This window comes from Bidens hawaiensis, unplaced genomic scaffold (genome assembly GCF_021521415.1).
Source record: "Bidens hawaiensis isolate Kalapana, Puna unplaced genomic scaffold, B.hawaiensis_p1.1 tig00000760_1, whole genome shotgun sequence".
In the NCBI taxonomy this organism is placed as follows: Eukaryota; Viridiplantae; Streptophyta; class Magnoliopsida; order Asterales; family Asteraceae; genus Bidens; species Bidens hawaiensis.
Window position 1 is genome coordinate 3,761,957 of NW_027491043.1, and position 72,089 is coordinate 3,834,045.

The window sequence follows — 72,089 nt, forward strand, 5'->3', positions numbered from 1 at the left end:
TTCCTTTAATTTTAGTTGTAAACTAACTTCCCATCAATGATTTTTCAATGACCATAACATTTTCATGCGCTAATATTTAATAAAAAAAAATTGCGCTATAAAGATGAGCACTATATTGTCTTTAATTTGGGTATAGTATTGCTATAATTTTTTTTTTCAATTAAAAAAATTAACATGTTACGTATGGATGTTCACAATTCAGTTTTAACGGTTTCTATGTTAAACCGTGAGCCAAACAGTTGATTCGATTTTTTTTTCAATGAAAACGGAGACTGAACTGTTGAATATTTAAACTGAATCGCTACTAATAGTTTGGTTTCACACATTGAGCTTAAATAATAAGTTTACCGTCCGGTCCGGTTTTATATGGCCGATTTTCGGTATAAACCATAAACAAGACCGTTTGCAATGGTTTGAACACCGGCTGACCAAAAATGATGATTGGTTTAAACATTTTAAAGGTTTCAAACAAACTTTGAACATCCATAATTGTTACATAATTAATAGGATTTTTGTTCCCTGTCACATCACACGAACACATGTCTAGTGATATTAATACAATAGAGGGTTAAACAACACTTAAAATTCCATTGCGTACAAATTAAATTAACTCACTAATACAAAAGAAGAAGGTAATAATGAATTACATATTAACAATATTTCAACATAAAGCAACTTGTATTTATTTCAAAATAAAAAAAATAATTAAACGAAATAACATACAAATAATGAATTAAAGTTCATCATATTATTCGCCATTTCATAAGCTCCATGTCATTGTAGATCTTCTAAACCTAAAAGCAATAAACAAAGGTTATAATTTGCCATTAAAATTAATATTATAAAATACATAAACAAATTAGCATAAACAAAATGTTTAGTGTTTGGAGGCTTTTCGTCAATACCTTATTTAAGACCTTGTTAATGAAGTCCATCATATCTAACATAAGTTGATCGGATTCTGGCAACTCCGAGAAGAGAAAGAACTCATGAAATGTGTTTGGGTAGTCAATCAAGTACGCTTCCTTCCCGGACTTCTTGAGCCACTGGTAGTACCTTATATGTCGGTCCCGGAGGGTATCAAACCCAGCCGTGACCACCATTGTCGCTGGAAAATCCATTTTGGATATGTCCACGGCATTGGGCCCGGTAACATTGATGATAGGATGGTCTCGGTTGAAGGGTTCACCTAGGGGCATGAACGCGTTCCAAAACCAATCGGTCCGCTTCATTGTCACGAGAGGTACTGATCCATCCATCCGTATTTCAGAATCTGTTCGCTCCTCCCCGCCGAGAAACGGTTGGATCGCCACTAGCCCAATTACCTACAAGCCATCATACTGTTCATCAGCAATCATGCGGGTGGTATTTGTTGTTGGATTTTAGATCACTCATTTCTTCTTAATTTCTTACAAAATACAACTTACGTGTGTACGATGCTTCAATTAGAAAGATACAAAGTTGTTGATTTTTCAAACTAGGAAATTAGATATGTTTATATACGGATAATAATGCATGAATCCAGTAGCATATGTTTACATATATATAGTTAAGTCGTACCTGGAGTTGCTGGAATTTGAATTGGGAGGCTCTTAGAGTCACATGATGAGCTAGGTGTCCGCCAGCGCTATCACCGACGATAAAGCACTGTGAAATGCTGGCATTCTCCGGCAGCCATTTTGACCGGTTATCTTCATTGTCCAGAAATTTCAGCACATCAAACCCATCGTCATGTTGGGAAGGGTGTCGGTTCTCTGGTGCAAGACGGTAGTCGACAGAAACAACAATGGCACGCAATTCGCTCGAGAACTTGCGGCCCACATAGTCTAATATCGCCACATCCGGGGAGAGGAAAATATATCCACCGCCGTGAAAGTACACCATCACCGGGAGATCTTCTTCAGCGTATTGCGTGGGGACAAATACACGGAACCAGAGATTGCGAGTTGGATCCACCATGACATCGTGTGTCTTGACACCGTTGACGGGTATGGACAATGCCGGGATCTGAAAGTCCACGAGATTGAGAAGACCGCGGGGCACCGTGCCGTCATCCCGGAGAAGTGGGTCGATTGCAAGGTCTATTGCCGATAGTACAATTCGTGTTCTCAAGGGCAAGGATAGCTGAGATTTCGGAGTTTCCGCTGCTGCTGATGATTCCATAATTAATTGAAAGACTTTTGTGATCAGAGAGGTACGTATTCAAAATTCAGGTTGTGTGACAAATGCTAAACACATCAACTCTATTTATACTGCAAAATATGCGACGTTATATCACACCATCTTTGATTATTTCAATATTTCAGTCAAATGAAACCTTCACCTGCATGTTCACACCAAAAAGGTTGGTCATGGTCAGGGTCTAGTTGAATTAAAAAATTCATCTTCAGTCAATAACTAATGTCTATTACAACTTTTTAGTTTTGTCAAAAATAAAAGGCTCTATTCATGATTTTCCCCTTCGTTAACTTGTTTTACATTGAATGTTTGTCCGTCACTTTTTATTTCAGATAAGCCGTCACTTTTTTAAAAAAACTTTCAACGTTTTAGTTTTACAAATGGCAAACATTTTGTACTAAATAAATGAAAATTAATATTGACAAATGTAGATGGGCAACTGTCACGAAAGAGGATGGTTGGAAACCATGGCCAAGTTGAATTATTTCTTTCAAATTAAATAAACTTTCACCAAATATTGTCTTCAGTAGTGTTTTTCAAATGACGATAATATATTTCAACTTGGCGCTCGGCTTTCAACTATGATGGGTTCTTTTAAATTAAACCTAGTATTCAACTTCTGATATATGTATAAGTGACAAATCACATTTTGGCAATTGCCAAGAAAGATAGGTCACAACTAGTTGCTTACAAAGCTCTTGTGCCAATAACTAATAATGCCTTTACGGTTATTAAATAATATAAAGGCTAGTTGGATTCCAATATTTAACAAATTGAGTTATTTTGTCCAATGTTAAATATAGGTATAAATTTTAAATGTTCTTGTATTCCCTTAATTTTCAATTCATATGTAAAAATAGCATGCTGATTTAGTCGCTAATTTAGGTAATTTTATGAGTAGGAAGATTCATTTTTGTGACCCATTTACGGTTTGTTATCGCTATTTTTATCTTAAGTAGGGTTCTTATTAGTTGAAGCAAAAGGCAAATGCTCTAATTAGATTTAACAAAGAAAGAAACATAATGATTGTCAAACATGGATATTATTGTATCAAATTTGAAAACGAAATTTATCATCGCTCGATTATTATTATTATTATTATTTATATACCAGTCATGCTTGCTTTTGGAATTTTCTTATGGTATTATGGGTATTACATGGAGCTAGTTATGAAGTTAACACATTTGGGAGTTCTTTGCACAAAAGAGGTATCTGTCATATTAAAACGAAATCTGATATCGGAAAAACGAAGATTTGGATGAACTAGTAGATATAATGCTGGGAAGATATGGGCTGCCAAGCTCAGGTTAGGGCAGATAGGGTTTATACATTCTTAATGTTTATAAAGTTAACAATCAGTTGTTTGACTTACCAGTAATAATGTGTATATTTAATTGCAATGGAGATGGTTATTTACGCTAAGTAAAATCTAAAATTTGTGACTAATTGCTAAGCTTGGCTTGTAAACGAACACAAACAGAGTGTTTTCATGTTTGTTCGTCTGACTTTAACTATTTAAACGATTGAAACGAACAATTCAACATAAAGAGCATGATTTTTTTTTTGTGTTCATTCATTAACAGTATAAACAAATGGCTCATGAACATAACAACCGAACATAATTGAACATAGTTGAACATACATAATTGAGCTAAAATCAGTTTAAAGTAATTTAAAAAATTATGTGTTGGACGTAAAGGTTTTATTAAAGCTAATATAAAATATATAAACGGACGTAAACTAACAAACTTAACAAACGTAAACTAGCGAGCGTTAATGGACGTAAGGGTCTTTAAAAAGGTATATTGGTAATTCAGGCAACAAACATATTGTTAACATATTCAATTTGGGCTTAATTTGCAGCAGATTAATTTTGGTCAAACTTAATCAGTAGCAGCCCCAGATTGGCAATTTGATATAAGTATGAAATGGTAATTTTGTCTCAAAATTCAATGCGTTAGGTTCATTTGGCTACAAATCAAAGATTAGTGTGCTATTGACTTTTATTTTAGTAAAAAGTCAGCTAGGTTTTAAGTTATTTTGATTTCGTGTTAGTTTGAGAACAAAAGACTAATTTGGAATGTTTTAAAATTCAAAAAAGTTTTTTGTTAAAAGGTTCTAGCCTAATACTTGGTTTTGGTTTGACTTTTGAGAGTCAAAGCTCAAGTAAAGGTAATCTGAGAACTTACTTTTAAATTTTTAATAGTATAAATCTTAATGCTAAATTTATGGACTTTTGTAATGTTTTCTTCTTTTTTCCGTTCCAACATTATCTTGATTTTTCCTACTAAGTATGCAAATCTATATATTTATAGTAATTGTAATTTTTAGTCACATTATCTGCATATAGTAAAAAAATGTGTGTGATAGTTTGCTGGGTACTCTTCTAATGAACGATAAAACCAAAGACACGGCAAATGCACGAGTCGAGTTGAAAAATCTAAATATTCGAAGAACACAATGGTTGGAACGAAAGGGTAACAAGTTTTATAGGCCCCACCCAAAATACTCACTAAAGGTCGGTGATCGAAAGCTTTTCTGTCAATTTATAAAAGATGTTAAACTGCCGGATGGGTTTGGATCTAATATGAGCAAGAGAGTCACAGATAACAACTCTAACATTACTGGGTTGAAATCTCATGATTGTCATATTCTCATGCATCGCTTGTTACTGATTGGTTTTCGAGGGTTTTTGACCAAAGATATTTATACGCCTATAGTAGACCTTTACACGTTCTTTAAGCAGCTTTGTTCAAGAACACTATTGGTAGATGATATGAAGAAAGCAAAGAAAGCCATTCTTTTGATATTATGCAAGTTAGGTTGACATATCCTCCGGCGTTTTTTGACATTATGGTTCATTTAGTTTTGCATTTACCAGATGAAGCACTTCGTGGAGGTCCAGTCTGTATGAGATGGATGTATCCATTTGAAAGGTATATGAAAAAACTAAAACATTATGTTAGAAACAAGGCAAGGCCAGAAGGTTCTATAGCTGAAGGTTATGTTGCTGAAGAGGCTCTATCATTTTGTTCGATGTATCTTCGAGATGTTCAAACTCGGTTCAATCGCCCCGACAGAAACGAAGATGCCGTTGTCAAAAAAACTAAGTTGTGGGTGTTTGAGTCTAAATGTCGCCTGGCTAGCCAAGAAGATCAAATATCTTACTATCAATGAGAAGGTCAATTTCGAATGGTTTGTCCTCGATAGCTGTCAAGAAGTTAGGGACTATATGAAGTAAGCACTCATCTCTTTAACTTTTTATAATCAATTAAGTATTTTCTCTTTCCTTATTGGGTCTATATTTTTGTCGTCGACTTAGTGAATTCAGATATGAACATCCCCAAAATGACGTTAAAACTAAATTTCCAAAGTGGTTTCTCGAGAAGGTAAACCATATAATCTATTAGGTATTTCCCTTTTCATTTAGTTATGCATTTACCTGATGAAGTAATGCATTATTCTATATTTGTTAGTTATATTCAATGAAAGTACAAAATTCTCCTGAATTCCACCCAGAGTTGTATGCTCTGTCAATGGATGCGGAAATAAATGACTTACTTACAGTGCTTGCATAGTCAACGGTGTTCGATTTATAGTGCGTGGTCATGACGTAGAACGAACAACGCAAAACTCCGGGGTTCTAGCAGGAGGAGTGAACCATGAGAAATACTATGGCCAAGTAGAAGAGATCATTGAGTTGTGTTATGGAAATGGGTATTCAACTGTCCTATTTCGGTGCAAGTGGTATGATACTCGAAGGGGTGTTAGACATGATAATAATATCACCAGTATCAACATAGAGCACGAATAGGACAAAGAAGATCAACTCATATTTGCTTCACAAGTCAAACAAGTGTTTTACATTCAAGAACCTTGTCGAGGAAACCAAAATAATAACCACCGATGGGTTGTCGAGAATGTTAATCATCGAAAAATTTGGGATCCACCTACATTAAACGATGGCCGCGTTGAAAATGCTAAAAATGTTGACAATGACTTAGTAGAAGATCTTGACGTTGTTCATAACAATTCTTCATCTAATTGTTTACTTTCCATTGCCTTTACTCAATACTTGTTAAACACGTCTTCTCATGTCACTGTGGGTGAGAAGTCAACTGAAGTTAATCCACCAACGGTTACCGCTAATACATTGTCTGATGACTAGAGTGATAATGACAAGGATGATTTTGAGTACGACACGGAGGGATAGGAGGCAGAGGGATCGGAGGCAGACACTGAAGAATTCGAGGGAGAGTTTGATTAAAATAATAGTTGTAATTTGTATTTGTATGTGGTTATAAGAAAACTTTGTATTTTTATGTAGCAATAGAAAACTTGAATCGTATTATATATTTGTATTGCATATCTTATAACTTTTCAGATCATGGCGGACGTCATGCCTCGAGGACATGGCGGCGATGGTGCGAGGATCTGCCACCTCCAGGTGGTTTTCGGCGAGGTGTTCACGAGGAGGATGGTAAGGGTTACTATAATTTATTTATTTACTATATTTTATTCATTTATTATAAATACATATATTGTTATATTTATACATGTTGTGACCAATAAATTTTAATTGTATTTGTAGCTTTACCTCCTCGACGTAAGGGACGAGGTCCTGCCAAAAATAAGAAATTGGCAGCTGCATACAAGAAAAATGGGGGGCCTTTGTCCCTCATATTTGACAGGAGTGCTACATTCATTCCGATTGGTGAGGTTGCCGACATGTTTATTCGCGAAGTGGGAATATACATGGGGAGGAACATCGCCTTTGACAAGGAAAGTTGGGCGAATGTGTCTGAAGCGGAGAAAAATGCTTTGTTCGAGCATCTTGGTGTAAGTGATTTGTTAATTTGAATATTCTTCATTTAATTATTTGTCTTTTATTTAATTAACTAATTTCTTTTAATTGCTTCTAGCGATACTTCAATTTACAAGAGATAGAGCAAGATCCACAAAAAAATCTGTTAAGGGGTGGCATTGACTTTGTGATCTCAAAGCGATATAGAGATCGAAAAAGCAAAGCAAAAGGCCATTATACGGCTGTGGGTGGAAAGGCTAATATAGACTTAACAAAGAGCAAACCCCACACGGAGATGAGTGACGAAAAATGGAAGAAATCTATCAACCTTTTCCAGACCGTGTCACATGAAAACTTGTCGTCAGTCAACACAGCAAACCGACAAAAGCAGCAATACACAAACAGGGGGGGGGGGGACGGCATCCTATAGCAGCTATGGCTACAAAAATGTAATGATTTATATTTTTATACACACATACAAAAATTATATATATATATATATATTTATTGTCTGCATATTAATATTTAATGTTATACGGCGCCTGAACGAGCTCCAAGTTTTTAAGAAAGCTCATTGTCGACGGGATGGCACTTTTGATAGTGAGGTGGCGGAGCGTCAATATGTATGTATTTATTAAAGTATATTTTTCACATATATTTATTAAAGTATATTTTTCAAATATATTAATCATATTTTGTGTTGTTATAAAATATAGAATGAATTAAGGAGAGAGATCGAGGAGCAAACTGAGCCTAATAGCGAAGGCGAATTTGAAGAAACTGATGAGCCGATTTCAAATGCGGTCGGAATATTTGAAAAGGTGTTGGGTCATCGACGCGGGTGTACGAGAGGTATCGGGCCTAAGCCTTCTATAGCCGCATCTTCGAGTGTCGCGGATCAATATGATAAGGAGCCGACATCACAGCCATTCTTTACACCAGTAAAAATATATATATATATATATTTTTATTTTGGTAATTTGGATTAGGTAATTTTGACCCATACATGTTAGTAATTAATTATTCTTTTTACTTATAGGCTCAACTAGATCGAATTTTTAGCGACCCGGAGTTTCTAGCTCTTATGTCACAACATAATGCTTCGTCCTCATCGAACAAGGTATCAAGGAATCATGATGACCTATTCGACCAAGACGACATGGATGAGGAAGAGTGAGAGTGTAGGTTCCCAGCCGGATCTACACGGAATATCTCGATCTACGTAGGTGCGGAATCCCTACGTAAGACGATACGAGCGTAGAAGACGATACACGATAACACGATTAAACACACGTTACAATAAACAAAGACACGTTGTATTGCAACTGGAAACACGTGATTCACTGATCACCGATTACACAAACTCAATAACTCGTAAACTGAAAACTATCTCTGATCCATAAACTCAGCCGTAACCTAACAGCTTATAAAGCATGACAACTTCGCCTAGCATGTTTAGGCGAAGTTGTTCCTAACTTCGCTTGTTCCACAAGTTCGCCTATAACAAGCTAACTTGTGAGAACTTCGCTTAATACAAAACACAAATCCAACTAACTTGATTACAGACACTATATACTGAACTACTGACATCATGTACCAACAGACTCCCCCTTGGCAGTAGCTTCATATCTCTATCTTCAAGCACGTGCCTTGTAATCTTCAACAATCTTGTATCTTCATCTTTAAGCATGAACTTCTTCTCGTACACAAACCGAAACTATTCTTTGATATTTCTTCGCTTCTTCTTTCCAAGCAGGAATATAAAATATCTTCTTCTCGTTCAGCACTTGCAGATCGGCTTGAGACAAGTTCACTAGATGCATTGGATCATACACTCTCAGCAGCTCTTGTTCATCTTTATCCTCCATTACTGCCTCAGCTGTTTCACAATCAACATACCACCACTTCAGATCTTTGAGCACATCCTTGGGCATTTGTTTCATCGGCACTTCTTTTAGACACCGGATCGGCTTATACTTCATGATCATCCAAGGCTTGCCATCTGCTCTCATTCCTCTATCTTTGTCTTCAATAAGTTTTCCCTTTTGTGGTTTCAACAGCTCGAACTTCTTTTCCTTTATACTTTCCTTCCATACTATCTTCCCAATGACTCTAGCCATGTTATCATCACTTCTGTTTATCAACCCCAATCTTGCTATGTCCTTCACTTCACACTCAGGCAATGTATTCAACGATCTCAACAGCCTCTTGAAGTACTGAACACCATCATACCTTTTAATCACAAAGAACCTCAAATGCTCATCATATAACCAACATATAATCCCATTTTTCAATTCAGCATAACCTCTAATGTTGTAACTTTTCTTGAACATAGTAGGGACCGCCGGTTTCTTCATTTTTACAAACCACTGAGCGTAGCCTTCTTTCCATCTTGGCTGCTCTTCCCATTCAGTCTCATCACTTCCCATATCTTGACTCATATCTGCCTTATCAACATCCGGAATCTCATGCTCAACATTCTCCTCTACAATCTCTCCCTCTTCAATCTCACTATCAATAACAATCTCTGCACCAATCTTCTCTATCTCTTCAACCGGTAATACATCATCATCACCTATAAACTCATCATCCATCATCTCCTCATCCACGACCACCACATCATCACCCGAACCGCCAGCTGCACTTGTTGACTCCCCCTGAGATGTAGAAGTCCTAAGAGCTTGTTCAGTTCTTGGCAACTCTCCACCTGCACCTTTCGATGCATTGGGATCATCGTCTCGATCATTACGCCTCTTAGTCCTCAGCTCATCACCCTTACAGCTCGTCTCCCCCTGAGATGCCAAGAACTGTTTCAAAGCATCAATTATTTTTCCATGTTCGATCAGCAGGGACGACTGTATCTGATTCTCTGCAACGAGGCGCTGAATAGCATGGGTCTGGATAAGATTTACCCTTGATTGTTCTGCCACGACCCTTTCAAGCGCTGCTATTCGTTTCGAGTCAGATAAGGTTGCATCGAAATCAAACCTCAGATGTGATATATCCTGAGTGTACTGAGGAGGGATTTCCAATGTAACTGGGACCTCAGAAGTAGGCGTAAACGTAACCGCAGGTGGTATCGTAACCGACAACCCTGCAGTAGCTACAACCGTCGACTCAATAAATCTTGCCACGACCTCCGTTGGAGTAAGAGTTGGAGGTGGCAAGGATACAATCTCCGGAGTCAATAACTGGAATGAAGTGGGTGGGAGGCCGAATGAAGATGAGGTAGCCACCACGGGAACGTCCGTGGCGCTTGGCCTTGTAACTGGCAACAATGAAGGGACTATAGTCATACCGGACAGTGCGGATGGAGTGAAACGTATCACTCTTGAGCTCTCACCAGCTCCCGAACCTGCACCTGTCCTCTCCCTTCTTGATCTACGAACCAACTGATGAACTTCTTCCTCAAAATCTGAATCACTGTCATCATCGGCTCTCTTTCTTTTCCCATGAATTCTTTCCTGTGTTACTAAAATCCGTCTCGCTTCAGCCACATCTTCATCTGAAGAATCTGAATCAGCCACCGTTGTAGCTGCCCTAGTAACATTCACACAAGAAACCCTTTCAACCGAGACTTGCACATTCTCTTCAGAATCAACCCGCTCCATATCAAAGAATCCTTGACCGCCAAACTCTGCATCAAGGTCTACATTCTCCTCCGGTGACACAACAGGAGCAGCAGGTATAGCTTGAGGTGCTCCAGCCTGTTGTGGTTGAGGATCCCGAAACTCGTCCCCACGAGCTGGAACATACTCTGGGTTGATCAAGTACCCGAATAATGGAGTATGTCGAGGACGGAGCTCAGGTTTGCTCCTCACACTGGATGATCTGCACTGAGCAAAGATCCTTTTACTTACACTTTCCACATATCTGATTGGGCGGCGTTGAGGTAGCGTGGGAGCAACATGATTCAAGATCATTTGGAGGAATCTTGGATACATGAGAAATCTCTCACGCGCCACCGCTCGTCTTTGATGATCTATCTCGTAGAATACCATCTGACTAAAGCTGTAACGCTTATTGTAAGTCAGTGCAGTCATCGCCGACTGCATGGTCGAGCCCATACCATCTGTACCAGCCTTTCTCCCAGACATGCACACAATCATCATGTGCATGAGAAAGCGCCACTGGTCTAGCAAGAACCCCTTGCGTCTCTGAGTATCCCCCAAGGGACCAGAATATCCCATTCTCAGAAACTCACCATCTCGGAATGGAGCTACAAAGTCGGTAGGATCGTCTCTCGTTTCATCTCCAAACCGCAAAGCCACCCTGATCTGTTCAGATGAGAACTGTACTATCTGATTGTTGACCGTTGCACGCATAACCGGGGGCTCGACTCGACAGTCATATTCCACTGTCTGCCAGAAATCTTCAATGTTTGGCAAAGATTTCGGCAGTGTTGTGATAATCGCGTGGAATATACGCGAGCGGAGTAGGAACGTGATGATCTCGCGGAAATCATCAACACCGCTCGCATCCGGGTCCAAGGTGATGTACATGTTATGCCCCGGGAAAAACTGTCGGTTATTGTCTCTACCTTCATCACCACCTGCACCGCCTGCTCCAGCTACAGCTGCCATTTCTGCAACAAACAAACTAAGTTAGAGAATCGTCGAGGCAAATCACAAGTTCGCCTTTTACCATGAGCGAAGTTATGATTTATTCTGTATAGGCGAAGTTAGAGGTGGGGCGAAGTTGGGAACAACTTCGCCTCAACTTGAACTTCGCCTAATAAATATTAAATAAAAAGGGCCAGGCGAAGTTAATGATAACTTCGCCTAACCACAACTTCGCCTCATATACTGTTACATAATTAAATATCAGGCGAAGTTAAACCTTAGGCGAAGTTGAGGATAACTTAGCCTAAACTGTAACTTCGCCGAATATGAATAAGCGACAGATTAGACTTTCAAACGAACTGATTTGGATCAATTTGGAGAATGTTCGGTGATAAACACATGATATTATGAAGATCTAGACGATCACTATGATTACGACCACGTAATAACAAGTTTATAAATCGGGTGGTGAGGTTTAGAAAGACCGAGGTCACGAAACGGGTCAAAATACACTTTGATTTACATCAATGACAGTGAATATTCGATACAATAACCCTACACACCTTTAATCGGAGTTGAAATCGAGAAAAAATTAACACAGAGGACTCGATTCGATAAGTTCGCTTAGGGTTACGGAAGTAAGTTCGCTGGTTTATGAAAATAATAAACAGTTTGACCATAAAAATCCTTTATATAGTGTCAAGGTTATACAGGCGAAGTTATGGATAACTTCGCCTATTGCAGGCGAAGTTATGGATAAGTTCGCCTGTATTAAACTTTACAAAACAAACCCCTATAATTTGAACAATTTGCAATTAAGTTTTAAAACATCCTTTAAAGAATTAAATGATACAATCAAGACCAAGTAACCAGGTATAAAATCATACAACTACATAAGTAGAAAAACTTTTTAAAAATAAAGTACACGGGATCAAATTTCAGTCTCGACAGGGACTACCACGTTTTAGAAAATATCCGAACAGGAATCATACTAATTACGTGACTGTCACATAGATCCATGTTCAGCTGTATTATGACATAAAGAAACAGGTTGTAAGCAGGTAAATAACTTAAAATGGTTTTCATCGTTTCTGTGATACGAATTAGGTTCAATTAAGCTCAAAACTTAAATGGGCAACAACTCAGAGATTATGATGCCTCCTATCTATTCTCAAAGCGTATTTGGCTTTCCCCAAGTCACCCCGAGTTGACCTCGACCCGTAGTGTCTGATTAAGTAGTATGTACTCTTCAATCTTTAGTCTCTTCTTCCCGTTGTCTTTCTTGCATCTTGATTGAGAAGTATTAACATTATTAACTCTAGAATGTCTCAATAACACAATTTTTATTTTTTATTTTTTATTTTTTTTTAATTTTTTTTAAATTAATATTTACACAACTTCAGAGTAGGAAAAAACTGCAAGTCCCGAATCTGGATCACTGCAGTTTCTTGACACGCTGTCTTCATGGGAATCAGAACACTCACGGGCTCGTGTATGACTGGGTAATCGCTTTTCTGCCTATCATTCGGAAAGATATATATGGAGACATGCACAACTCTTAAGATGTTTCCACGTAAAATCGAGTAGATTTAGTTAGTATCACTTCTACTTTTACGCACCACAAAAAGCTACCATGACATACAATGACTGTTCTAATGTCTTTTAGGCCTAATAACTTCACTAGTTAAGCACACAGAATCAATATATCTATCACTTTCCAAGGTTGGATCAATTTTCTGATAAACATAGTAAAGGAACTTCTTACGAAGTGTAGACTTGAAAAATAATTTCATCTCCCAAAAAAATTTTTAACTTCTATCGCCCCGATCAAGTCGAAGTTTTCAGGTAAACGGCTATCCTGAAGATCCTATGGATTAGCTGGACCGACCACATACGAGTATGTGTTCTTCTAACTAAGTATGAACGACTAATTTTCAGCGAAAGAATTTAAAAACACATCATAAACCGCCCCGGTCACTTTCAGTCATCTAGTTAATGGCTATCCTCATATTCTACAAGTAGAGATGAGGACCAAACATATCCGAAGATATGTCCTTCAAACTGAGGCAACCGACATAATTCTAAGCGATAGTGACGTTTTTTTTTTTTTTTTTAAACAAAAATGAAAAACACGGTTACTCGGGATTGATCATCCCATTCAGCTCAACAAGGTTTTGAAAACGCGTTTTGTCAAACGCTTTAGTAAACAAATCAGCGAAATTATCTAACGTATCAACCTTTTTCGAGCACAATCAGTTTCTTCTCAGCACAATCCCATATAAAATGATGACGGATGTCAATGTGTTTAGTTTTGCTATGCTTTACGGGATTGTTAGTTACTGAGATAGCAGCAGTGTTATCAATGCAAATAGGAGTATGAGTGAAATTTAGACCATAATCGCGCAATTGCTGTTGTATCCAAAGAACCTGGGAGCAGCAGTTCGATGCTGCCATGTATTCTGCTTCACAGGTTGAAATGGCGACTGAGGTCTGCTTCTTGCACTGCCATGACACTAATCTGCCTCCAAGAAACTGACATCCACCTTTTGTTGACTTCCGACTCTGATTGCATCCTCCATTATCAGAATCTGTGTAGGCGACCAACTCCAAGTCTCCTCCTCTCGTGTACCACAACCCCAGCTTAGGCTTGCCTTTGAGATATCGCAATATCCTCTTCACACCCTTCAAGTGAGATTCCTTTGGGTTTGCCTGAAAGCGTGCACAAAGACAAACTGCAAACATAATATCAGGTCTAGAAGCAGTTAAGTACATTAAAGAACCTATGATTCCTGATATTGGGTTGGGTCCACGTCTGCATCACTGTCTGAATCAGCACCCAGTTTATGGTTGACGCAAACTGGAGTATCAAATGGAGTGCTGTCCTCTATCTTGAAGCGTTTGAGAACGTCATGGACTAAGTATGATGAATGAACATCCCATCTTTCTTCTGATCAACCTGCAGTCCTAAAAAGAAAGTTAGTTCACCCATAGCACTCATTTCAAACCTCTGTTTCATGATGGCTTCAAACTTCTGACACATGGCGACTTTTGATGCAGCGAAGATGATGTCGTCCACATAGACTTGAACCAGAAGAAAGTCTCATCCATTTCTCTTAACGAACAGTGTACTATCTATCCTTCCCCTTTCAAATTCATTCTCAAACAAGTAATCGGATAAAGTTGAGTACCAGGCACGAGGGGCCTGATGTAGCCCATATAGCGCTTTACTTAGCTTGTACACATGATCAGGAAAGTCTGGGTCAGTAAAACCCGGAGGTTGCTCAACGTACACTACCTCATCGACTTTACCGTTAAGAAACGCACTTTTCACGTCTAACTGGAACACCTTCATCTCCTTGTGTGCAGCAAATGCCAAAAACAATCGAATCGCTTCTAGTCTCGCCACAGGAGCAAACACTTCATTGTAGTCGATCCCCTCTTGCTGATTAAAACCTTTTACAACCAGCCTCGCCTTGTTCCTGATAATAATCCCTTTTTCATCTCTCTTGCATTTGAAAACCCATTTGGTGCCAATCGCATGCACATTCTTCGGTTTTGCAACCAAATTCCATACCTCCATTTTCTTGAACTGGGCTAACTCTTCTTGCATGGCTTCGACCCACGAGCTGTCCTTGAGAGCCATTTGATAGTTCTTTGGTTCAATTTGGCTGATGAAGCAGATGTACAAGCATTCGTTGATTATGCCCGTATCTTTAATGCTTGTGTAAACACAGGTGTGCTCATTCAAGCTTTATCTTGTTTATACACCGTCGGACAGATCACTTATCACGTTCTCCAAAGGGTGATTTTTGTGAACTCTCGTAGTCGGAACCGAACTGACTTGCAGATTGTCTTCCGAGTTCGAAGGTTGCTCATCAATGGGTGATTGTTGTTGAAAGTGAAACGGATTGAAGAATTCCTCTTCTGTAGAGGCAGCAGGGGTATCGACAGCATTTGATGAGGAAGGTTGACATTCATCATACTGCGGTCATTGCACAAAATTGTCTTCCTCATCGTAAAGCATCTTCGTAGCAATCCTCTCATCTACTTCTGCACAATCCAAGTAAGAAATGTTAAAAGATTTAAAAAGCCTATCATAGTCGAAAACCCCAGCGGGTCCCGTGCTTGGTTTTGGTGATTTGTAACTTGTGATATCAGTGTTACACACCACCTCAACCTTGCTGGTCGATGTATTAAAGACTCGTCTGTTGGGAGTCCCAACAACATATCCGACTAAAATACCTTCGTCGGCTATTTCACCAAATTTAGAATTTGTCTTTAATATCGAACACGGAGACCCAAATGGTTCGAGACCACTCAAGTTGGGCTTTCTCCCATGCATAAGTTCATAACATGTTTTATTCAATCTTTTAACAGTTAACACTCTATTAAGGATAAAACAGGCTGTTGCAACAGCTTCAGCCCAGAACACCACAAGAAGTTTCGAATCAGCCAGCATAGTTCTGGCTCCTTCAATTCGTTCTGTTCTTCCTCTCAGCCACCCCATTTTGTTGCGGAGTATACGGGGCGTTGTACTGGTGGTCTATCCCTTTCTGTAAGCAGAAGATCTCCATCTGATAGTTTTTGAATTCTGTCCCATTGTCACTCCTGATGTATTTAACCTTTTTCCCCATAATATTCTCAACCTTGGTAATCAAATTTATTACCATCTGAATAGTTTCATCCTTTGACTTCAGGAAATATACCCAAGAATATCGAGAGAAATCATCAGTTATCACCAAGCAGTATGATGTTCCACCTAGGCTTTTTACATTCACGGGACCGAAGAGATCCATGTGAAGTAGGTCTAGGGTACTGACGATTGAATTAACATTCTTGGTGTGATGGGATTTCTTGTGTTGCTTTCCCTTTCTGCACGATAAGCATTGGTCTTCAAAGTTGAAATTCTTCAAGGGAACACCCAGCACCAGCCCATTCTTGACAATGTAGTTCATTTTCTGAAGATGAATATGCCCCATTCTTCGATGCCATAACTCGGACTCTGATTCAGTTGCTTTTGACAGAAGACAAGATTCTTCTGTTGCCATCTCAGTCGACCTCATGTCCATAACATACGTATTCTTTTCTCTTGGAGCCCTCATTACTATCCAATCCTCTGGTATCTTGAAACCAGGATACGGTACAATCGCTTCATTCTTGGTAAAGTGCACAGTGTAATCTTTGTCACAGATCTGCGATACACTCAGCAGATTATGCTTCAGTTCTTCAACGAAATTCACTTTCTCTAACGTCATTTTACCATTAGTCACCGTCCCAATTCCAGTAATCCTTCCACCGCTCTCTCCACCAAACTTACTCTTCCTCCCTGAACAGGTTTCCATTCGTGTAACAAATTCTTGTTACCCGTCATGTGCCGGGAACAGCCGCTATCAACTATTCCTGCACGATTAAAGCAAAGGATTAAAATCTGGGGACCCAAGACCTATTGGTCTTGGGTCGATACATCCCGTACTTTGGCTATCCAAAGTTAGTATTAGTATGATTTCTGTAAGTCCTAAAAGGATACCTTCTTGTAGATTGACTATGAGGCCATCCAAACCTTCGTGAATTAAATGAATTATTACTAATGGTTTGGTTGTTAACAGGGAAAAACTGTGATCGATTTCTTTGAAAACCTGGATTAGTCCAATGTCTGAACTTTGATGAGTTTTCATTTTTACCATTATAGTGGTTACTGTTAGTTCTATTCTCAGTTTTCGAAGGCCTCATACCTCTGAATCTCTGCTTCAGAGGGCAATCAGCAATCAGGTGTCCTATTTGATTGCATCTGAAACAACTCCTGTGTTCAACTTTCGTCTCAATAGTTGTTTTAGATGTTGAGGCTGCATTACTGCCCATTTGTCTAACATATGGTGGGACATACGGGTTTAGTGGAGAATTCTTTTCAGTTGGTTTATTTTCCTCTCCACGTTTTAGTAACACTTCCTCTACTTTTGTCTCACTCGACTCGGATGTCTTGTCCGAATTTGATGAGACAGGACTAGGAACAGAAATCTTAACACTCGAAACAGGCTTACTCGTTTCGCCTTTACAAACTTCTGGATCTTTAATAGTAACCTTAACCGGAACTGTCTGACCAATTTCAACATCAACAGATTTCTGATTACTAGGATCATAAGTATAGTTATGATTATAAGGTGGTGGAACTTCATGATATCCAATTCCTCCCCTTTTAACTGGGGAACTTTGATCACTAATGAGGTGATCAAGTATAGCGGAGGAATTTCTAAATTGCTCAAGTTTTCTGTTTAGTTCCACCACTTTCACCTGGTGATCAGCTATCTGTTTATCCCTTTCAGCTATTAGCTTGGTTTTCTCTTCTAACACTTCATAGCTAAGATCAATTACTTGTATTTTTTCAGCTAGACTAGCTTTAAGACTTCTGATATCTTTCTCACTAGCTTTTATTTTTACTTTGTAACTATTTTCTCTAGCTTTAGTGTAATGATGATCTTCTTTTAATATTTTAAATTGAGCATCCAAACTAACAAACTGATCAGTTATAGTTGTCAATTGTTCAGATAGATTTTCACATTTCGTACAAGGGAGTTTAGTACTTACCTTGGAGAGTTGGTCTGTCACTTCTGCCATGTAAGCTTGATTTTCTCCAGTCACTTTCTCACTTCCTGCAGTTTCGATGTTCACCAAATTGGCCTGTTCGAACACTTCCTCAACATGCAGATTCCAGTTGTACTCCCCGTTCTGTCTGGATATCATCGCCCTATTCTCACTACTTCCTCAACTCTGTTGTGTAGACCTGTTCTGACTGCGTTCAACTCTGTCATTTGTGCATTCCTTAGCAAAGTGGCCATTCTGTTGACAGTTGTAACACCGCACCTTTGACTTATTAAAACCTAGTCTCTCACCAACAAACTTTCTACCTGTCTTCTTCATAAATCTCTTAACCCTTCTTACAATATAGCCATCTGCCACTGCAGATCCATCTCTTCCAGATCATCAGCATCGATCTGATCATAGTCTTCGTCTAAAGTTGCAGGGTCAACAATCTTACCTTTAATGTAATTTTCGTACGAAGCAATGAAAGATACATAGAGAGCAAACTGCTGTTCAGCAGATTTAACACTCATGGGCATCTTAGAGTAGTTGTTGTTAGGAACACTTGAGGAAAAACTACCCTTGGTTGCTTGAGGTTTAGAAGCATTTGATCCACCAGCTACAAAACACACATCACCATTCATGTTGAGAGATACATGACCTTCATGTGTTGAGTTAGCGCCCGAGTCTCCCTTTGAGTAGTAAGCAGATGATTCAGACTTCGAACTTGAACTTGAATTAACTTTCGCACCATACATTCCCGGATCCTGAACCTGATCAGTTGGTGTCTCTTTTCGAACCATGTTAAGTTCAAAAGTTCGTAGTTTGTTGACTGTGGTTTCTAAGTCATAGTCGGCAAACTCTTTATCTTCTCTCATCAAGACAGTGTACATCTCCCATTTTGGTGGGAGAGCATCAAGAAGCTTTTCAACGATCTCATCTTCTTTGTAAGCAATGGAATAATTGCTGAGTTCGGTCATCAGATGATAATATCTCATGATGATATCATCAAGTGATTCATTCTTCAGATACTTGAACATCGAGAATTGGGTTTTGAGTAGTTTAATCTTGGATGCACGAATCCCCGCATTACCCTTAAATCGGTTTTCAAGCTCTTCCCATAGCTCTCTGGCGGTTTTATACTTCCTGAAGGTGTGAAGAATCTCTTGTGGAAGAGCCATTGTAATCGCAGCATGAGTTTTGCTTTCAGCCTCATACATCTTCTTTTCTTCCTCTTCCATCTTGTTGTATTTCTTAATCTGTTCACGACCCTCATACAAAGCAGTTGGTGGAATGTATCCATCTTGAATGCACACCCACATCTTAGTATCTTGGTATTTAACATATTGCTCAAACCGATCTTTCCACGCCACGAAATCGGTACCCTTAAGCATCTTTGGTGCCTTAGTAGCTGAACCCGCTTCCACTTCCATCTTCACTAGTTCCGTAATATTTATCGAAGTCATCTTTTACGAAACGAAAACACAAAGAAACTCGAAAAATAAAAATTTTATTCTTAACAGTACTGTAGGCGAAGTTGTGGATAACTTCGCTTAAGTCTTAACTTCGCTTGAATTCTTAACTTCGCTCCCTTTTTAAATTCGCCTGAATCGGCGAAGTTGTAGATAACTTCGCTTAAGTTAAGCGAACTTGTGAGGTAGGCGAAGTTGTAGATAACTTCGCTTAACCTTACAACTTCGCCTAAACCCTACAAACAGTAGCGGCAACTTCGCCTGATAAACACGATGATTTTGCAGGTTTGATTTCTAAATTTTGCGAGGTATGCGAAGGTGTAATGGGTTGTTTATGATGGTGGGAGGTGAGTAGGACACAAAAACTCGGTAAACTCGTCCCGCGAATAGTCGAACGGAACGATTTCTACACCCGCGTGATAATCCCGAACCACACAATCACGAGCAAATGCTCTGATACCATTTGTAGGTTCCCAGCCGGATCTACACGGAATATCTCGTTCTACGTAGGTGCGGAATCCCTACGTAAGACGATACGAGCGTAGAAGACGATACACGATAACACGATTAAACACACGTTACAATAAACAAAGACACGTTGTATTGCAACTGGAAACACGTGATTCACTGATCACCGATTACACAAACTCAATAACTCGTAAACTGAAAACTATCTCTGATCCATAAACTCAGCCGTAACCTAACAGCTTATAAAGCACGACAACTTCGCCTAGCATGTTTAGGCGAAGTTGTCCCTAACTTCGCTTGTTCCACAAGTTCGCCTATAACAAACGAACTTGTGAGAACTTCGCTTAATACAAAACACAAATCCAACTAACTCGATTACAGACACTATATACTGAACTACTAACATCATGTACCAACAGAGAGTATTTTGGACGATGTTTTATCTAGACGATTGTTATGTTTAATACTGTTGTTTTCGTGTTTTATCTTATTAGACGATGTTTTATGCTTATGATATATATGCGTATGAAATTTTTTGGATTTGTATTGTTTTGAAAATCTGGAAATTATCATGAAATGTAGGAGAACGGGTCAGGAAAGGAACCGAAAATAGAGCAGTGCTGGACAGCATGCCTGCTACTATTAGCGGCGACATGTGACTATTAGCGGCGACACATGTCGCGGCTAAAACCTTGTATATTAGCGGCGAAATATATTATTAGCGGCGACAAAGTATTAGCGGCAACCGTGACTTATTAGCGGCGACTTGTGACTATTAGCGACAAGCTATTAGCGGCGATTTTGGTAGCTATTAGCGGCGACATGTGTCACCACTAATACGCAGTTTTCTTGTAGTGAATCACGAAAGAGGATGGTTAGAGATCATGGTCTAGTTGAATTATTTCTGTCAAATTAAATAAACTTTCACCTATTATTGGATTTAGTAATGTTTTTCAAATGACGATACTATATTTCAACTTGCGCTCGGCTTTCAACTATGATAGGTTCTTTAAAAACCTAGTATTCAACTTTGTTATATTAAAAGTGACAAATTGCACTTGGGCAATTGCCAAGAAAGATAGGTCACGACTAGTTGCATACAAAACTTTTGTGTAAATAACTAACAATGCCTTTACAGTTATTAAGTGCGTAATATAAAGGCCTGTTGGCTTCCAATATTTAGCAATTTGAGTTATTTTGTCCAATATTAAATATAAATAGCTGTTACATGAAATATCTAAAAATGTTAAATGTTTATGTGTTCTCATACTCGTTAATTCATATGAATTGTAATCAAGAACGAGTGTTAACACAAGAATATTATCCTTGCTCAGTTCCCTAAGTCAGCTTCATTCGCTTGCATGCTCAATTTATTCATTGGTGTCTTGTTTTTGCAAGCAAAAAATATCCTATATCAAACCCATTCCACTAAGCTGAATTAGGTAACTGTTTCAAACTATTTTGTTTTATTTATAATATGGGTGGTTATTTTTGTTGCATCTTCTTCCCTTTCACATATGAAATGGATGTTTTTTTCGCTAGCAACAAATTAGTAATGTTCAAATGGTTGGTTGGGACATGCAGGGCTGGTTCAAGGAGTTACTTCAAAATAGGAGTTGACCCTTTTGAAAATAGTAAAACTCTACCAAGAAAGTTTAGCCCGCACCACATTTGCACTTGAGAAATACTCCACTACCTCCTTTTCATGCTCGAGCCCTGCCATTTTGGCAAAATAAATAAATAAATAAATAAGCCCACACACTCTCGAATACCACTAAGACATAGCCCATTGTCTTTTGCTCACATTAATCTGATAGCGGCAAAACAATTGATTCACATAATTAAGCAAACTTGTTAAAGTAATCCCACGGTCAAAGTTGTCGCTTAAACCCCAAAACTTAGATGAAAAATGTGTTATGCTATAACTATATCCTTGCGGTAACTATATATCTATGCGATACCTATACCGTCCGACACAATACATTGCATGAACTATATCAATTCAACTACTACCATGCATGTGATTACTTAATAACATGCGAAGACTTACTTCAGTTTTTGAGAAACCATAATTCAATTTGTTACGGGTGCTCGAACCGTCTAGTCTTGTAAATAAATTAGCATCGTTACTATATTCCACACACCTCGATTATCAATCCTTTGTGGTCCTATGCAAAACCGTTAATAAAGCTTTTTAGTCGACAAGCACCTTATACCGAACCGAACCAAACCAAACCTTGTGGTCGAGATTCGATGATGTTTGGAATTAACATAAACCTTTGATATAGTTAATCTTTGCCAAACATAATCCTTAATTCATTACTAATGAGTTTGGATACAAGAAGGGTGTTTCTAGTTTTCCTCTGAGTTTCTCTTTCTACTCTTTTTCCATAGCTTGTAGAACCGTTTTTGTTCTAACAAAGGAGATGAGGTTGGGGTTGATTATTAGTAAAGTATTAGGATAGTTCCACATTACCCTCTTTAACTACCAAATCTCATTATTTTCTTTATATTTAATATAAATCAGTTGCCTCAATTAAATACTTAAAGTTTATCAAACGAAATCTCGGGATGTTACGGTTGCACACATTCATGTGATAATGATATGTAATATAAATATATACGTAAATCCTAAATATTGTCAATTATGTTAACCGGTTGTTTCAACAAATTTGTTGGAGTAAATAACTAAATGTGCCGTTTATATATTCGCATAACTGGATGGTTTTAGCCAAGAGTCAAAGCGGATCAAAGGTATTGCAAAATGTGTATAATCATACGGAGCTTATCTGGAATCTATCCAAAAGAAACATGCAAAAAACCAAATTTATGAGCTTTGAGTTGTTTGGGTCCTTACAACCTAGTTTTCCAAGTGTTTTGAGTTATGCGAATTAAAAGCCGTCAAGTTGATTTATTGGAATATACGTTTTAATTTTTGAACATAGAAGTTAGAAATAATTACAACACATGTATAAAATCAAATATATTCAATTTTCTTGTGATTTTAATATTTTTAAAATCAGAATAATAAATGAATTCGTTCTTAATTGTTTGTATTCAAGCTGGATTGTTCACACACACATATGAATGCCGAAAAACATAATAAAACAAAATAAAAAAACCAGCATGTAAATAATACTAATACAATGGAGGATTAAAGAGCGTTTATAATTCAGTTACGTACAATATACATTAACTCAAATGCACAGAAGAAGAAGGTAAATATGATACTACATATTTACAAATATTTTAGCATAAAAGCTACTTGTGTTTATTTAAAAAATGAAAAGATAATCAAAGGAAATAACATACAAATGAATAAAAGTTCATAATATTATTAGTCTTTTCATAAACCCCATGTCAATGTAAATCTTCTAAACCTGAAAGCAAGCAATATACAAAGGATAATTGAGCATGTGAAATGAATATTATGAAATACATGAACAAATTAACAGAAACAAAATATTTAGTGTTTGGAGGCTTTTCGTCAATACCTTATTTAAGACCTTGTTAATGAAGTCCTTCATATCTAACATAAGTTGATCGGATTCTGGCAACTCCGAGAAGAGAAAGAACTCATGAAATGTGTTTGGGTAGTCAATCAAGTACGCTTCCTTCCCGGACTTCTTGAGCCACTGGTAGTACCTTATATGTCGGTCCCGGAGGGTATCAAACCCAGCCGCGACCACCATTGTCGCGGGAAAATCCATTTTGGATATGTCCACGGCATTGGGCCCGGTAACATTGATGATAGGATGGTCTCGGTTGAAGGGTTCACCTAGGGGCATGAACGCGTTCCAAAACCAATCGGTCCCTTCATTGTCACGAGAGGTACTGATCCATCCATCCGTATTTCAGAATCTGTTCGCTCCTCCCCGCCGAGAAACGGTTGGATCGCCACTAGCCCAATTACCTACAAGCCATCATACTGTTCATCAGCAATCATGCGGGTGGTATTTGTTGTTGGATTTTAGATCACTCATTTCTTCTTAATTTCTTACAAAATACAACTTACGTGTGTACGATGCTTCAATTAGAAAGATACGAAGTTGTTGATTTTTCAAACTAGGAAATTAGATATGTTTATATACGGATAATAATGCATGAATCCAGTAGCATATGTATACATATATATAGTTAAGTCGTACCTGGAGTTGCTGGAATTTGAATTGGGAGGCTCTTAGAGTCACATGATGAGCTAGGTGTCCGCCAGCGCTATCACCGACGATAAAGCACCGTGAAATGCTGGCATTCTCCGGCAGCCATTTTGACCGGTTATCTTCATTGTCCAGAAATTTCAGCACATCAAACCCATCGTCATGTTGGGAAGGGTGTCGGTTCTCTGGTGCAAGACGGTAGTCGACAGAAACAACAATGGCACGCAATTCGCTCGCGAACTTGCGGCCCACATAGTCTAATATCGCCACATCCGGGGAGAGGAAAATATATCCACCGCCGTGAAAGTACACCATCACCGGGAGATCTTCTTCAGCGTATTGCGTGGGGACAAATACACGGAACCAGAGATTGCGAGTTGGATCCACCATGACATCGTGTGTCTTGACACCGTTGACGGGTATGGACAATGCCGGGATCTGAAAGTCCACGAGATTGAGAAGACCGCGGGGCACCGTGCCGTCATCCCGGAGAAGTGGGTCGATTGCAAGGTCTATTGCCGATAGTACAATTCGTGTTCTCAAGGGCAAGGATAGCTGAGAATTCGGAGTTTCCGCTGCTGCTGATGATTCCATAATTAATTGAAAGACTTTTGTGATCAGAGAGGTACGTATTCAAAATTCAGGTTGTGTGACAAATGCTAAACACATCAACTCTATTTATACTGCAAAATATGCGACGTTATATCACACCATCTTTGATTATTTCAATATTTCAGTCAAATGAAACCTTCACCTGCATGTTCACACCAAAAAGGTTGGTCATGGTCAGGGTCTAGTTGAATTAAAAAATTCATCTTCAGTCAATAACTAATGTCTATTACAACTTTTTAGTTTTGTCAAAAATAAAAGGCTCTATTCATGATTTTCCCCTTCGTTAACTTGTTTTACATTGAATGTTTGTCCCTCACTTTTTATTTCAGATAAGCCGTCACTTTTTTTAAAAAACTTTCAACGTTTTAGTTTTACAAATGGCAAACATTTTGTACTAAATAAATGAAAATTAATATTGACAAATGTAGATGGGCAACTGTCACGAAAGAGGATGGTTGGAAACCATGGCCAAGTTGAATTATTTCTTTCAAATTAAATAAACTTTCACCAAATATTGTCTTCAGTAGTGTTTTTCAAATAACGATAATATATTTCAACTTGGCACTCGGCTTTCAACTATGATGGGTTCTTTTAAATTAAACCTAGTATTCAACTTCTGATATATGTATAAGTGACAAATCACATTTTGGCAATTGCCAAGAAAGATAGGTCACAACTAGTTGCTTACAAAGCTCTTGTGCCAATAACTAATAATGCCTTTACGGTTATTAAATAATATAAAGGCTAGTTGGATTCCAATATTTAACAAATTGAGTTATTTTGTCCAATGTTAAATATAGGTATAAATTTTAAATGTTCTTGTATTCCCTTAATTTTCAATTCATATGTAAAAATAGCATGCTGATTTAGTCGCTAATTTAGGTAATTTTATGAGTAGGAAGATTCATTTTTGTGACCCATTTACGGTTTGTTATCGCTATTTTTATCTTAAGTAGGGTTCTTATTAGTTGAAGCAAAAGGCAAATGCTCTAATTAGATTTAACAAAGAAAGAAACATAATGATTGTCAAACATGGATATTATTGTATCAAATTTGAAAACGAAATTTATCATCGCTCGATTATTATTATTATTATTATTATTATTTATATACCAGTCATGCTTGCTTTTGGAATTTTCTTATGGTATTATGGGTATTACATGGAGCTAGTTATGAAGTTAACACATTTGGGAGTTCTTTGCACAAAAGAGGTATCTGTCATATTAAAACGAAATCTGATATGGGAAAAACGAAGATTTGGATGAACTAGTAGATATAATGCTGGGAAGATATGGGCTGCCAAGCTCAGGTTAGGGCAGATAGGGTTTATACATTCTTAATGTTTATAAAGTTAACAATCAGTTGTTTGACTTACCAGTAATAATGTGTATATTTAATTGCAATGGAGATGGTTATTTACGCTAAGTAAAATCTAAAATTTGTGACTAATTGCTAAGCTTGGCTTGTAAACGAACACAAACAGAGTGTTTTCATGTTTGTTCGTCTGACTTTAACTATTTAAACGATTGAAACGAACAATTCAACATAAAGAGCGTGATTTTTTTTTGTGTTCATTCATTAACAGTATAAACAAATGGCTCATGAACATAACAACCGAACATAATTGAACATAGTTGAACATACATAATTGAGCTAAAATCAGTTTAAAGTAATTTAAAAAATTATGTGTTGGACGTAAAGGATTTATTAAAGCTAATATAAAATATATTAACGGACGTAAACTAACGAACTTAACAAACGTAAATTAGCTGAGTGTTAATGGACGTAAGGGTCTTTAAAAAGGTATATTGGTAATTCAGGCAACAAACATATTGTTAACATATTCAATTTGTGCTTAATTTGCAGCAGATTAATTTTGGTCAAACTTAATCAGTAGCAGCCCCAGATTGGCAATTTGATATAAGTATGAAAGGGTAATTTTGTCTCAAAATTCAATGCGTTAGGTTCATTTGACTACAAATCAAAGATTAGTGTGCTATTGACTTTTATATTAGTAAAAAGTCAGCTAGGTTTTAAGTTGTTATTTTGATTTTGTGTTATTTTGAGAACAAAGGACTAATTTGGAATGTTTTAAAAATCAAAAAAGTTTTTTGTTAAAAGGTTCTAGCCTAATACTTGGTTTTGGTTCGACTTTTGAGAGTCAAAGCTCAAGTAAAGGTAATCTGAGAACTAACTTAAAAATTTTAATAGTATAAATCTTAATGCTAAATTTATGAAATTTTGTGATGTTTCTTTCTTTTTTCCGTTCCAACATTATCTTGATTTTTCCTACTAAGTATGCAAATCTATATATTTATAGTAATTGTAATTTTTAGTCACATTATCTGCATATAGTAAAAAAAAAGTTTTTGACTCAATAATATTAACTTCTCAAAACCGAAATATAACAAATTAAACTAAAATATTATACATTCATTCAGGTGTCAAATCAGCCTTGGGCACTCTACCATTAGCGGATCAGTAATCTTGGGATGGGGGGCGACAAGAACCTAATTCACAATGTGGTAGACTACAAGCTTTTAACGATCAATGGGTCAATTCTTTAACAATTTTTATATACTTTTTAAACGCTTCTATATCAATTTTTTTATAATATATACATTTTATAAAATTTTGGACAGAGTAACAAACAGGTGATCATGCTTCTGACCGGTCAAAGCCGAGGTCCCATGGTCTTTTCGAAGGAGCGCTCTTTTTGAAAAAACGGCACGTCTTGAAGACAACAAAGGGTACATTTTTTGTCTACTTAAATAGTTTCATAAAAATATTATTGGAATATTCTAATTATGAACAAGTGTGCACAGGCTGGGTTGTGAATACTGTAATTATGGCCAATTTAATTATTCTGCATATTGAACCATGCTTGATGTCAAATTAGTTTTGTGCTTCAATTTTATATTTTATGTTTCTTCTTCAATTTTTTCTAATCATTTATAATATTATTATGTAACTTGTAAAAGAACTATATGCACTTGAAGACAACAAGAAAGTCAATATTAAAATATTACACTTGATATTTTCTTACTCTACTTCTTTCCCTAGATGTACTAATAGCTGCATTATATATTTTAGGTAACTATATATCGAACCTTAACCTATTTTTACATATTTGTTATCAGGGGGTGTTTGGGTGTTAATGTAAATACATCCTAGAAGTTTGTTTTAAACACGAGTCAACCTCAAAGTTGTTATCTTAGATGGTGATGATAATCTTTCAAATACAACATAAAATGCTGCATACAAAGAAGTATTTAGAATTGGAAAATTGGATTTTAATAATAAAAATAAATAAGACCCGTTATTTCAGTTGTGGTTGTCAAAAGAGTTATAAGTTAATTTAATGTAGCATATTTTAGAAACGTCAGGTGTTGATTTGTAAGAAATTTAAAAAATATACTAATGTTGCGTAATTGGTCAACCTTCATGCATGAAAATGATAATTAATTCAATAATGAATAAAATCCACACTATGTTATAACCCATTAGACAAAATGGTTTTGTCTCATGACCCATGAATAGCTAGAATGAATAAAAAGAGAGATTAGGAATTAGGAGAAATATGAGTTGATACCTAAGTTTCAACATTTTCTTTCATTAGTGTAGTAAGATAATAAATCCACACACTCACGAATACCACTAGGGAATAGCCCATTGGTCTTTTGCCCTAGAGCTTGAATGCTTTTCAATCCATTTCCACAAGGTCAATTTTTTGTTATTTTTTTAATTTATTTTTTTAAGTTTTTTTTATATATTTATTTTAGGTGACTATTTTTTTACGTTTCAGCAGATAGTTTCAACGATTGACAATGTGGCATACATGTTTGTGGTTTTTTTGGGTAGTATAACGTTTTTTATAGTTTTTGGTTTAAGGCAGGAGACCCTTGGCTACCGTTAAGCACGAGCTAGCTTAAGCATAAATGAAAATTGTTAGCAAACATGCATGGAAGCCTTGTGGACTTTTGATTCTGGTGCTAAGAATTGGGCATACCTTGAGAAATTATACAAGCTAATTTACTTGGTATTAAATTTTATATCTTGCAATGTCATCTTGCTTCCATTTAACAACGTGCGACAAAACGAAATATGCAAAACGGCGTTGTGTACCACAATACATTTCCATGCACACTTTTGTAGAGTCGTACATCTTCCATTAGCATGTTTTACATAATGCAGCACATTTAGTCTGAAGAGACCATTATTTGAGAGAAAACCCGACTACTCCACTCACTCTTCATCTAATTATCGTCAGCCACTTCATGAGGGTGAAGATTATCAACTACAAAGGAAGTTCAATCATGGATCTATAACCCATTTCATCTTGTATTTTAATTTTATTCAATCATTCATGTTTTATTTCATCTTGATTTTGTAGGCTACTTTGTGTCTACGAACCATAGCTTTGAGTTGTTCAGGTGTTTTTAGGAAAGTTTCATAAGTGTTTTGTGTTGTACAAATTAAAAAGCCCGAGACCAGTAGGCCTCTGCGTTTATATTTACAAATGCAATATAATTCAAAAAAACTTAAGAAACTTAAAATGACATGTAGCATAGTCACTTCAAGCTTGACCATCATTCGTATAAAAAGTGCTAAATCCATATGCAAACTACAAAGTCTATTAACTTAATGAAAAGATTGACTTCGGGATACCTGCCTTCAACCACGTTGTATTTTTTAGTGCTGGTCATATTTCATACACTTTTAAATATTTTGAGTTGGGTTTTTATTGAATAGTAATCCTAATTGGCTCATACTTGGATTTACAATATTTCTTTATCAAATGTTGGGTCGGATTTATGATAAGGAAGATTGGAATCTTCTCAACCTCCTCAGAAAACGGCTAAGTATGGAATTCGAGCAAGCCTAGACGATCGAGCATGGTTTTACTACTTCGAGCAAGGTCTTCAGAACCTTGAATGGTTAATTCTTCTAAGTGTTAAGGCTTCAAGCAAGCTACACTTCAACAAGCAAGAGTATTCTTCTATCGAGCATGGATTGCCAATCGAGCAAATAGCTTGATCATACAAGTTTTAACCAAGTGTTACAAGCACAGGATGATCGAGCACATGGGGACAAGCATGGATGCAATAAGAAAATGTCACGTGATCAAAGCAAGGACTTCGAGCACAGTTCAGTTTCGGAGCAAGATTTACATCCGAGCATGATAACCTCTATAGGTTTTGCGCTAGGTCCGGTCCTAACAAGTGGTATCAGAGCTATGTAAGCTTGCTGAAGGCCACGAGACAGAAGGTTGAGTATCAAAGTTTGAAGCTTTAAAGGCTTTTGTGCGTGACTGAGTTCAGATCTGAAGAGAAGTCAAGCCATGGATGAACAAGAAGTGTCGACTAATAAGATCCCGAGACTAGTCGGTCAAGAGAACTACATCAAATGGAAAGTGTTGTTTGAGGCCGCTGTTAATTACAATGATACAAAACTATGGAACTCCATTAAAGATGGACCCTATGTTCCTTCTCTTACCCCAAATAACAATGCTAATGTGGAAAGGCAGATGAAAAAGAGAAAGGACAAAGCCATGTCCATGCTGAAGTTAGGACTTTCTTGGGAGATTTTCAGCAGTGTGAATCATCACACTAATGCTAAAGCGATGTATGATGCAGTTGTAGAAATGTTTGAGGGAATGTCGAGTTAAGGGATATTAAGAAGGATCGATTGAAACAACAACTTGACAGGTTCAAATTCAAGGATGGTGAGAGATTGAAGTCTTTACTGCAAAGATTCATGGCTATAGTGAATGAAATCAGAACCACAGATCTACAGATCTCTGATTTTAATTTCAACAAGAAACTACTCACATCCTTATCTGGTGAATGTTACATAGCAATCAAATTCATCAGAGAGAAGGAAAATTTTCCCAACTTTAAGTTGGATGATGTGATTTCATTTCTGCAGGCTGCAAAGCATGAAACGATTGAAAATCACATGTTGAAGGAGGAGAAACCCAGGTCTCCAGTGACTAATGCACTCGGTTAAAAAATCAACGAATGGTTTGGTTCGAATGGAAGTTGCTCGACTCGAATGGAATGGAATGAAATGGTGGAGTGGAGTGGAATGGAATGGTTGAGTGGAATGGAATGACTTGAAACAAAATTTCCAACCGAATTGAACCAAAAAATTTCAGTAGGCTCCAAGAGATCTTTTCGCTAACCAAGAACTTACAAGTACACCCAAACACTGAAATTTCACAAACTTTTCACAACCAAAACCAAAGAAACTGGAACTTTCTTTTGTGAACCCACAACTCACTTTTTCACACAAACCACACGTCTCAAACACTCAAAAAAATATCAAGACTCAAGCTTGTGACTCAAAAATTACAACTAGTAGAGCCAAAAGTTCTGATACCAATTGTAGATCCCGAAACCAGATCCGACAATGAACAGCTTTGTTCTTGATAAACGATCGAGATGGGTGGGGTGAAATCATACGATCGAACAAAACAATATAACAATAATATAAATAGTGAACAACCCTGTAATCGGTTAAAAGAAGCAAGAACCGACCCCACCCAAATGGGTTAAGTGAACCTTTCATAGGGTTCCCATTTTTCCAAAGTTTACATCTTAACCATACAAAATAAACGCACCGAGTGCGAAATAAATCGACTAAAAGCAAACTAGAACGACATACACAATCCTAAAAACAATATAGAATATTGGCGCTACACATAGCCTCAAACACACACACACACACACACACATATATATATGTATATATGTTTGTGCGTTTGTGTCTAGAACTCATTTGGCGTTCAAGCTTTTAATTCTACTAATCTTCATCCCTACTCAAACCATTGTATAGTAGTAACTACTTCATCTTGTCATTTACATTCTATATTAGAACTTTAAAGTAATCGCTTCATCTAAAGCATAGAGCCTACCGAAATTCTCTCATTGACCAAGTATTCACACACTACAATGCTCACATTAATCTGATAGCGGCAAAACAATTGATTCGCATAATTAAGCAAACTCGTTAAAGTAATCCCACGTCCAAAGTTGTCGCTTAAACCCCAAAACTTAGATGAAAAATGTGTTATGCTATAACTATATCCTTGCGGTAACTATATATCTATGCGATACCTATACCGTCTGACACAATACATAGCATGAACTATATCAATTCAACTACTACCATGCATGTGATTACTTAATAACATGGGAAAACTTACTTCAGTTTTTGAGAAACCCTAATTCAATTTGTTACGGGTGCTCGAACCGTTTAGTCTTGTAAATAAATTAGCATCGTTACTATATTCCACACACCTCGATTATCAATCCTTTGTGGTCCCATGCAAAACTGTTAATAAAGCTTTTTAGTCGACAAGTACCTTATACCGAACCGAACCGAACCAAACCAAACCTTGCAGTTGAGATTCGATGATGTTTGGAATCATTTTTGTTCTAACAAAGGAGATGAGGTTGGGGTTGATTATTAGTAAAGTATTAGGATAGTTCCACATTACCCTCTTTAACTACCAAATCTCATTATTTTCTTTATATTTAATATAAATCAGTTGCCTCAATTAAATACTTAAAGTTTATCAAACGAAATCTCGGGATGTTACGGTTGCACACATTCATGTGATAATGATATGTAATATAAATATATACGTAAATCCTAAATATTGTCAATTATGTTAACCGGTTGTTTCAACAAATTTGTTGGAGTAAATAACTAAATGTGCCGTTTATATATTCGCATAACTGGATGGTTTTAGCCAAGAGTCAAAGCGGATCAAAGGTATTGCAAAATGTGTATAATCATACGGAGCTTATCTGGAATCTATCCAAAAGAAACATGCAAAAAACCAAATTTATGAGCTTTGAGTTGTTTGGTTGCTTACAACCTAGTTTTCCAAGTGTTTTGAGTTATGCGAATTAAAACCCGTCAAGTTGATTTATTGGAATATACGTTTTAATTTTTGAACATAGAAGTTAGAAATAATTACAACACATATATAAAATCAAATATATTCAATTTTCTTGTGATTTTAATATTTTTAAAATCAGAATAATAAATGAATTCGTTCTTAATTATTTGTATTCAAGCTGGATTGTTCACACACACATATGAATGCCAAAAAACATAATAAAACAAAATAAAAAACCAGCATGTAAATAATACTAATACAATGGAGGATTAAAGAGCGTTTATAATTCAATTACGTACAATATACATTAACTCAAATGCATAGAAGAAGAAGGTAAATATGATACTACATATTTACAAATATTTTAGCATAAAAGCTACTTGTGTTTATTTAAAAAATGAAAAGATAATCAAAGGAAATAACATACAAATGAATAAAAGTTCATAATATTATTAGTCTTTTCATAAACCCCATGTCAATGTAAATCTTCTAAACCTGAAAGCAAGCAATATACAAAGGATAATTGAGCATGTGAAATGAATATTATGAAATACATGAACAAATTAACAGAAACAAAATATTTAGTGTTTGGAGGCTTTTCGTCAATACCTTATTTAAGACCTTGTTAATGAGGTCCTTCATATCTAACATAAGTTGATCGGATTCTGGCAACTCCGAGAAGAGAAAGAACTCATGAAATGTGTTTGGGTAGTCAATCAAGTACGCTTCCTTCCCGGACTTCTTGAGCCACTGGTAGTACCTTATATGTCGGTCCCGGAGGGTATCAAACCCAGCCGCGACCACCATTGTCACGGGAAAATCCATTTTGGATATGTCCACGGCATTGGGCCCGGTAACATTGATGATAGGATGGTCTCGGTTGAAGGGTTCACCTAGGGGCATGAACGCGTTCCAAAACCAATTGGTCCGCTTCATTGTCACGAGAGGTACTGATCCATCCATCCGTATTTCAGAATCTGTTCGTTCCTCCCCGCCGAGAAACGGTTGGATCGCCACTAGCCCAATTACCTACAAGCCATCATACTGTTCATCAGCAATCATGCGGGTGGTATTTGTTGTTGGATTTTAGATCACTCATTTCTTCTTAATTTCTTACAAAATACAACTTACGTGTGTACGATGCTTCAATTAGAAAGATACGAAGTTGTTGATTTTTCAAACTAGGAAATTAGATATGTTTATATACGGATAATAATGCATGAATCCAGTAGCATATGTTTACATATATATAGTTAAGTCGTACCTGGAGTTGCTGGAATTTGAATTGGGAGGCTCTTAGAGTCACATGATGAGCTAGGTGTCCGCCAGCGCTATCACCGACGATAAAGCACCGTGAAATGCTGGCATTCTCCGGCAGCCATTTTGACCGGTTATCTTCATTGTCCAGAAATTTCAGCACATCAAACCCATCGTCATGTTGGGAAGGGTGTCGGTTCTCTGGTGCAAGACGGTAGTCGACAGAAACAACAATGGCACGCAATTCGCTCGCGAACTTGCGGCCCACATAGTCTAATATCGCCACATCCGGGGAGAGGAAAATATATCCACCGCCGTGAAAGTACACCATCACCGGGAGATCTTCTTCAGCGTATTGCGTGGGGACAAATACACGGAACCAGAGATTGCGAGTTGGATCCACCATGACATCGTGTGTCTTGACACCGTTGACGGGTATGGACAATGCCGGGATCTGAAAGTCCACGAGATTGAGAAGACCGCGGGGCACCGTGCCGTCATCCCGGAGAAGTGGGTCGATTGCAAGGTCTATTGCCGATAGTACAATTCGTGTTCTCAAGGGCAAGGATAGCTGAGATTTCGGAGTTTCCGCTGCTGCTGATGATTCCATAATTAATTGAAAGACTTTTGTGATCAGAGAGGTACGTATTCAAAATTCAGGTTGTGTGACAAATGCTAAACACATCAACTCTATTTATACTGCAAAATATGCGACGTTATATCACACCATCTTTGATTATTTCAATATTTCAGTCAAATGAAACCTTCACCTGCATGTTCACACCAAAAAGGTTGGTCATGGTCAGGGTCTAGTTGAATTAAAAAATTCATCTTCAGTCAATAACTAATGTCTATTACAACTTTTTAGTTTTGTCAAAAATAAAAGGCTCTATTCATGATTTTCCCCTTCGTTAACTTGTTTTACATTGAATGTTTGTCCGTCACTTTTTATTTCAGATAAGCCGTCACTTTTTTAAAAAAACTTTCAACGTTTTAGTTTTACAAATGGCAAACATTTTGTACTAAATAAATGAAAATTAATATTGACAAATGTAGATGGGCAACTGTCACGAAAGAGGATGGTTGGAAACCATGGCCAAGTTGAATTATTTCTTTCAAATTAAATAAACTTTCACCAAATATTGTCTTCAGTAGTGTTTTTCAAATGACGATAACATATTTCAACTTGGCGCTCGGCTTTCAACTATGATGGGTTCTTTTAAATTAAACTTAGTATTCAACTTCTGATATATGTATAAGTGACAAATCACATTTTGGCAATTGCCAAGAAAGATAGGTCATAACTAGTTGCTTACAAAGCTCTTGTGCCAATAACTAATAATGCCATTACGGTTATTAAATAATATAAAGGCTAGTTGGATTCCAATATTTAACAAATTGAGTTATTTTGTCCAATGTTAAATATAGGTAAAAATGTTAAATGTTCTTGTATTCCCTTAATTTTCAATTCATATGTAAAAATAGCATGCTGATTTAGTCGCTAATTTAGGTAATTTTATGAGTAGGAAGATTCATTTTTGTGACCCATTTGCGGTTTGTTATCGCTATTTTTATCTTAAGTAGGGTTCTGATTTAACGAAGAAAGAAATATAATGATTGTCAAACATGGATATTATTGTATCAAATTTGAAAACGAAATTTATAATTGCTCGATTATTATTATTATTATTTATATACCAGTCATGCTTGCTTTTGGAATTTTCTTATGGTATTATGGGTATTACATGGAGCAAGGGTGCTAGTAGTAAGATCGTATAGTTAACGAACTAGTTTTGTTTGTATCACCTAGACTGTGAAAAAATGGAATTTTTTGTTTGTGTTCATTCATTAATAGTATAAACAAATGGTTCATGAACATAACAACCGAACATAATTGAACATAGTTGAACGTACATAATTGAGCTAAAATCAGTTTAAAGTAATTTAAAAAATTATGTGTTGGACGTAAAGGTTTTATTAAAGCTAATATAAAATATATTAACGGACGTAAACTAACGAACTTAACAAACGTAAACTAGTGAGCGTTAATGGACGTAAGGGTCTTTAAAAAGGTATATTGGTAATTCAGGCACCAAGCATATTGTTAACATATTCAATTTGGGCTTAATTTGCAGCAGATTAATTTTGGTCAAACTTAATCAGTAGCAGCCCCAGATTGGCAATTTGATATAAGTATGAAAGGGTAATTTTGTCTCAAAATTCAATGCGTTAGGTTCATTTGACTACAAATCAAAGATTAGTGTGCTATTGACTTTTATTTTAGTAAAAAGTCAGCTAGGTTTTAAGTTGTTATTTTGATTTCGTGTTAGCTTGAGAACAAAGGACTAATTTGGAATGTTTTAAAATTCAAAAAAGTTTTTTGTTAAAAGGTTCTAGCCTAATACTTGGTTTTGGTTCGACTTTTGAGAGTCAAAGCTCAAGTAAAGGTAATCTGAGAACTAACTTAAAAATTTTAATAGTATAAATCTTAAAGCTAAATTTATGAACTTTTGTAATGTTTCTTTCTTTTTTCCGTTCCAACATTATCTTGATTTTTCCTACTAAGTATGCAAATCTATATATTTATAGTAATTGTAATTTTTAGTCACATTATCTGCATATAGTAAAAAAAAAGTTTTTGACTCAATAATATTAACTTCTCAAAACCGAAGTGTAACAAATTAAACTAAAATATTATACATTCATTCAGGTGTCAAATTATCCTTGGGCACTCTACCATTAGCGGATCAGTAATCTTGGGATGGGGGGCGACAAGAACCTAATTCACAATGTGGTAGACTGCAAGCTTTTAACGATCAATGGGTCAATTCTTTAACAATTTTTATATACTTTTTAAACGCTTCTATATCAATTTTTTTATAATATATACATTTTATAAAATTTTGGACAGAGTAACAAACAGGTGATCATGCTTCTGACCGGTCAAAGCCGAGGTCCCATGGTCTTTTCGAAGGAGCGCTCTTTTTGAAAATTAATACTGACAAATGTAGATGGGCAATCACTACAAAAAAAAGCGTATTAGCGGCGACTTTATTAGCGGCGACTTTATTAGCGACGACGCCCTTGATCCGCGTCTTAACGGATATGGGCCGTTGATTGTTGTGTTGATCCAAGGCTAGGGTTTTATACGAAGTTGTCGCCGCTAATAAGTGTTATAACATTGCCGGGAATATCTATCTTCTTTCCCTCTCTTTTTCAGCTCTCACACATCTCTCTTCTCTCCCAATTGTCGTCTCCAGCCACCACTTGCCGGGAATCGCCACTGCCAGCCATCACTTGCCGGGAATCGCCGCTGCTGGCCACCACTCCGTGCCCACTCCGACGCTGCCCCCCCCCCCCCCCCCGCCGGCCACCACTCTGACACCCGGAAAATCGCCAGCCACCTCTCCGTCCACCACTCCGACGCTACCACCACTTGCCGGCCACCACTCCGACACCCGGGAAATGTATGTTTTCATCTTTGTTTGTTTATAATTTTAGGTTTATTGCTGATTTTTTTATTTTATAAATAGCAAAGTGAACTGATCGGTTTATTTTAACATGTTAATTAGGACTGATGTTTGTGTTTGAACAATGGTGTTAATTAGACTGATATCTGGTGTTAATTAGTAGGGGTCTTCATGGTTCGGTTTGAAACCGTAGCAAACGGTTTATCTCGCAAACCGGCTGTAAAAAACGGACCGAACTGTAATGAATTTAGATCTATATTAGTTGGGATAAAATATTAAAGTTATATTAGTACATTATTAGTCACTTTTTTTCAATTGTGAAGTAGGATGTTTAAGTATATTAATGCACTATAATATAAAAATTAGATATCATTCGTTTTTTTATCTCACCTATCATTTGAATCAACATATAAATGTTTCTAAAAAATGCACATGTCTTTTAGTTACAAATATTTTTAGTTTTGAATTCTAATCAAAAAAGCAAACTACAAATTGAAAAACCGTGAAACCAAACCGAAAACGGTTTGGTTCGGTTTCGGTTTTTATAATAAAAAACTGTGATTAATGGTTTGGTTCACAGTTTGATCTTGAAATCGTCAAAACCGGACCACGAACACCCATTTGTGTTTATAAACAACGGTGATGATTATTTAAATATTATTCAAATATTATTATTTTATTATTCAAATATTATTTTATAAACAAAGGTGCCGATTATTTAAATATTATTCAAGTATTCAAAGTTTACTTATTATTTTAATATTCAAATATACTAGTGTAATGAAATTATTATAAAGTCCACCATGTAAATCATAACTTATCAAAGAACCATGAGAATCTTATGCTGCGGGCCACTCATTTTACTCATCACAAACTTAGAATACCCGCCCAAAATTGATTTAGAAATCAATTTTGGGTTGTCTTCGTTTTGGGACTGCCTTTTGAATGCTTTATCTCATTTAGCATGTGAATGTGTATTATATGATTGTTCATTTAAGAAAGATTCGGTTGTCATTTTCCTTTTGCTCCACGGGTATATATATATATATATATACTTGGGAGCTGCCGAATTTTTCATAAACAAACAATCGTATAACACATATTCATATATGAGATAAAGTATTCAAAAGGTGGGTTTAGCAGCCTACCCTTGTAAATACTCAATCGGTCGTCTAAACAATCTTCCAATATTTTCCCGTAGCCTGAAACCCTAAATTATGTTTCAGTTGTATGATCATGTCCGCCAATAAAAATTGGATTACCCTAATCCAAGCATTAGATCAAATGAGTATCAGCAAGGACTCCAGTCTTTTATCGAGATGTGCAAAAAGCAAGTTGATAGCAGAGGCTTTGTAAGATGTGCGTGTTAAAAATGTCAGAATTCTTTAGTAATACCTTACAAAACTATGAAAGGTCATATACGTGCATATAGATTTTGTCGGACGTATACTGAGTGGATATATCATGACGAAAGTTTAATTCCTCCAGTTGTGATTGTAGACGAGATTACGCAAACTAACGATATGGCTGACGTTATCGAAGACGTTATGAATGAGCGTAGGGAAGAGGATACTAACGTTGATGATAGGGACTCGGTAGCGATGTCCGTGATGATTTTGAAGAGTTGTTAAAAGAAGCTCAGTCAGAATTATATCCTGGTTGTGCCAAGTTTTCTTCCCTAAACTTTTTAACAAAGCTTATGCATATAAAGGTGAAAAACAAATGGACTAATAGTTCGCTTGATGAGCTCTTCGAGCTATTGCAATCTTCACATCCAGAAGGCAACAAGATTCCCGCTTCTCATTATGAAGCGAAAAAAGACATTAAAGAAGATTGGCATGGGGTATGAGTCGATAGATATGTGCAAAAATGACTGTGCTCTCTTCTGGGCAGAATACAAATCGTTGCAGAATTGTCCTGTTTGTAACGAGAGTCGGTGGGTTGATACAAAAACAAAGGGTAAAAAGGTACCTCACAAGGTGTTACGATAGTTTCCTTTGACCCCAGACTAAGACGTTTGTATTGTTCGAGGAACACGGCAAAAGAAATGATATGGCACAGTACCGGACGATCAGAAGATGGTATGATGCGTCATCCTGTCGATGGATCTTCATGGAAAGAATTTGATAAAAAGTACCTTATTTTCTCTAGGGAACCTCAAAATGTTCGCCTAGGGCTTGCAACTAACAATTTCAATCCACTTGGTAACATGTCTTTGGCTCATAGCACGTAGCCAGTTGTACCCACCACATACTATTTGCCTCCATGGCTATGCATGAAAGAGTCCTCATTCATGTTATTCTTGCTAATTCCTGGCCCTAAATCACCCGGAAAGGACATGGACGTTTTCCTTAAGCCCTTGGTGTGTGAGCTTAAGCATTTGTGGCAAGAAGGCGTACGTACTAAAGACGCGGCGACAAACACATTCTTCACAATGAAGGCGGTGCTATTATGGATCGTAAATGACTTTCCAGCTCGTAGTAGTCTATCTTGGTTGGAGCGGGCAGGGCTACAAGGCATGCCCGACTTGTAATGAAGACACTCCTTCAATGCATGTAACAAATAAAGTCGTATATGTCAGTCACCGCTGATTCTTGCATGCTAACCATGCGTGGAGAAAAAGTTTGGACTTTAACGGTGAGCCCGAGACAAGATCCCCCGAAACAATTTAGTGCTGCTGACATAGAAGATCAACTCAGTCATCTACTCTATCGTGTACCGGGCAAGCATCCCGATTATGGAGGTGTTAAGATAAAGCGAGAGGATTTCGATTTGAACTGGAACAAATGAAGCATATTTTTTGAACTTGAGTATTGGTCCTCTCTCCAGCTGAAGCACAACTTAAAACCAAAGACACGGCAAATGCGCGAGTCAAGTTGAAAAATCTAAATATTCGAAGAACACAATGTTTGGAACGAAAGGGTAACAAGTTTTATAGGCCCCACCCAAAATACTCATAAAGGTCGGTGATCGAAAGCTTTTCTGTCAATTTATAAAAGATGTTAAACTGCCGGATGGGTTTGGATCTAATATGAGCAAGAGAGTCACAGATAACAACTCTAACATTACTGGGTTGAAATCTCATGATTGTCATATTCTCATGCAACGCTTGTTACTGATTGGTTTTCGAGGGTTTTTGACCAAAGATATTTATACGCCTATAGTAGACCTTTACACGTTCTTTAAGCAGCTTTGTTCAAGAACACTATTGGTAGATGATATGAAGAAAGCAAAGAAAGCCATTCTTTTGATATTATGCAAGTTAGGTTGACATATCCTCCGGCGTTTTTTGACATTATGGTTCATTTAGTTTTGCATTTACCAGATGAAGCACTTCGTGGAGGTCCAGTCTGTATGAGATGGATGTATCCATTTGAAAGGTATATGAAAAAACTAAAACATTATGTTAGAAACAAGGCAAGGCCAGAAGGTTCTATAGCTGAAGGTTATGTTGCTGAAGAGGCTCAATCATTTTGTTCGATGTATCTTCGAGATGTTCAAACTCGGTTCAATCGCCCCGACAGAAACGAAGATGCCGTTGTCAAAAAAACTAAGTTGTGGGTGTTTGAGTCTAAATGTCGCCGGGCTAGCGCAAAGAAGATCAAATATCTTACTATCAATGAGAAGGTCAATTTCGAATGGTTTGTCCTCGATAGCTGTCAAGAAGTTAGGGACTATATGAAGTTAGCACTCATCTCTTTAACTTTTTATAATCAAATAAGTATTTTCTCTTTCCTTATTGGGTCTATATTTTTGTCATCGACTTAGTGAATTCAGATATGAACATCCCCAAAATGACGTTAAAACTAAATTTCCAAAGTGGTTTCTCGAGAAGGTAAACCATATAATCTATTAGGTATTTCCCTTTTCATTTAGTTATGCATTTACCTGATGAAGTAATGCATTATTCAATATTTGTTAGTTATATTCAATGAAAGTACAAAATTCTCCTGAATTCCACCCAGAGTTGTATGCTCTGTCAATGGATGCGGAAATAAATGCCTTACTTACAGTGCTTGCATAGTCAACGGTGTTCGGTTTATAGTGCGTGGTCATGACGTAGAACGAACAACGCAAAACTCCGGGGTTCTAGCAGGAGGAGTGAACCATGAGAAATACTATGGCCAAGTAGAAGAGATCATTGAGTTGTGTTATGGAAATGGGTATTCAACTGTCCTATTTCGGTGCAAGTGGTATGATACTTGAAGGGGTGTTAGACATGATAATAATATCACCAGTATCAACATAGAGCACGAATAGGACAAAGAAGATCAACTCATATTTGCTTCACAAGTCAAACAAGTGTTTTACATTCAAGAACCTTGTCGAGGAAACCAAAATAATAACCACCGATGGGTTGTCGAGAATGTTAATCATCGAAAAATTTGGGATCCACCTACATTAAACGATGGCCGCGTTGAAAATGCTAAAAATGTTGACAATGACTTAGTAGAAGATCTTGACGTTGTTCATAACAATTCTTCATCTAATTGTTTACTTTCCATTGCCTTTACTCAATACTTGTTAAACACGTCTTCTCATGTCACTGTGGGTGAGAAGTCAACTGAAGTTAATCCACCAACGGTTACCGCTAATACATTGTCTGATGACGAGAGTGATAATGACAAGGATGATTTTGAGTACGACACGAAGGGATCGGAGGCAGACACTGAAGAATTCGAGGGAGAGTTTGATTAAAATAATAGTTGTAATTTGTATTTGTATGTGGTTATAAGAAAACTTTGTATTTTTATGTAGCAATAGAAAACTTGAATCGTATTATATATTTGTATTGCATATCTTATAACTTTTCAGATCATGGCGGACGTCATGCCTCGAGGACATGGCGGCGATGGTGCCGAGGATCTGCCACCTCCAGGTGGTTTTCTGCGAGGTGTTCACGAGGAGGATGGTAAGGGTTACTATAATTTATTTATTTACTATATTTTATTCATTTATTATAAATACATATATTGTTATATTTATACATGTTGTGACCAATAAATTTTAATTGTATTTGTAGCTTTACCTCCTCGACGTAAGGGACGAGGTCCTGCCAAAAATAAGAAATTGGCAGCTGCATACAAGAAAAATGGGGGCCTTTGTCCCTCATATTTGACAGGAGTGCTACATTCATTCCAATTGGTGAGGTTGCCGACATGTTTATTCGTGAAGTGGGAATATACATGGGGAGGAACATCGCCTTTGACAAGGAAAGTTGGGCGAATGTGTCTGAAGCGGAGAAAAATGCTTTGTTCCAGCATCTTGGTGTAAGTGATTTGTTAATTTGAATATTCTTCACTTAATTATTTGTCTTTTATTTAATTAACTAATTTCTTTTAATTGCTTCTAGCGATACTTCAATTTACAAGAGATAGAGCAAGATCCACAAAAAAATCTGTTAAAGGGTGGCATTGACTTTGTGATCTCAAAGCGATATAGAGATCGAAAAAGCAAAGCAAAAGGCCATTATACGGCTGTGGGTGGAAAGGCTAATATAGACTTAACAAAGAGCAAACCCCCCACGGAGATGAGTGAAGAAAACTGGAAGAAATCTATCTACCTTTTCCAGACCATGTCACATGAAAACTGGTCGTCAGTCAACACAGCAAACCGACAAAAGCAGCAATACACAAACAGGGGGAGACGGCATCCTATAGCAGCTATGGCTACAAAAATGTAATGATTTATATTTTTACACACACATACAAAAATTATATATATATATATTTATTGTCTGCATATTAATATTTAATGTTATACGGCGCCTGAACGAGCTCCAAGTTTTTAAGAAAGCTCATTGTCGACGGGATGGCACTTTTGATAGTGAGGTGGCGGAGCGTCAATACGTATGTATTTATTAAAGTATATTTTTCACATATATTTATTAAAGTATATTTTTCAAATATATTAATCATATTTTGTGTTGTTATAAAATATAGAATGAATTAAGGAGAGAGATCAAGGAGCAAACTGAGCCTAATAGCGAAGGCGAATTTGAAGAAACTGATGAGCCGATTTCAAATGAGGTAGGAATATTTGAAAAGGTGTTGGGTCATCTACGCGGGTGTACGAGAGGTATCGGGCCTAAACCTTCTATAGCCGCATCTTCGAGAGTCGCGGATCAATATGATAAGGAGCCGACACCACAGCCATTCTTTACACCAGTAAATATATATATATATATATATATATATATATATATATATATATATATATATATATATATTATTTTGGTAATTTGGTTTAGGTAATTTTGACCCATACATGTTAGTAATTAATTATTCTTTTTACTTATAGGCTCAACTAGATCGAATTTTTGGCGACCCGGAGTTTCTAGCTCGTATGTCACAACATAATGCTTCGTCCTCATCGAACAAGGTATCAAGGAATCATGATGACCTATTCGACCAAGACGACATGGATGAGGAAGAGTGAGAGTATTTTGGACATGTTTATCTAGACGATTGTTATGTTTAATACGGTTGTTTTCGTGTTTTATCTTAATAGACGATGTTTTATGTTTATGATATATATGCGTATGAAATTTTTTGGATTTGTGTTGTTTTGAAAATCTGGAAATTATCATGAAATGCAGGAGAACGGGTCAGGAAAGGAACCGAAAATAGAGCAGTGCTGGACAGCATGCCTGCTACTATTAGCGGCGACATGTGACTATTAGCGGCGACACATGTCGCGGCTAAAACCCTGTATATTAGCGGCGAAATATATTATTAGCGGTGACAACTTATTAGCGGCGACAAAGTATTAGCGGCAACCGTGACTTATTAGCGGCGACTTGTGACTATTAGCAACAAGCTATTAGCGGCGATTTTGGTAGCTATTAGCGGCGACATGTGTCACCACTAATACGCAGTTTTCTTGTAGTGAATCACGAAAGAGGATGGTTAGAGATCATGGTCTAGTTGAATTATTTCTGTCAAATTAAATAAACTTTCACCTATTATTGGATTTAGTAATGTTTTTCAAATGACGATACTATATTTCAACTTGCGCTCAGCTTTCAACTATGATAGGTTCTTTAAAAACCTAGTATTCAACTTTGTTATATTAAAAGTGACAAATTGCACTTGGGCAATTGCCAAGAAAGATAGGTCACGACTAGTTGCATACAAAACTTTTGTGTAAATAACTAATAATGCCTTTACAGTTATTAAGTGCGTAATATAAAGGCCTGTTGGCTTCTAATATTTAGCAATTTGAGTTATTTTGTCCAATATTAAATATAAATTGCTGTTACATGAAATATCTAAAAATGCTAAATGTTTATGTGTTCTCATACTCGTTAATTCTTATGAATTGTAATCAAGAACGTGTGTTAACACAAGAATATTATCCTTGCTCAGTTCCCTAAGTCAGCTTCATTCGCTTGCATGCACAATTTATTCATTGGTGTCTTGTTTTTGCAAGCAAAAAATATCCTATATCAAACCCATTCCACAAAGCTGAATTAGGTAACTGTTTCTAACTATTTTGTTTTATTTATAATATGGGTGGTTATTTTTGTTGCATCTTCTTCCCTTTCACATATGAAATGGATGTTCTTTTCGCTAGCAACAAATTAGTAATGTTCAAATGGTTGGTTGGGATATGCAGGGCTGGTTCAAGGAGTTACTTCAAAATAGGAGTTGACCCTTTTGAAAATAGTAAAACTCTACCAAGAAAGTTTAGCCCGCACAACATTTGCACTTGAGAAATACTCCACTACCTCCTTTTCATGCTCGAGCCCTGCCATTTTGGCAAAATAAATAAATAAATAAATAAGCCCACACACTCTCGAATACCACTAGGACATAGCCCATTGTCTTTTGCCCTAGAGCTTGAAAGCTTTTCAATCCATTTCCACAAGAAGGTCAAATTTTGTTATTTTTTAATTTATTTTTATATATTTATTTATGTTTTTGCTAAACTACGTTTTTTTTTTAAGATTTTAGGTGACTATTTTTTTTTATGTTTCAGCAGACCGTTTCAACGATTGACAATGTGGCACACATGTTTGTGGTGTTTTTTTTGGGTAGTATAACGTTTTTTTTGTAGTTTTTGGCTTAAGGAGGAGACCCTTGGGCTACCATTAAGGACGAGCTAGCTTAAGCATAAATGAAAATTGTTAGCAAACATGCGTGGAAGCCTTGTGGACTTTAGATTCCCGTGCTAATAGTTGGGCATACCTTGAGACACTATACAAGCGAATTTACTTGGTATTAAATTTTATATCTTGCAATGTCATCTTGCCTCCATTTAACAACGTGCGACAAAACGAAATATGCAAAAAGGCAAATTTATGGGTTGTGTACCACAATACATTTGCATGCACGCTTTTGTAGTGTCGTACATCTTCCATAAACATGTTTTACATAATTCAGCACATTTAGTCAGGAGCAGAGACCACTATTTGAGAGAAAACCTGACTACTCCACTCACTCTGCATCCGATTATCGTCTACAACTTCATGAGGGTGAAGATTATCAACTACAAAGGAAGTTGATTCATGGATCTATAACCCATGTCATCTTGTATTACAATTTTATTCAATCTTTCATGTTTTATTTCATCTTGATATTGTAGGCTACGTTGTGTCTACAAACCATAGCTTTGAGTTGTTCAGGTGTTTTTAGGAAAGTTTCGTAAGTGTTTTGTGTTATACAAATTAAAAAGCCCTGGACTAGTAGGTCTCTACGTTTATGTTTACAAATGCAATATAATTCAAAAAACTTAAGAAACTTAAAATGACATGTAGCATAATCGCTCCAAGCTTGACCATCATTCATATAAAATGTGCTAAATCCATATGCAAACTACAAAGTCCATTAACTTAATGAAAAGATTAACGTCAAGATATCTGCCATCAACCACGTAGTCTTTTATTAGTGCTGGTTATTCCCATGTTTTACCATTACAACCAGGAAACCCGGCATGCATACTAAAAGCAAGCATAGTTGACTGAGTTCTTTAAAATTCATGAATCATAGCATTACATCAACCATGAAAGCATTATACAACTACGTGACATTTAAAGAAATTATTCCTTTCATATATCACAAGTCCATTGCTTACAATATCTTGGATTGGCACACCGCCTCTTAACATGCACATACCACGAGATCATTATGACCTAGTGGCTTACTCATCCGCACTCATCTCGATACTATCATTGATGAATGAGTGACTTTCATTCCCATAACATACCCTAGTAATAGTTAAAGTAGCAAGCCACAAAGAAATCCCATACCAAATCATTCATTACCAAAACTTGCCTCTTTTGGTTTATCCGAACATCATCATACCAAGATTTAACAATGCAAATACTTATAAAAGCATTACCTTTATTTCATAGAAAAACATCATACCAACATCACGGTTATAAGCCGAAAATGTTTCCTTTCTTATAATCGTTGAATGTCTTAAAAAAACAAACATTGAATTGAAAGCATTACTATGTATACGCACCACCTCATAGTAGGTAAAGTGTATCTATAACTCAACTGTCTCTTAATATTTCACTCTGCATCCGATTATCGTCTGCAACTTCATGAGGGTGAAGTAATCGTTGTCATTTTACATTCTATATTAGAACTTCAAAGTAATCGTTGTATCTAAAGTACAGAGCCTACAAAACTTCTCTCATTGACCAAGTATTCACACGCTACAATGCTTGCATTAATCAGGTAGTCGCAAAAAATAGATTTCACACAATTAAGCAATCTCACTTAAGTAATCCCATGGCCAAAGTTGTCGCTTAAAGCCCAAAACATAAGGGAAAAATGTGTTCTGCGATAACTAGACTTAATGATATCGATTCTTTATTTTCTGTTGTAGTAAAGTTGAATTTAAATCTTATGATTGGCAATAGAAAATTTTAGAAACATCAGATGTGGGAGGCAAGACATCTAATTTTCTTTTGTTAACTTTCTTGAGCCGACTTGTTTCTTTCCTTGTCTTCAGACATAATCAGTTCGTTTTTAGGTTCAACAACCAGCTTTCTTGTTCTCGTTTTCTTTTAAGCGCTTCATCATATGCAACTTCATTTTCTGCATCCAAGTAGACTTGATTCGTTCACCGAGCCTCTCGAGGGTCGAAGAAGAATTTTCTTTTTTAAAATGTGCCCTTGGTTTGAAGTATTTGCAGAATAACTCTAAAATATTTATTTTATCTTGACTTTTCATATAATGCAAATTTTAATCCCTTAACTATTAAATGATTTGTTTAAGTCCCAGGTCCAACCAACTGTGCATGAACGACCTTGACAACAAAAAACATGATTTTGAATAAGAAAAGATTTAATAAAATATGCACGACCACAATAAAAACTTAAAATCTTTTTAGCATTTTCATATATTTTAAAATTATGAAAATATATACATAATATTTTGAAGTTGAAACATAAAATAAAAAATAAAAATAAGATAGGAGTAAAGATGAAATTAATGTCATATATTAGTAATATTTACTAAATTGTCTAGTTATAATAATATTTTTGTCAGAAAGATCACAACATGGAATCATATTTGTAGGTTCCCTGGATGGATCTCACGAGATATCTCGATATACACAGGTGCGGAATCCCTGTGTAGATCGTTACGGATATAGAACACAAATCACACGAACACACGTCAAACACACGTTATATATTAGCTCAAACACACGTGACGAATATCACAGTTACTGACACGTTACAGCTGAATAACCAAACAACCGAACACTCGAACAACCTAAACCGATCTCACTTAAACAAGCCGTAACATCTAATATAAATACACGACAACTTCGCCTCAGGCGAAGTTGTCCATAACTTCGCTTGTTCAACAAGTTCGCCTAGGCGAACTTGTTGACAACTTCGCTTGAACAAAAACATAAATAACATTACAGACTCGATTACAGACACTAGACTATGAACTACTGACATTTATGCACCAACAGACTCCCCCTTGGCAGTAGCTTCATATCTTGATCTTTCAGCATCTGTCTTGTAATCCTGTATCTTCACGCGTGCACTCCTTCTCTAACACACACCGACACAACTCGTTGATACTTTCTTGCTTCGTCCTTCCAAGCTGGAATATAAAAGATTTTCTTCTCGTTAAGCATCTTCAGATCAGCTTGCGATAAGTTAACAAGATGCATCGGATCGTAAACTCTAAGAATCTCTTGTTCATCCTCATCTTCCATCACTGCCTCCGCTGTCTCACAATCAACGAACCACCACTTTAGGTCTTTGAGCACATCCTTGGGCATAAGCTTCATCGGTACTTCTTTAAGGCACCGGATTGGTTTATACTTCATAACCATCCAAGGCTTTCCATCAGCTCTCAAACCTCTATCCTTGTCTTCAACAAGTTTCCCTTTCTGTGGTTTCAACAGCTCAAACTTCTTTTCCTTTATGCTCTCTTTCCATACGATTTTCCCTATGACTCTAGCCATATTATCGTCACTTCGATTGATCAACCCCAATCTGGCTAAGTCTTTAACCTCACACTCAGGCAGTGTGTTTAACGATCTCAACATTCTTCTAAGGTACTGAACTCCATCATATCGTTTAATCACGAAGAGCCGCAACTGCTCATCATAAATCCAGCATATAATCCCTTTCTTTGCTTCCGCATAGCCCTTAATATTGTAACTCTTTTTGAACATGGTAGGGACTGCCGGTTTCTTCGTTTTGACGAACCATTGAGCATATCCTTCCTTCCACCTCGGCTGCTCTTCCCATTCAGTATCTTCAACTGCCGTCTGATCACCCATATCGGCCTTCTCAACCTCTGGAATGTCATGTTCGACATTTTCCTCTACTATCTCTCCTTCCTCAATCTCATTCTCAATCTCAATCTGCTCACCGATCTTCTCAATCACATCACTCGGCAGCACATCCTCATCAAACAATATATCATCGCTGAACATATCATCATCTAGTTCTTTCAACGCATCAATCACGTCATCACCTATATTCTCATCATCAACCAACACCACATCATCACCACCAGAACCACCAGCTACAGGCGAAGTTACGGATAACTTCGCCTAGGCGAAGTTATTCACAAGTTCGCATGTTCAACAACATCGCTTATATTTACAAAATCAACCCTTAAAATTTGAACATTTTGCATTTAACTTTTAAAGGTTTCCTTTAAGAATTAAATAACACGATCAAGTCCAAGTAACCAGTTATAAAATCATAAACTACCTAAGTACGAAAAACTTTAAAAAATTTAAAGAATTAAAGTACAAGGGATCAAATTTCAGTCTCGATAGGGACTACTACGTTTTAGAAAAGATCCGAACAGGAATCATACTAACTACGTGACTGTCACATAGATCCGTGTTTAGCTGTATTATGACATAAGGAAACAGGTTGTAAGCAGGTAAATAACTTAAGATGGTTTTCATCGTTTCTGTGATACGAGTTAAGTTCAATTTAGCCTCAAAATTTAAGTGGGCAACAACTCAGAGATTATGATGCCTCCTATCTATTCTCAAAGCGTATTTGGCTTTCCCCAAGTCACCTCGAATTGACTTCGACCCTTAGTTTGTAATTACTCTTCATCTGCTTCCCGTTCTCTTTCTTATTCCATGATTAAGAAGTCTTGATATCTTTAACTCTAGAATGTCTCAATAACTGATAATAATTTTTTTTTTTTTTTTTTTTTATCAAACATTCTTGTAGACTTCCGAGTAGTAAACAACTGCAAGTCCCGAATCTGGATCACTGCAGTTTCTTGAAACGCTATCTTCACGGGAATCAGAACACTTATGGGCTCGTGTATGACTGGGTAATCGCTTTTCTGCCTATCATTCGGAAAGATATATATGAAGACATGCAAAACTCTTAAGGAGTTTCCACGTAAAATTGAGTAGATTTAGTTTGTATCACATCTACTTTTACGCACCATAAAAAGTTACCATGACATACAATGACTGTCCTAAAGCCTTTTAAGCATAATAACTTCACTAGTTAAGCACACAGAATCAGTATATGTATCATTTTCCAAGGTTGGATCAATTTTCTGTTAAACATAGCAAACGAACTTCTTGCGAAGTAAAAGACTTGAAAAAAAATTTCATTTCCCTTTTTAAAAAAAATTTAACATTAATCGCCCCGACCAAAACAAAGTCTTCAGGTAAACGGCTATCCCGAAGATCCAATGGATCAGCTGGACCGACCACATACTAGTATGTGTCCTTATAACTAAGTATGATCGACTAACTTTTCAGCGAAAGAATGAAAACTCATCATAAACCGCCCCGGTCACTGTCAGTCATCTGGTTAATGGGTATTCTTATATTCTACAAGTAGAAATGAGGACCAAACATATCCTAAGACATGTCCTTCAAACTGAGGTAACCGACATAATTTTAAGCGATAGTGACGTTTTTTTTTTTCTAATATTTAATAAAGTACTGTAGGCGAAGTTAAGAATAACTTCGCTTAAGTAATAACTTCGCTGGATCTTTCTTAAATTCGCGTGACTGGGCGAAGTTGAGAATAACTTTGCTTAGGGTGAGCGAACTTAGGAAGTAGGCGAACTTGAAGAGAACTTCGCTGAGTTAGGCGAACTTGAAAAAGTAGGCGAAGTTGTGAATAACTTCGCCTCTCCTTATATCTTCGCCGAAACCCTACGTATCCTGACGGCAACTTCGCCTGATGAACAACAACTTCGCCTGACGAACAACACAGTTTCTGCAGATCTGTAAAACGGATTTTAACGAGGTTTTGACGGTTTAAAGGCTTGAACACACTGGTAGGAGGTTAGAATGAGCAAAAACACCGAAAACACGTCCCTCGAAAAGTCGAAACGGGACGAATTCTACACCCGCGTGAATATCCCGAACCACACAATCGAGCAAAAGCTCTGATACCAATTGTAGGTTCCCTGGACGGATCTCACGAGATATCTCGATATACACAGGTGCAGAATCCCTGTGTAGATCGTTACGGACGTAGAACACAAATCACACGAACACACGTCAAACACACGTTATATATTAGCTCAAACACACGTGACGAATATCACAGTTACAGACACGTTACAGCTGAATAACCAAACAACCGAACACTCGAACAACCTAAACCGATCTCACTTAAACAAGCCGTAACATCTAATATAAATACACGACAACTTCGCCTCAGGCGAAGTTGTCCATAACTTCGCTTGTTCAACAAGTTCGCCTAGGCGAACTTGTTGACAACTTCGCTTGAACAAAAACATAAATAACATTACAGACTCGATTACAGACACTGGACTATGAACTACTGACATTTATGCACCAACAATATTGTCTTATAACGTCCTAGATCGCACTTCTTTTTAATGTTATTATGCTAAAAACCCAAAGTCGATTGCAGATATATTTTGTCCACTTTAAAGTTAACAAGTATTTTGATGTCAATGTGATATGTTAGGTTATAAATTAGGTACAGTGCTTGTATGGTCCCCATCTAATCGAACAAATTACAGACTCCATCATACCTCGGGCTTAGTGTTCTTTCATATGCCACCTTAACTTGACTTAAACCTTTCTTATTTGATCACAATACACTTATTGACACTTTGGACACTTTACGTTGTACACAAGACTCTATCTAGAAAATTAAAATAAAGCAGAAGTTCAAGACCTTAACAATCATGACAGATAATACCATATTATCACACAAAGAAAGCCCAAGGCTTGAACAAAAAGAAAGAAATCAAAATAAAGCAGAAGACGGATAGCATTAAAAATTAAATCTTGTATGACTACAAACATAGAAAGTTCAAGGCATGAATCAAAATAAAGGAAGAAATAAATCAGAAGTTAAAAATCCTAAGACAGACTTCTTTTGAACTTTCCTTTTCTTTTCGTACTCTTTTTATTTTTTTTTCTTTTCTTTTCTTTGGCGCTTTTCTTGACACAATAAAGTAAAATTAACACTTGATTTTATAAGACAACCGTGATTAGGTGAAGAGATGCTTGAGTATGACATGTTATTTATGTTTCTGCCTTCATTGATATTGATATGACTTTTATCAGAGTTGGCAACCCCTTCATAAATGTGTAACCACTAGCATATGCAGGTATTTTAGTTTATATTACTCTGACACGTACTCATTTGTCAAGGCTAACTACATATCAATCGTTGATCTGGTTGGCTTTTGATCTACTATTTTCATGTGCTAGGATCGTTAACGACAATTTATTAACATTTTTCAAAGGTCGTATCAATTTCTCAAAATTTTATAATTTACAAATTACCCGACTCCCTCTAAATAGGAGCTCACTTTAAACGCGAAAATATCTTTTGAAATATTTTCTGATTTTCTTAAAAAGAAAAGAAAATATTTTTGATAAGTTAAGTGACTCAATTTTTGTTTTTCTAAAAGATAAAATGAGAATTTTTTTTGTGAATTAATCTTACTCATTTTCCCATCTCTAAAATTATGACATATTGAAAAATATTAACAACTTTACTTACAAAAAGATAGATAGGTTGTTTTAATCAAAATTGATCATGCCAAGCGATTTGACCAGAAATTCTAATCATGCACGATCGATGGCTTTAGTGAAAAGATCAGCAAAGATGTTGTTAGATGAACTATCTTAAACATGCATTATTACATTGTATAACAAAGTTGAAGAGATTCAAACAGAACAGCTGATGCTGGATCCATAACTTGAGGACGAGGTTAGTTTGAGAAATGCTCATTATTTTGTGGTTGAGCCATTTGAACAAGGTTGGCATTGTTGAAGCACAAAGTACCATATAAAACATTTCCCATTCCTTGAAGTTTGTCCCCCCATGTCGCTTACGAAAGACTCGAATTCGCCATCAATTGGTTTAGTATAAAATAGTAGGGGTTCGTCTCCTATCATATGCCGGATGAAATCACTATCTAAGTACCGAATACAACTGATAGTCCTCCTTGATTGGCCCTGCATGCACTAAGAGTTTACGTAGACATGGGTTCCCGAGACATTTTTGTCCCAAGAAGGTCAACCGCAAATTGACCAAACTAGAATTTATTTCCTAAAAACAATTTATTTCTTGGTATAGCCTCACTTGATGAAGAATAGTTCTTAGGAATCCAAGCAAAAACTTGTTCCTTGGTTTTGTCAATTTTTTACCTTTCTTTTCTTATTTTTAGAACTGTTTTTAGTGAATCCGCACTCTTTACAATCTTAGGATCCTTTTAGATTTTATCCTTCTTGGTTTTCCAAAAAAGGTTTCTTTTTGCGATTTATTTCATTAACCTTGAATCTCACATCCACTTCACTGAGTTCACTATCAGCATAATAGTCCTTGAATCTTTTAGTCGGAAATTTACAAGGAAAATTGGAATCTTCTCAGCCTCCTCAAAGAAATCGCTAAGGACTTCGAGCAAGCTTGGATGTTTGAGCACGGTTTTAATACCTCGAGCATGATGTCTTATGCTCATAAGACTATCTTCTGGAATTTCTTCCAAATGTTGAAGGCTTCGAGCAAGCTGCACTTAGTCAAGAAAGGATGTTCTTCATCGAGTATGGATTGCCAATCGAGCAAACAACTAGATCTATCCAGCTTAAACCAAGTATTCCGAGCACATTGGTGGTTTGATGTAAGGCCCCGAGCCCGGTAGCCTTACATTTGGTGTTGGATTTACTCATAAACTCAGTTTGATACAGCGAAAGCATAATCAATTAGCGGAAACTACAACTTTTTACATAATAACTTCCTCCTCTAAATAATCTTTAATATGATAGCCCCGTGTGCGCCTCAATTTTACCACGTCATCAGTAATACCTGCATGCATAATAAAAGTCAGCTACACGCTGAGTGAATTCTAACGTTTCTTTACTTTCCACAACATACGATTCGTAAATACATCACATCTTTAATACACTTACACATGGAAAAACGCTTATAACCTTTATTACTTTCTCTATGCATGTCTATCAATCGTTTCGTAACTATATTCATATGCACCTACCTCTAACCGAGCCTCCTATCCTTGCTCGTAACCTAGCCTCCTATCCTTGCTCTTAATCGAGCCTCCTATCCTTGCTCCTAACCAAGCCTTCTTGTCCTTTCTCATAACCGAGCCTTCCTTGCTCGTAACTGAGCCTCATATCCTTGCTCGTAACCGAGTGTGACATTTGAGCCAAAACAAGGTACACCTCAGTATGTATTTACCGATTAAGCAAATAAACGCTTTTTGCGTAACAAACGAACGATTAACCGAACGTGTTGGGTTATGACCCAGATATCCGGGGGAATCTATAATTGTGCTCGACAATCGTAATTTCTTTCTTCAATTGTGCTCGACAAACCGTTAATAACGTACACGTATTAATCCTCTATAATTCCTTATTATTCATTTCTAAGTTAATGAAGGTAATTTCCAAGTCAACCGAACCGACATGCATTCTTCTTTAGCCGTTTATATTATTAATATACATTAATCCTCATTTATTGTTATTATATATTTATATTATACCCACTCCATTATTATTAACTCATGTCTTCAATGTGTTCATGAGTTTAACGTCCTTAGCGGGTGCGGGTTCGTGCCGGGCTCATATTTGACTCATGCTCAGTTAGGTTCTCATTGTTCCTAATAAACTAACCGTTATTTATAGTTTCATTCCTTTATGTGAGGCGGGTTACGGGTTGGTAGACGAGTCGGGTCTCGGGTTCGGGTTTTTGTTTAAGTCTCACATCACTACCATCCTTTTATTATTATATTAAAAAGTTATTATCATCATTATTATTGCTGTTGGTATTATTATTATTATTATTATTATTATTATTTTTATTATTATTATTATTATTATTATTATTATTATTATTATTATTATTATTATTATTATTATTATTATTATTATTATTATCCAAGCATCCCCCGTCCCATTAACCTACCCGTCCAACACCCCCCCCCCTCATCATCACTTTCATTTTCATCTCTTTCTTCTTCCCCACCTGCGCCGTTGCGGCCGCTCCCCCATCCGGCCATTCCCTCCCTTCCTTATTTTCATTTTCTCCTTCCCTTCTCCATTATTCACGGCCACCACCACCTGCACCTTCCTTCCTTCATCTCCGTCCATCTCCAGCCACCGTGGTCTCAACACAGAAGACCTAGGACGGCTGAGCATCTCTAATCCATTCGTATTCAACAATTCGCATGGGATGTGAAATAAATCCGGCAAAGAATTTGCATGGAAGGTTTTCTCTTAGGATGCACGAGAATTCCAAAAATCATTCGCATAGGGTGCGACGAGAATTCCAGAAATCATTCGCATAGGGTTCTTTTTATTGGGGTTTGCATGCTGGTTTTGTCAATTCTGCATCATGAACGTTCTTGGGTGCTCACTGGTGGACAGACAAGGTAAGGTTTGGATGGGATTTTGATAAGGGTTCGGATAAGAGACTCATCGAGCCGTTTCTAGTTCAGATCTGGGTTATTGGCTACACGTCGGGTTCGCGTCTGCCCGTTGCTCATCGGAACGGGTTTCTAACTCGCCGGGATCTCGTTGCTCTTTATATTATTATTTGTATTATTTATTTTCTTGTTATTTTTACGATTCAATTGAATCCCTTGTATATCGAGTTCGTTTATGTCGACTCGTTTATGTTGGTTTGACCTGGTTACATGTTAATAATCTTAAACAGCAATTGAACTAAATGAATATAATATTTACCTTTTTAGAGTGACTGGACTAGATCTAGGATAGATGATTGGATTTGGAATGTTTGGTGTACTGGAGGTCTGTTTGTGTGTGTATGGGTGTGATAATGATTGGGAGAATGATGACGGAATGATGAGGATAATGATAGAAATTAGGGTTTAGGGGTTTAAATAGCCAATGCCCAAAGGCTTTTAGGCCCAAAAATACGATTAAGTCCACTAACCTTAATAATCTCATCCTTTCTTATTATTTAATTAATTTAATCCAATGCCACACGACGCGATAACTAAAATAACTCGTAATAATTTATTTATTGTCGAAACGAGGACGTTACAAGTCTCTCCCCCTTAAAAAGGTTTCGTCCCCGAAAGCTGCTTAATCATTGTACAAACGAACGCTCCTTGTATTCATTTCCTTTCTTGAACCATCTTAGCTCCCTAGATTACCGGTTTATCCTTCTTACTCTCGGCCTTGCAGTCACCGAGTGGTGTTCACGAGTGTTAGCCGTTCAAGGTAGCTTGCCCATGAAGCCCTCGATGATATGCTTCTTATCTTAACTTAACAAGTCTCGTGTCGTCTCTTTAAAAGGCATTGTATTATGCTATTCTAACTCTACCGCTTACTTTAAATTCTGCGTGACTGCTGTTCACAAGGATTCATTCGTATCATAATTCAATCCATAAACATCACATTCAAACATGAGTCTAAATTTTAAACTTAAACAGTGAGCACGAAATTTTTAAAGTCATACATAACATAATACTTAAACAAAATAACTCATTCTTCTCGAATGTTCCTTACTTCAGCTTCCTTCCTTGATAGGGAACTGTAAGTCTGTAACTTCTTTCCTGCTTCTCCCCCTCCTGCTTTTGGCTTCTTACATTCATAAGCCTTGTGTCTAGCATCCCCACAATTGAAACACCAGTTGTCCTTCTTACATTACCAAAATAAGTGTCCCATCTTTCCGCATCTGTAACATGTGTTTGACCCCATCCTAGACTCTCCCCAGTGTTTCTTTCCATAGTTGTTACAAGCGGCAATCTCATTCGTTTTTGCCTTTTTCTTGGGTGGCTCTTCGTTTTCAGTATCCGTCTTCTTAGAGATTGGTTTCCTTCCTTCCTTCTCTTCTACCTCCACCTCATCCACAGCCAGATCGTGCTAAACCATCTCTGCTAGATCATCGGTAGAGTCGAATGCGGCAGGTTTACTCGTCCTGACTAAGGAGCAAACATTTTGCGGAATTCCTTTGATGTAACACTTGATCCGCTTCACTTCAGTGTTCACCATGTCAGTTACCAACCTGGACATGCGGTTGAATTCGGTTGCATACTCACGGTGTGTCATTTTTCCCGCCTTTAGATTTTGAAACTTTATCTCAGCCCGTTCAACCTCGGCATCAGCACAAAACTTCTTCATTACCATCTCCTTCAGATCTTCCCACTTCATGGCCTTAATTTCAGTAGCAATCTTTCTTTGCTCAACAGTTTCCCACCAGAACAAAGCTCCATCACAAAATGACTGAATAGCGAAGCCTACAGCTTGGTTGGGACGGCACTCGCTAATGCGGATAACCTTATCCATTGCGGTTATCCACTGAAGGGTAGCGATCGCGTCACCAGTACCTGTCTGCTGATGTGGGTCACAACCGTTGAAGGTTCTGTAGTTGCAACCACCTCAGCCTCTCTTACTGTCATTAACCTTCAAAGAACAAACTTCACTTGATGCTTCAACCTCAGTCTCAGTATCCTTCATACTACTCTCATCAGTCTTCTTAACAGTCTTAGTACGGCTTTCAGTAGACTTGCCCGATTGGAGATTCTTCACCGCAGCAGCTATAGCTTAAGTAATCGCAGCTTGAATAGTAGGATCTAGCTGATACTGTTCTTCTCTCGCAGACATGCTTCTTTCTACACTTGGCTCAGAAGTCAGTTCTTTGGAGGGTACTCGGTTAACACGTGGCCTACCATGGCGTCCCTTGCATCCTCTTTGTCCAGTAGTCTTCATACTAGCCATTTGATTTCTAAAGGAAAACACAAACATCGTCACGTGAGGAACTATTTAGTACAAGGATAGTAAGGCTGCAGGTAATAACAGTGGTCAACTGGGATTAGCTGCTCAAGTTACTTTCCGTGTCCTATACACTTCCTTTCGTGAGTCTACTTGTGCTTGGTTCTACTTAAAGCAGTTAGAAAATCAAGCATTTCAAATATAAACAAGCAATCCTACTTCTAACAATTCATATAACTTTCTTACTTATCCCTACGTTATACGTAAGGAAATTTATGTATTTAGCTTTCTTGAGTGGAACATGACAATCCATATTGTCTTTCTCCTTTGGTCCCATTCTCTATTTGAGTCTAAGCACATAAGGATGCTTAAAATCTCTCAAATTTTTGCTCTGATACCAACTTGTAAGGCCTCGAGCCCGGTAACCTTACCTTCGGTGTTGGACTTACTAATAAACTCATTTTGATACAGCGAAAGCATAATCAATTTGCAGCGGAAACTAAAATTTTTACATAATAACTTCCTCCTCTAAATAATCTTTAATATGGATAGCCTCGTGCGCGCCTCAAGTTTACCACGTCATCAATAATACCTGCATGCATACTAAAAGTCAGCTACACGCTGAGCAAGTTCTAACGTTTCTTTACTTTCCACTACATATAATTCGTAAATACATCACATTTTTAATACACTTATACATGGCAAAACGCTTATAACCTTTATTATTTTTTGTATGCCTGTCAATCAATCGTTTCATAACTATATTCATATGCACCTGCCCCATCCGAGCCTCCTATCCTTGCTCGTAACCGAGCCTCCAATCCTTGCTCATAACTGGGCCTTCCTATCCTTGATCATAACCGAGCCTTCCTATCCTTGCTCATAATCGAGCCTTCCTTGCTCGTAACCGAGCCTCCTGTCCTTGCTCGTAACCAAGCATCCTATCCTTGCTCGTACCCGAGCCTCCTACTCTTACTCATAACCGAGCCTCCAATCCTTGGTCATAACCGAGCCTTCCTTGCTCGTAACCAAGCCTCCTATCCTTGCTGGTAACCGAGCCTCCGATCCTTGCTCGTAACCGAGCCATACAAAGTTAGAGGGATTTTCCATCCTAACTTGTTGTGCATACATGAGGCCCGAAGGCTCAACACATGAACGTATACACATTCTTCTATACAAAATATGCATACTCGTTTATATTCCTGTAACATTCTACGCAATCATTAGTAGGGTTTGTTCACTAACTCTTTCTATTCTATCAGCTATCAATCAAACATTCAAATATATATTAATGAATTAATATATAGACACGTTTTTACAAGATATATGTCATTAACTAAAATTAAATATATATATATATATATATATATATATATATATATATATATATATATATATATATATATATTCTTTCACATACGAATATGCATACAACCCCAAAAACGTTTAAAGGAAAAAGGGAGCTAGAACTCACCTATAAACGATTCCTTTCCGAGTTAATCATAATTCCTTTCTTCAACTGTGCTCGACTAACTGTTAATAACGTACACATATTAATCCTCTATAATTCCTTATTATTCATTTCTAAGTTAACGGGGTTAACTTCCAACTCAACTGAATCGACATGCATTCTTCTTTAGCCGTTCATATTATTTAATATACTTTAATCCTCATTTATTGTTATTATATATTTATATTATACCCACTCCATTATTATTAACTCATGTCCTCAATGCGTTCATGAGTTTAACGTCCTTAGCGGGTGCGGGTATGTGCCGGGATCATATTTGACTCATGCTCAGTTAGTTTCTCATTTGTTCTTGATAAGCTAACCGTTATTTATAATTTCATTCCTTTACGTGAGGCGGGATACGGGTTGCTAGACGAGTCGGGTCTCGTGTACGGATTTTTGTTTAAGTCTCACATCATTACCATCCTTTTATTATTATATTAATAACTTATTATCATTAATATTATTGTTATTAGTTTTATTATTATTATTATTATTATTATCATCATCATCATCATCATCATCATCATCATCATCATCATCATCATCCAAGCATCTCCCTTCACTTTAACCTATTTGTCGACCCCCCCCCCCATCATCACTTTAATCTTCATCTCTTTCTTCTTCCCCTCTCACCCACCTTCGCTGCCGCCACTTCCCCATGTCTGGCAATTCCCTCTCTTCCTTATCTTTATTTTCTCCTTCCTTTCTCCATTTTTCACGGCCACCATCACCTGCACCTTCCTTCCTTCATCTCCCTCCATCTCCAGCAACCGTGGTGTCAACACAGAAGACCTAGGATGGCTGACCATCTCTAATCCATTCGTATTCCAACAATTCGCATGGGATGCGAATTAAATTCGGCAAAGAATTCGCACGACAAGGGTTTCTCTTAGGATGCGATGCGAATTCCAGAAATCATTCGCATAGGGTTCTTTTTATTGGGGTTCACATGCTGGTTTTGTCAATTCTGCATCCTGGCCGTTCTTGGGTGCTCAATGGTGGACATACAAGGTAAGGTTTCGATGCGATTTTCGAAAGGGTTCGGATACGAGACTCATCGAGTCATTTCTGGTTCAGATCTGGTTTAGTGGCTGCACCTCGGGTTCGCGTCTGCCCGTTGCTCACCGGAACGGGTTTCAAACTCGCCGGGATCTCATTGCATTTTATATTATTATTATTATTATTATTATTTGTATTATTTATTTTCTTGTTATTTTTACGATTCAATTGAATCCCTTGTATATCGAGTTCGTTTATGTCGACTCATTTATGTTGGTTTGACCCGGTAACATGATAATAATCTTAACGAGCAAATGAATGAAATGAATATAATATTTACCTTTTTAGTGTGATTGGACTAGATCTAGGATGGATGATTGGATTTGGAATGTTTGGGGGTACAGGAGGTTTGTTTGTGTGTGTATGGGTGTGATAATGATTGGGAGATTGATGATGGAATGATGAGGATAATGATGGAAATTGGGGTTTTTGAGTTTAAATAGGCAAAGCTCAAAGGCTTTTAGGCCCAAAAATATGTTTTAAGTCAACTAACCTTAATAATCTCATCCTTTCTTATTGTTTAATTAATTTAATCCAACACCACACGATGCGATCACTAAAATAACTCGTAATACTTTATTTATTGTCGAAATGAGGACGTTACAATCGAGCATGGATAAAATAAAGGAAGATCTCAAAGGTTCTAAGTACAAACTTGGAGCATGGTTCAATCCCGAGCAAGCTTCACACCCGAGTATGTAGAAGATTGCTCACAATAAGTCACAAGGCAGGATTGAAGAGATTGAGAAGTACATGCTTGCTCGTAGGACATATTCGAGCAAAGCAAGGATAAGTTATGAAGATTGAAATCTGCAGGAGTAGAATATTTTCTACTGAAAATATTTTAAGTAAAGTCTGCTCGAACACTTGTTTCGAGTACGCTATGCATTACAAGTATGCTCGACAAGGAAACATCATACTCGAAGACTTGTTTACACTTGTATTTATTTTTGTCATTATTATGTAATCATTAGGGTTTCTAGAAGGAATGTCTGGGTCTATAAATAGAGTCATAGGTTTCCCATGAAAAGGGACGAGTTTTTACGGATTACGAGAGCATAACCACAAGAGCGAATATTCCTCTTATGCTAACTCGTACCGCCGCCGTCACGAAACTCTAGACATTCCATGCAACATTAAATCACTGTTCATTAAACGATATATCACTATAGTAAATCTTTATCTACTGCTTTTATTGACATTACTAAATATTTATTGTCATTTAAATCTTCGTTCCCAATATTTGAATATACTGATTCCGCCGGTATATTCAAGTGGCCTTTGGGTTATTAGATCTAGTGTGATCTTGTCAACCTCTATAGGTTTTGCGCTAGGTCCGGTCCTAACAAGTGGTATCAGAGCTGTGTAAGCTTGTTGAAGGCCACAAGACAGAAGGTTGAGTATCAAAGTTTGAAGCTTTAAAGGCTTTTGTGCGTGACTGAGTTCAGATCTAAAGAGAAGTCAAGCCATGGATGAACAAGAAGTGTCGACTAATAAGATCCCGAGACTAGTCGGTCAAGAGAACTACATCAAATGGAAAGTGTTGTTTGAGGCCGCTGTTAATTACAATGATACAAACTATGGAACTCCATTAAAGATGGACCCTATGTTCCTTCTCTTACCCCAAATAACAATGCTAATGTGGAAAGGCAGATGAAAAAAAGAGAGGACAAAGCCATGTCCCTGCTGAAGTTATGCTGAAGTTAGGACTTTCATGGGAGATTTTCACCGGTGTGAATCATCACACTAATGCAAAAGCGATGTATGATGCAGTTGTAGAAATGTTTGAGGGAATGTCGAGTTAAGGGATATTAAGAAGGATCGATTGAAACAACAACTTGACAGGTTCAAATTCAAGGATGGTGAGAGATTGAAGTCTGTACTGCAAAGATTCATGGCTATAGTGAATGAAATCAGAACCACAGATCTACAGATATCTGATTTTAATTTAAACAAGAAACTACTCACATCCTTATCTGGTGAATGGTATACAGCAAGCAAATTCATCAGAGAGAAGGCAAATTTTCCTAACTTTAAGTTTGATGATGTGATTTCGTTTCTGCAGGCTGCAGAGCATGAAACGATTGAAAATCACATGTTGAAGGAGGAGAAACCCAGGTCTCCAGTGACTAATGCACTCGGTTAAAAAATCAACGAATGGTTTGGTTCGAATGGAAGTTGCTTGACTCGAATGGAATGGAATGAAATGGTGGAGTGGAGTGGAATGGAATGGTTGAGTGGAATGGAATGACTTGAAACAAAATTTCCAACCGAATTGAACCAAAAAATTTCAGTAGGCTCATAAGAGATCTTTTCGCTAACCAAGAACTTACAAGTACACCCAAACACTGAAATTTCACAAACTTTTCACAACCAAAACCAAAGAAACTGGAACTTTCTTTTGTGAACCAACAACTCACTTTTTCACACAAACCACACGTCTCAAACACTCAAAAAATATCAAGACTCAAGCTTGTAACCCAAAAATTACAACTAGTAGAGCCGAAAGTTCTGATACCAATTGTAGATCCCGAAACCAGATCCGACAATGAACAGCTTTGTTCTTGATAAACGGTCGAGATGGGTGGGGTGAAATCATACGATCGAACTAAACAATATAACGATAATATAAATAGTGAACGACACTGTAATCAGTTAAAAGAAGCAAGAACCGACCCCACCCAAATGGGTTAGGTGAACCTTTTATAGGGTTCCCATTTTTCCAAAGTTTACATCTTAACCGTACAAAATAAACGCATCGAGTGCGAAATAAATCGACTAAAAGCAAACTAGAACGACATACACAATCCTAAAAACAATATAGAATATTGGCGCTACACACACACACACACACACACACATATATATATATATATGTATATATGTTTGTGCGTTTGTGTCAAGAACTCATTTGGCGTTCAAGCTTTTAATTCTAATAATCTTCATCCCTACTCAAACCATTGTATAGTAGTAACTACTTCATCTTGTCATTTACATTCTATATTAGAACTTTAAAGTAATCGCTTCATCTAAAGCATAGAGCCTACCAAAATTCTCTCATTGACCAAGTATTCACACGCTACAATGCTCACATTAATCTGATAGCGGCAAAACAATTGATTCACATAATTAAGCAAACTTGTTAAAGTAATCCCACGGCCAAAGTTGTCGCTTAAACCCCAAAACTTAGATGAAAAATGTGTTATGCTATACCTATATCCTTGCGGTAACTATATATCTATGCGATACCTATACCGTCCGACACAATACATTGCATGAACTATATCAATTCAACTACTACCATGCATGTGATTACTTAATAACATGCGAAGACTTACTTTAGTTTTTGAGAAACCATAATTCAATTTGTTACGGGTGCTCGAACCGTTTAGTCTTGTAAATAAATTAGCATCGTTACTATATTCCACACACCTCGATTATCAATCCTTTGTGGTCCTATGCAAAACCGTTAATAAAGCTTTTTAGTCGACAAGTACCTTATACCGAACCGAACCAAACCAAACCTTGTGGTTGAGATTCGATGATGTTTGGAATTGACATAAACCTTTGATATAGTTAATCTTTGCCAAACATAATCCTTAATTCTTTACTAATGTGTTTGGATACAAGAAGGGTGTTTCTAGTTTTCCTCTGAGTTTCTCTTTCTACTCTTTCTCCATAGCTTGTAGAACCGTTTTTGTTCTAACAAAGGAGATGAGGTTGGGGTTGATTATTAGTAAAGTATTAGGATAGTTCCACATTACCCTCTTTAACTACCAAATCTCATTATTTTCTTTATATTTAATATAAATCAGTTGCCTCAATTAAATACTTAAAGTTTATCAAACGAAATCTCGGGATGTTACGGTTGCACACATTCATGTGATAATGATATGTAATATAAATATATACGTAAATCCTAAATATTGTCAATTATGTTAACTGGTTGTTTCAACAAATTTGTTGGAGTAAATAACTAAATGTGCCGTTTATATATTCGCATAACTGGATGGTTTTAGCCAAGAGTTAAAGCGGATCAAAGGTATTGCAAAATGTGTATAATCATACGGAGCTTATCTGGAATCTATCCAAAAGAAACATGCAAAAAACCAAATTTATGAGCTTTGAGTTGTTTGGGTGCTTACAACCTAGTTTTCCAAGTGTTTTGAGTTATGCGAATTAAAAGCCGTCAAGTTGATTTATTGGAATATACGTTTTAATTTTTGAACATAGAAGTTAGAAATAATTACAACACATATATAAAATCAAATATATTCAATTTTCTTGAGATTTTAATATTTTTAAAATCAGAATAATAAATGAATTCGTTCTTAATTGTTTGTATTCAAGCTGGATTGTTCACACACACATATGAATGCCAAAAAACATAATAAAACAAAATAAAAAAACCAGCATGCAAAATAATACTAATACAATGGAGGATTAAAGAGCGTTTATAATTAAGTTACGTACAATATACATTAACTCAAATGCACAGAAGAAGAAAGAAGAAGAAGGTAAATATGATACTACATATTTACAAATATTTTAGCATAAAAGCTACTTGTGTTTATTTAAAAAATGAAAAGATAATCAAAGGAAATAACATACAAATAAATAAAAGTTCATAATATTATTAGTCTTTTCATAAACCCCATGTCAATGTAAATCTTCTAAACCTGAAAGCAAGCAATATACAAAGGATAATTGAGCATGTGAAATGAATATTATGAAATACATGAACAAATTAACAGAAACAAAATATTTAGTGTTTGGAGGCTTTTCGTCAATACCTTATTTAAGACCTTGTTAATGAAGTCCTTCATATCTAACATAAGTTGATCGGATTCTGGCAACTCCGAGAAGAGAAAGAACTCATGAAATGTGTTTGGGTAGTCAATCAAGTATGCTTCCTTCCCGGACTTCTTGAGCCACTGGTAGTACCTTATATGTCGGTCCCGGAGGGTATCAAACCCAGCCGCGACCACCATTGTCGCGGGAAAATCCATTCTGGATATGTCCACGGCATTGGGCCCGGTAACATTGATGATAGGATGGTCTCGGTTGAAGGGTTCACCTAGGGGCATGAACGCGTTCCAAAACCAATCGGTCCGCTTCATTATTATTAACTCATGTCCTCAATGCGTTCATGAGTTTAACATCCTTAGCGGGTGCGGGTATGTGCCGGGATCATATTTGACTCATGCTCAGTTAGTTTCTCATTTGTTCTTGATAAGGTAACCGTTATTTATAATTTCATTCCTTTACGTGAGGCGGGATACGGGTTGCTAGACGAGTCGGGTCTCGTGTACGGATTTTTGTTTAAGTCTCACATCATTACCATCCTTTTATTATTATATTAATAACTTATTATCATTAATATTATTGTTATTATTTTTATTATTATTATTATTATTATTATTATTATTATTATCATCATCATCATCATCATCATCATCATCATCATCATCCAAGCATCTCCCTTCACTTTAACCTATTTGTCGAACCCCCCCCCCATCATCACTTTAATCTTCATCTCTTTCTTCTTCCCCTCTCACCCACCTTCGCTGCCGCCACTTCCCCATGTCTGGCAATTCCCTCTCTTCCTTATCTTTATTTTCTCCTTCCTTTCTCCATTTTTCACGGCCACCATCACCTGCACCTTCCTTCCTTCATCTCCCTCCATCTCCAGCAACCGTGGTGTCAACACAGAAGACCTAGGATGGCTGACCATCTCTAATCCATTCGTATTCCAACAATTCGCATGGGATGCGAATTAAATTCGGCAAAGAATTCGCACGGCAAGGGTTTCTCTTAGGATGCGATGCGAATTCCAGAAATCATTCGCATAGGGTTCTTTTTATTGGGGTTCACATGCTGGTTTTGTCAATTCTGCATCCTGGCCGTTCTTGGGTGCTCAATGGTGGACATACAAGGTAAGGTTTCGATGCGATTTTCGAAAGGGTTCGGATACGAGACTCATCGAGTCGTTTCTGGTTCAGATCTGGTTTAGTGGCTGCACCTCGGGTTCGCGTCTGCCCGTTGCTCACCGGAACGGGTTTCAAACTCGCCGGGATCTCATTGCATTTTATATTATTATTATTATTATTATTATTATTTGTATTATTTATTTTCTTGTTATTTTTACGATTCAATTGAATCCCTTGTATATCGAGTTCGTTTATGTCGACTCATTTATGTTGGTTTGACCCGGTAACATGATAATAATCTTAACGAGCAAATGAATGAAATGAATATAATATTTACCTTTTTAGTGTGATTGGACTAGATCTAGGATGGATGATTGGATTTGGAATGTTTGGGGGTACAGGAGGTTTGTTTGTGTGTGTATGGGTGTGATAATGATTGGGAGATTGATGATGGAATGATGAGGATAATGATGGAAATTGGGGTTTATGAGTTTAAATAGGCAAAGCTCAAAGGCTTTTAGGCCCAAAAATATGTTTTAAGTCCACTAACCTTAATAATCTCATCCTTTCTTATTGTTTAATTAATTTAATCCAACACCACACGATGCGATCACTAAAATAACTCGTAATACTTTATTTATTGTCGAAATGAGTACGTTACAATCGAGCATGGATAAAATAAAGGAAGATCTCAAAGGTTCTAAGTACAAACTTGGAGCATGGTTCAATCCCGAGCAAGCTTCACACCCGAGTATGTAGAAGATTGCTCACAATAAGTCACAAGGCAGGATTGAAGAGATTGAGAAGTACATGCTTGCTCGTAGGACATATTCGAGCAAAGCAAGGATAAGTTATGAAGATTGAAGTCTGCAGGAGTAGAATATTTTCTACTGAAAATATTTTAAGTAAAGTCTGCTCGAACACTTGTTTCGAGTACGCTATGCATTACAAGTATGCTCGACAAGGAAACATCATACTCGAAGACTTGTTTACACTTGTATTTATTTTTGTCATTATTATGTAATCATTAGGGTTTCTAGAAGGAATGTCTGGGTCTATAAATAGAGTCATAGGTTTCCCATGAAAAGGGACGAGTTTTTACGGATTACGAGAGCATAACCACAAGAGCGAATATTCCTCTTATGCTAACTCGTACTGCCGCCGTCACGAAACTCTAGACATTCCATGCAACATTAAATCACTGTTCATTAAACGATATATCAATATAGTAAATCTTTATCTACTGCTTTTATTGACATTACTAAATATTTATTGTCATTTAAATCTTCGTTCCCAATATTTGAATATACTGATTCCGCCGGTATATTCAAGTGGCCTTTGGGTTATTAGATCTAGTGTGATCTTGTCAACCTCTATAGGTTTTGCGCTAGGTCCGGTCCTAACAAGTGGTATCAGAGCTGTGTAAGCTTGCTGAAGGCCACAAGACAGAAGGTTGAGTATCAAAGTTTGAAGCTTTAAAGGCTTTTGTGCGTGACTGAGTTCAGATCTAAAGAGAAGTCAAGCCATGGATGAACAAGAAGTGTCGACTAATAAGATCCCGAGACTAGTCGGTCAAGAGAACTACATCAAATGGAAAGTGTTGTTTGAGGCCGCTGTTAATTACAATGATACAAACTATGGAACTCCATTAAAGATGGACCCTATGTTCCTTCTCTTACCCCAAATAACAATGCTAATGTGGAAAGGCAGATGAAAAAAAGAGAGGACAAAGCCATGTCCCTGCTGAAGTTAGGACTTTCATGGGAGATTTTCACCGGTGTGAATCATCACACTAATGCAAAAGCGATGTATGATGCAGTTGTAGAAATGTTTGAGGGAATGTCGAGTTAAGGGATATTAAGAAGGATCGATTGAAACAACAACTTGACAGGTTCAAATTCAAGGATGGTGAGAGATTGAAGTCTGTACTGCAAAGATTCATGGCTATAGTGAATGAAATCAGAACCACAGATCTACAGATATCTGATTTTAATTTAAACAAGAAACTACTCACATCCTTATCTGGTGAATGGTATACAGCAAGTAAATTCATCAGAGAGAAGGCAAATTTTCCTAACTTTAAGTTTGATGATGTGATTTCATTTCTGCAGGCTGCAGAGCATGAAACGATTGAAAATCACATGTTGAAGGAGGAGAAACCCAGGTCTCCAGTGACTAATGCACTCGGTTAAAAAATCAACAAATGGTTTGGTTCGAATGGAAGTTGCTCGACTCGAATGGAATGGAATGAAATGGTGGAGTGGAGTGGAATGGAATGGTTGAGTGGAATGGAATGACTTGAAACAAAATTTCCAACCGAATTGAACCAAAAAATTTCAGTAGGCTCATAAGAGATCTTTTCGCTAACCAAGAACTTACAAGTACACCCAAACACTGAAATTTCACAAACTTTTCACAACCAAAACCAAAGAAACTGGAACTTTCTTTTGTGAACCCACAACTCACTTTTTCACACAAACCACACGTCTCAAACACAAAAAAAATATCAAGACTCAAGCTTGTAACCCAAAAATTACAACTAGTAGAGCCGAAAGTTCTGATACCAATTGTAGATCCCGAAACCAGATCCGACAATGAACAGCTTTGTTCTTGATAAACGGTCGAGATGGGTGGGGTGAAATCATACGATCGAACTAAACAATATAACGACAATATAAATAGTGAACGACACTGTAATCAGTTAAAAGAAGCAAGAACTGACCCCACCCAAATGGGTTAGGTGAACCTTTTATAGGGTTCCCATTTTTCCAAAGTTTACATCTTAACCGTACAAAATAAACGCATCGAGTGCGAAATAAATCGACTAAAAGCAAACTAGAACGACATACACAATCCTAAAAACAATATAGAATATTGGCGCTACACATAGCCTCAAACACACACACACACACACACACATATATATATATATGTATATATGTTTGTGCATTTGTGTCTAGAACTCATTTGGCGTTCAAGCTTTTAATTCTAATAATCTTCATCCCTACTCAAACCATTGTATAGTAGTAACTACTTCATCTTGTCATTTACATTCTATATTAGAACTTTAAAGTAATCGCTTCATCTAAAGCATAGAGCCTACCAAAATTCTCTCATTGACCAAGTATTCACACGCTACAATGCTCACATTAATCTGATAGCGGCAAAACAATTGATTCACATAATTAAGCAAACTTGTTAAAGTAATCCCACGGCCAAAGTTGTCGCTTAAACCCCAAAACTTAGATGAAAAATGTGTTATGCTATAACTATATCCTTGCGGTAACTATATATCTATGCGATACCTATACCGTCCGACACAATACATTGCATGAACTATATCAATTCAACTACTACCATGCATGTGATTACTTAATAACATGCGAAGACTTACTTTAGTTTTTGAGAAACCATAATTCAATTTGTTACGGGTGCTCGAACCGTTTAGTCTTGTAAATAAATTAGCATCGTTACTATATTCCACACACCTCGATTATCAATCCTTTGTGGTCCTATGCAAAACCGTTAATAAAGCTTTTTAGTCGACAAGTACCTTATACCGAACCGAACCAAACCAAACCTTGTGGTTGAGATTCGATGATGTTTGGAATTGACATAAACCTTTGATATAGTTAATCTTTGCCAAACATAATCCTTAATTCTTTACTAATGTGTTTGGATACAAGAAGGGTGTTTCTAGTTTTCCTCTGAGTTTCTCTTTCTACTCTTTCTCCATAGCTTGTAGAACCGTTTTTGTTCTAACAAAGGAGATGAGGTTGGGGTTGATTATTAGTAAAGTATTAGGATAGTTCCACATTACCCTCTTTAACTACCAAATCTCATTATTTTCTTTATATTTAATATAAATCAGTTGCCTCAATTAAATACTTAAAGTTTATCAAACGAAATCTCGGGATGTTACGGTTGCACACATTCATGTGATAATGATATGTAATATAAATATATACGTAAATCCTAAATATTGTCAATTATGTTAACCGGTTGTTTCAACAAATTTGTTGGAGTAAATAACTAAATGTGCCGTTTATATATTCGCATAACTGGATGGTTTTAGCCAAGAGTCAAAGCGGATCAAAGGTATTGCAAAATGTGTATAATCATACGGAGCTTATCTGGAATCTATCCAAAAGAAACATGCAAAAAACCAAATTTATGAGCTTTGAGTTGTTTGGGTGCTTACAACCTAGTTTTCCAAGTGTTTTGAGTTATGCGAATTAAAAGCCGTCAAGTTGATTTATTGGAATATACGTTTTAATTTTTGAACATAGAAGTTAGAAATAATTACAACACATATATAAAATCAAATATATTCAATTTTCTTGTGATTTTAATATTTTTAAAATCAGAATAATAAATGAATTCGTTCTTAATTGTTTGTATTCAAGCTGGATTGTTCACACACACATATGAATGCCAAAAAACATAATAAAACAAAATAAAAAAACCAGCATGTAAATAATACTAATACAATGGAGGATTAAAGAGCGTTTATAATTCAGTTACGTACAATATACATTAACTCAAATGCACAGAAGAAGAAGGTAAATATGATACTACATATTTACAAATATTTTAGCATAAAAGCTACTTGTGTTTATTTAAAAAATGAAAAGATAATCAAAAGAAATAACATACAAATGAATAAAAGTTCATAATATTATTAGTCTTTTCATAAACCCCATGTCAATGTAAATCTTCTAAACCTAAAAGCAAGCAATATACAAAGGATAATTGAGCATGTGAAATGAATATTATGAAATACATGAACAAATTAACAGAAACAAAATATTTAGTGTTTGGAGGCTTTTCGTCAATACCTTATTTAAGACCTTGTTAATGAAGTCCTTCTAAACCTGAAAGCAAGCAATATACAAAGGATAATTGAGCATGTGAAATGAATATTATGAAATACATGAACAAATTAACAGAAACAAAATATTTAGTGTTTGGAGGCTTTTCGTCAATACCTTATTTAAGACCTTGTTAATGAAGTCCTTCATATCTAACATAAGTTGATCGGATTCTGGCAACTCCGAGAAGAGAAAGAACTCATGAAATGTGTTTGGGTAGTCAATCAAGTACGCTTCCTTCCCGGACTTCTTGAGCCACTGGTAGTACCTTATATGTCGGTCCCGGAGGGTATCAAACCCAGCCGCGACCACCATTGTCGCGGGAAAATCCATTTTGGATATGTCCACGGCATTGGGCCCGGTAACATTGATGATAGGATGGTCTCGGTTGAAGGGTTCACCTAGGGGCATGAACGCGTTCCAAAACCAATCGGTCCGCTTCATTGTCACGAGAGGTACTGATCCATCCATCCGTATTTCAGAATCTGTTCGCTCCTCCCCGCCAAGAAAAGGTTGAATCGCCACTAGCCCAATTACCTACAAGCCATCATACTGTTCATCAGCAATCATGCGGGTGGTATTTGTTGTTG

The 72,089-nt window shown here is 36.8% G+C and overlaps 4 pseudogenes; all 4 read right to left on the reverse strand.

Moving 5' to 3' along the window:
* Nucleotides 1–788: 788 nt before the first annotated feature.
* Nucleotides 789–2,163, reverse strand: LOC143533618 (putative carboxylesterase 18 pseudogene; annotated as a pseudogene).
* A 21,271-nt stretch (nt 2,164–23,434) lies between these two features.
* LOC143533628 (putative carboxylesterase 18 pseudogene) lies at nt 23,435–24,811 on the reverse strand (annotated as a pseudogene).
* Nucleotides 24,812–33,227: 8,416 nt separating this feature from the next.
* LOC143533640 (putative carboxylesterase 18 pseudogene) lies at nt 33,228–34,605 on the reverse strand (annotated as a pseudogene).
* A 36,891-nt stretch (nt 34,606–71,496) lies between these two features.
* LOC143533650 (putative carboxylesterase 18 pseudogene) overlaps nt 71,497–72,089 on the reverse strand; it is a 1,378-nt pseudogene continuing 785 nt past the window's right edge.